Source organism: Telmatherina bonti (assembly GCF_933228915.1).
Source record: "Telmatherina bonti genome assembly, chromosome: 24".
Lineage (NCBI taxonomy): Eukaryota > Metazoa > Chordata > Actinopteri > Atheriniformes > Telmatherinidae > Telmatherina > Telmatherina bonti.
The window spans coordinates 9,073,542-9,145,630 of NC_136633.1; positions in this window are offsets into that span (position 1 = coordinate 9,073,542).

Sequence of the window (72,089 nt, forward strand, 5' to 3'; positions counted from 1 at the left end):
CCTGGGCATAGCAGGTGCTGTAAGCTTTTGCAATTCCTTTTCAGTGTGGGATATTTGGAGAATAATTCCATTATGATGTCATAGAACTCTTTGATATTTCACTGTTTGATCTTTGTATGTAATATTTGGAGCAAAATTCAAATTTCATTAAGGCGCGTGATGTCACTTCTTGTTATGGTTCATCCTGGTTCCATATTTATGCCTTTACAGTAGCAATAAAAGTAAGATTTTCCGTTCCAGTCTGACCCTTACGGCCACACCACCCTGTAAACGCCCAATCTCATCTGATCTCGGAAGCCACGCAGAGTTGGACCTGGTCAGTACTTGAATGGGGGATCGCCTGGGAATACCAGGTGCTGTAAGCTTTTGCAATTCCTTTTCAGTGTGGGATATTTGGAGAATAATTCCATTATGATGTCATAGAACTCTTTGATATTTCATCGTTTGATCTTTGTATGTAATATTTGGAGCAAAATTCAAATTTCATTAAGGCGTGTGATGTCACTTCTTGTTATGGTTCATCCTGGTTCAATATTTATGCCTTTACAGTGGCAATAAAAGTAAGATTTTCCGTTCCAATCTGACGCTTATGGCCACATGATGGCCATAATGATGTCATATTACTCTTTGATATGTCAGTGTTTGATCTTTTTGTGTGATATTTGGACACAGTTCCATTGTGTTTGACGTTTTTGTGTAATATGACACACTTCCATTCTGTTTAATATTGCTGTGGTTCAAATGACACAGTTCTATTATTTTTAATGTTACCATGTTTCAAACAACACAATTACATTCCTTTTTTATGTTTTTGTGTTTCAAACGACACAGTTCCATTCTGTTTGATGTTTTTATGTGTCTAATGACATAGTTCCATTCCGTTTGATGTTGCCGTGGTTAAAATGACACAGTTCCATTCTGTGTGATGTTCTTATGTGTAAAATGACACAGTTCCATTCTGTTTGATGTTGCCATGGTTCAAAAGACATAGTTCCATGCTGTTTGATGTTGCCGTGGTTCAAAAGACATAGTTCCATTCTGTTTGATGTTTTTATTCTTCAACGACACAATTCCATTGCATTAGATGTTGCCATGTTTCAAATGACACAGTTGCATTCCTTTCCGGTGTTTGCATGCTTCAAACAACACAGTTCCATTCTGTTTGATGTTTTTATGTGTCTAATGACACAGTTCCATTCTGTTTGATGTTCTTATGTGTAAAATGACACAGTTCCAATCTGTTTAATGTTGCCAAGGTTGAAACGACACAGTTCCATTCTGTTTATTGTTGCCATGGTTCAATCAACACAGATCCTTTTGTCTTTGCGGTTTTTGTGCTTCAAACGACACAGTTCCATTCCATTTAATGTTGCCAAGTTTCAAACGACACAGTTCCATTCTGTTTAATGTTGACATGGTTCAGTCAACACATTTCCATTCTGTTTGATGTTTTTATGTGTAAAATGACACAGTTCCATTCTGTTTAATGTTTTAATGCTTCAAACGACACACTTTCATTCTGTTTCATGTTGCCATGGTACAAACAACACAGTTCCATTCTGTTGGATGTTTTTATGCTTCAAACGACACAGTTTCTTTCTGTGCGATGTTTTTATGCGTCAAATGACATAGTTCCATTCCGAATAATGGCGCCGTGGGTCAAACAACACAATTCCATTCTGTTTAATGTCGACATGGTTCAGTCAACAAGGTTCCATTCTGTTTGATATTTTTGTGCTTGAAACGACACAGTTCCATTCCGTTTGATGTTGCCGTGGTTCAAAAGACATAGTTCCATTCTGTTTGATGTTTTTATTCTTCAAACTACACAATTCCATTCTGTTTGATGTTTTTATTCTTCAAACTACACAATTCCATTCTGTTTATTGTTGCCATTGTTCAATCGACACAATTCCCTTTCCATTTAATATTGCCATGGTTCAACAGACATGGTTCCATTCTGTTTGATGTTTTTTATTCTTCAAACGACACAATTCCATTCTGTTTGATGTTGTCGTGGTTTAAATGACACAGTTCCATTCTGTTTTTTTTTTATGCTTCAAACGACACAGTTCCATTCTGTTTGATGTTTTTATGCGTCAAATGACATAGTTCCATTCCGTTTAATGTTGCCATGGGTCAAACAACACAGTTCAATCGACCCAGTTCCATTCTGTTTGATATTTTTGTGACCCAGAAATAGCCACTGTCCACAAGGCATCCCCGGGGCCCCATTCATAGGGATTGGAACTGGACACCAATGGACAATTACGCATACCATTGTCCCATTTTGTCTCCCTTGGTCCAGGAAGACTGAATTTCACACAGGACATTCCATGTAGGATGCAGACAGTGTGGCCAAAGTTACAAGGAAATCAGAAAAACTTGAAAATTTGGCCAAAAGTTGACTAAGTGGTCCTCACAAACTCATACAGGAAGACAGAGACCCATAGCAGAGTCCAAGTGCCAAGTTTAGGGCCTGTAGAACAAACAGGAACCAGATTGGAGTGAGGTAAGAGAAAGGGTTGATTTCTGTCCACTTCTAATCCCGAGACACTGGGGGCCAAGGAAGCCTTGTGGACAGTGGTTATTTCTCAGTCATGGATTGTCCTAGGATGCTGAAACTCACAGGGCAGACTCAGTGGAGCGCTGTGGGGTTGCCCTGTGAATCCCAGCAACGTAGGACCTACCCTGACTGAGAAAAAGTCTCTGTCCACGAGGCATCTCCAGATTCCAGTGCTCAGGGGTTGGAAGTGGATGTCCCCCTTTGTTCTAGAAGGCTTAAACTTTCAATTTAAAACTATTTTAGAACCCAAGACACATTGGTAAAGTGTGGCAAAGTTTGGAGAAAATTTCATTTTTAGGGGACATCCTCCAAGTCGTATGCCCAGGAACGGTGCACGGAGCTGGCCCCGTGAATCCCAGCAACATATGACTAACTGTGACCCAGAAATAGCCACTGTCCACAAGGCATCCCCGGGGCCCCATTCATAGGGATTGGAGCTGGACACCAATGGACAATTACCCATACCATTGTCCCATTTTGTCTCCCTTGGTCCAGGAAGGCTGAAATTTACACAGGACACTCCATGTAGGATGCAGCTTAAATGAGCTTGTCCTGTGAGTTTCAGCATCCTAGCACCATGCATGACTGAGAAACAGCCACTGTCCACAAGGGCACCCTGGCCCCCAATGATAAGGGATTGGAAGTGGACGTTTTCCCTTACCACGCTCCCATCTGGTCCCTGATTGTCCAACCTGCCTCAAAACTGGCATACATGCCTTCCAACAGGTCCTCTTCCTCCTACCCAAGTGTGGTCGAGTTTGGACAACGTTGAAAATTTGGTCCCTTTCACCATGGTCCGAAATCGTCAACTTTTTCAATTTGGACGAGACTTGGCACACCAAGAGGGCATGCTACCAGGACCCCCGTGTCCAAATTTCAGCATCCTAGGCCCAAAGGTGAGCCCCTGGAGGCCGGGGGCCCGTGCCCGGTGAAAGGGATTGAAAGTGGACACTTTGGACATTTCCAATCCCTTTGACGGGACAGGGGGTGAAAATGTTACAAGTGTCGACTGAGAGTGTCCATTGGCAATCCCTTTGCACTGGTCGAGTGTGTTTTTCCCTCTCATTTCCCCCAGGAACGCGTCACGGTCACCGCTCCACCTCAGTAGCGATAAGCATCCTTTCAGCATGATGCGGAAGCATTTTGGGCCCTCTGGGGGCTTCCTCTGTCCCCCCTGTGTCCAAAAAGACACAGCAAAAACGGGACTGTCCACTGGCAATCCCCTTTGCATTGGTGGATTGTCTTTTTGGCCGGCATTTTGCCCAAAAAAGCCCCCAGAAATGACGCGTCACCTCGGCCTCGTAGGGCGTCTTCTCGGCACCAACTGGAAGCGTTTTGGGCGTTCTGGGACCTTCCTCTGCTCTGCCATGTCCAAAAAGACAGAGACAAAACAGGACAGTGTCCACTGGCAATCTCTTTGCATGGGGGGAGTGTCTTTTTGGCTGTGGATTTGCCTAAAAACAGTCTAAACGCATGGCGGAAAGACCGGCCCGTAGGGCCCCGCCAGCACGACTACGAGGCCGATCCTGGCCCTTCTGCCACGTTTTGCGACCCCGCGGCAGGACAAAGACCGGATAGATGGAAGTGAATGGGAACAATTGTCCGCTTCAAACCCTTTTCTATTAAAGGGGTGCAAACCCTCCCGCGCGCCCCAGAAGCGTCGCTGAGAGGGCAGACTTTTTGCGGGCGCGCCTTTTGGACAGAAGAACCCTCCTGGGCATGCCCTGGGGCCCAGAGGGCCCCGGAAAATTTTTGTCCCCAAACCCTAATCTAACGATCGGGAGGGGGTTCGGACGTACTCGCGAAAGAGCCTCGTGCAAAAGTTTCTCATTTTGGGGAGAATTTTTTTCTGAGCGGGGGCGATATGTCATTCTGGGGGCCGTGTGGCGACATGGGGCGTTTTGGTAAGGCAAAATCCCATGTTAAGGGATTGGAAGCCCGCGGTTTCCCCAAAAACCCCCGAAACCAGGCCAAAACCCGGTTCTTGCCGTTCCTGGGAAAGCTGGGAGCCCTCAAGGAGCTACTTCTGTTCAGGAGCCTCGCGGCTGAAATCAGGCGATGGGAGGTCGCTCCTCGGGTGCCCCCGACCGCCCGGTGCAATTTCGGGCCCATCCGGGAACTGTGGACAGGTGCCGCGGGGCCCGGTCGGCGGTCGGGGTCAAGAAGTTAACCCTAGTTAAAAGGGATTGGAAGTGGGACGAAGCGTCCGTTGGCAATCCCTTTACATGGGCCCGTGGTCCCGATTTGGACGGGCTGCGGCTCGGCACCCTGCCGCCGTCCTGAGTTTGGCCAGGATCGGACGACGTCGAATTTTTGGCGCCCTGCCAAACCTAAGACCTGACACAGCCTTTTCCCCCCACGGGGCCAAAAATCAAAGTTTGTCGAAACGGCTCAGCATCGGAGGGGATCATTCCCCGGGCCCCTCAGGCACCCTCCTCCGGATATCAGCACGCAGGGACCCTGCGGGAGGGAGGAAAGGGTTCCCATGCAAAGGGATTGCAAACGGACACTTGTCCGTTTCGGCTCACAATGGGGAGGGTGACTGACGGTGGACGATCGTCCGTCATCCCCCCAAATGGTACTTCCCTTACCGCTCTCCCGAGGGGGCCTGGCAGGGGCCGGAGGGTCCAAAAGCGAAGGGGCGCACCTCCGCGGAAGGGGCTGCGCGCCCGCGGGATCCCCGAGGCCCTCGGGGCACGTTTTGGCAAAAGTTCTTCCAATGGATCCGCCGGCGCCGTGGCGGGTGCATCCCAGGCAGGAGGTTCGTGGGTGGTGTCGGGGGCCCTTTTCGAGCACGCGGAGAATAAAGGGCCCCCGCTGGTGAGTTTGAAGCTCCGGGCGCGGTTGGGGGCATTTCCGGCGTCAGGCCTCCCCGTGGAGGAAAAGACCTCGAAGTGGATGGGGTAAGGAAACCGGGCCCCCGGAACCCATTGGAAGGACCTGTAGTGGACGGAAAGGTCTCTTCGTGTCCACTGTGGAGCGAGAGCAGCATTCGGAGGCGCAGTTCCGCCGGCACGACTCCGTCCACGGGGCGGCTTCGTGGACAGCCAAAAGGCTTGCCAACGGACGATTTTCTTCGCGACATTGACAGCGTCACGAGTTTTCATACAATGGCAAGACCTGCCCATTCAAAAAACGTCCAAAAGTAGGCCCATTCCCTATCCATTTCTCCCCAATCCTAAAAGCACACCCATGAGGCATTTAACTGTGCCCATTTGAAATCCAACCACGCCCATTTGACCTCCAAGTCTGCCCTTGCTAATTTGGCGGTGAAAGTGCCAATCCTTGCAACTAGACCATCAGCGATTAGAATCCAAAAGGCTCTTTCAGCAATCAACATTCAAAACCCTCACCCTTTCTCCCCAACCCGAAAAGCACACCCATCACCCATTTAACTGTGCCCATTTGACATGCTAGTCTGCCCTTGCTAATTTGGTGGTGAAAGTGCAAAATCCTAGAAACTAGACCATCAGGGAGTAGCATCCCAAAGGCTCTTGCAGCAATAAAATGTCGGTGGAGAATTTCGGCCAACAGATTATCGACAGACGCTCTGTGATGGACTGGCAGCCATCAACGTTTTAAAGCTTAACCCTTTCTCCCTAACCCTAAACCTATAACCACACCCATCAGCCATCTAACCATGCCCATTTGACAGCCAACCACGCCCATTTGACATCCAACCCCGCCCAATATCCAGCCCCGCCCCATTTTCCAGCCTGCAGCTGGGGGTAATTGGTCTTTCCAGGGTGTTCCCTGCATCTCGCTTGATGATCGCTGGGTCTGCTGTCACTGTTTCCTGTGGGCTTGGTCCTTAAGGGCTGGGTTGTGCAATTTCCATGTGAGTACACACTTTGCTGCACATAGTAAAAAGCACCATTGCAGCAATGTGGTTTTGGATTTTCATGACTCTGCACAAGACGACATTAAGTGCAGGCCTATGTCTCTCTCAGCAGCTTTCTTTGCAGGCATTGGTGGTATAGTGGCGAGCATAGCTGCTTCCCAAGCAGTTGACCCGGGTTCGATTCCCGGCCAATGCAGCGTATATTTAGAATCCTCCTAATGTGAAATGGGGCTAAAGCTGTCTTTGAGCTTAATGCTCGCAGTCAATTTGTGTACATTCTCTGACATCTTCAGGACATTGTTTGTCCCCGCTTCTCCTCGAAGGGAAAATGGAATGGCTAGTTTGAGTAACACTGTTTCTTTGGCATACGGCCAACACGTGTCAGCATTCAGGCACTTAAGAAGGAAAATCTGAGAATGAGGAGCGTGCGGCCGACCATTCGATACCCACTTTGATTCACTTGAAAGATGTTCCACGTTGGTGTCCCAGCCCGACCCTAAGTGATGCGTTCAGTAATGACAACAAGGTTTAACTTGTTGGCTGCAATGTAAATTTGCATTTGCAATTAGCCTTTGTCACAGCAAACTTGAAGTGTTTACATGATTCCATTTGTGATTCCCTGGAAGATCTTAAGAATTCCACATTTGTCATGGTGCTGGAAAGCAGCAAAAGGAAACCTGGTCATGTATGCTCAACAGTTGCTGCAGCCATCAGATTCCCAGACCAGGAATGGAACCCAGGCCACAGCGGTGAGAATGCCAAATCCTAACCACTAGACCATCAGGGAGTCGTTTTCAGCTCTTAGCAAGGGGGTTTTAGTCATGGGGTTAAAGCTCCAATTGGCCAGATGTTAATATACACAGTGACTGGCGAGCTGTACAGGGTGTACCCTGCCTGTCGCCCAAAGCCGGCTGGGATAGGCTCCAGCTTCCCCGCGACCCTGAATTGGAATAAGCGGTTCGGAAAATGAATGAATGAATGAATAATATACATAGTGCTTTGGATTGTGGATTGGCTATATGCCACAGATGCTAGCATGTGAATGATGTCAGGTTAATTGTCTCTGGAAGAAGAAAGGCCAAGCCAAACAAAGATGGCCCGAACATGGTGGATAAATGTGCTCTTTTCAGGGAATGCAGGAATAAAATTGCCCAAGTGTAAAAGGAAGACAAGACAAACTTCCCTGACTGGGAATTGAACCCGGGCCATGGCAGTGAAAACACCAAATCCTAGCCACTAGACCACCAGGGAGTAGCATCCCAAAGGCCCTTGCAGCAATCAACATTTTAAACCCGAACCCATCTCTCCCTAACCCTAAACCTAAAAGCACACCCATCACCTATTTAACTGTGCCCATTTGACATCCAACCATGCCCATATGACATCCAAGTCTGCCCTTGCTAATTTGGTGGTGAAAGTGCCAAATCCTAGCAACTAGACCATCAGGGAGTACCATCCCAAAGGCTCTTGCAGCACTCAACATTTTAAACCCTAACCCTTTCTCTCTAACTCTAAAAGCACACCCATCGCGCATTTATCTGTGCCCATTTGACATCCAAGCATGCCCATTTGACATGCTAGTCTGCCCTTGCTAATTTGGCAGTGAAAGTGCAAAATCCTAGAAACTAGACCATCAGGGAGTAGCATCCCAAAGGCTCTTTCTGCAATAAAATGTCGGTGGAGAATTTCGGCCAACAGATTATCGACAGACGCTCTGTGATGGACTGGCAGCCATCAACGTTTTAAACCTTAACCCTTTCTCCCTAACCCTAAACCTATAACCACACCCATCAGCCATCTAACCATGCCCATTTGACAGCCAACGACGCCCATTTGACATCCAACCCCACCCAGTATCCAGCCCCGCCCCATTTTCCAGCCTGCAGCTGGGGGTTATTGGTCTTTCCAGGGTGTTCCCTGCATCCCGCTTGATGATCGCTGGGTCTGCCGTCACTGTTTGCTGTGGGCTTGGTCCTTAAGGGCTGGGTTGTGCAATTTCCATGTGAGTACACATATTGCTGCACATAGTAAAAAGCACCATTGCAGCAATGTGGTTTTGGATTTTTCAGGACTCTTTACAAGACGACATTAAGTGCAGGCCTATGTCGCCCTCAGCAGCTTTCTTTGCAGGCATTGGTGGTATAGTAGATGTTCCACGTTGGTGTCCCAGCCGACCCTAAGAGAGAAGGCGCTAAGGTGAGAGAGAATGCGCTAACGCAAGACTCGGCGAGATTTGGCAGGATCAACATGGCACGCTACTGAAGTAAACAAAACCTTTATTACCAGGCTAACGGTAAGTAATTAAACAAATAATTTAAAACAGTTAAAAACTCCAATCACACCAACCCGGTCACTCTGGATAACAACGAAGAAGATCTCACCAGTCCGATAGAGGTAATCGAAGAAAGCTTCCAGCGGATTGTAATGGGGAAAACCAGCAACACCGCGGCGACGGCGTCCAAAACCGGTTCCACCTCCAAAAGAGTTCGCCCAGCGGATTCCCCCGAAGTAACCTTGCCAGGTTCTCCAACAGGTAGTGTTACAACGAATATCCTAATCTCCATCGACGGGAAGTTGTCCAGCCTAGACGCCAGGCTTTCCCTGCTGGAAGTTCTACACCGGGAGTTCCAGTCGTTAAAGCACAGTCTAGAATACAGCCAGCAGCAGGTAGAAGCTTTAGCTATGGAGAACAACGCGCTTAGAGACTCTGTTAAGACTCTCACGGATGGAGTATGCCGACTAACGGAGGAAAATAAAAAATAAAAGAATTAGTCTTAGATATCCAGGCCCGTAGCATGAGAGATAACTTAGTTATTTCAGGGCTCCCTGAGCAGCCAGAGGAAGATGCAGAGGTAAACATGAAAGAATTCATCCGATCCCACCTTAAGCTTCCAGAGGAAAAGGTAAAAGCCATCTCCTTTCCCTGTGTTCATTGCATGGGAAGAAAAGCATTGTAGGGCAGACCAGGACCAATAGTTGCTAAATTTGTGCTACACAAAGAAAAAGAAGAGGTGAAGCGCTGTGGGAGACAGCTCCGTGGGACTCATATCAGCATGAGCGATCAGTTCCCCAGAGAGATCCTGGAGCGTCGTAAGACCTTGTTCCCCATCAGGAGGAAATTCCTGGACGGAGGAGCCCGCGCGGTCATCTCGGTGGACAAGCTCTATGTCAATGGCCAGCTACATCGTGACCATAACACCACTCCCTGGCTCTACTAACCTCAGATATGTATCCACACTCTACACGCTTTGCACTGGTGATATTAAGGCTAATAAGTCTCACTGGGATTTAATCAGAGTTTAATGTTTGCTCACAATAGTTAACAACACTGCCAGTCTCTTTCACAAAACAAATCTCCTTATGGGTTTGTTTTTCCTTTTCACCCACTTTCCTCTTTTGGTCAACTTCTGGCTCATCTTTTTCTCTCTCTCCTTCCATACTCTTTTCCTTCTTTCTTTTCTAGCTGCCACCTCACAGAACGAAATAACACAGATGCAAAACTATACAGTTCATTTGATAACACTTACATACATAACCCAACACTCTCACTGTTATTATTTCAAACATATTTAGTAACATTCAATACAGTCACACAACACAAGGCATACATACTTACACCTGCGCACACACTTATTCACATCAAGTGGAAGCATCTAACACCTACCCTGTCACCACAAGCATGACAGTACTTAGGTTTATCACGTGGAATATTCACGGAGCTGGGACCAGAGAGAAGAGACTAAAAATCTTTAACAGGCTAAATGATCTACAGGAAGACATTGTGTTCTTACAGGAGAGTCATATGACAAATACTTCAGTGGACGCTCTCTCTACATCACAATTCCTCATGTTTACTCCGCCTGCTATAACTCCAGACCGAGACGGGTTGCCATTTTGATAAATAGAAAAGTGACATTCATAGAAACCAACAGAACCACAGATCCAGAGGGAAGATATATTATAGTGACATTAACTATTCAAAATATGAAGTTATGTTTAGCTAATATATATGGGCCAAATGTGGATGATTCCTCCTTCTTTCATTCCTTTTTTAAAACTGTCTCAGAACACTCAGACAGCACCCTTATCATAGGAGGAGATTTTAATGTGGTAATGGGTGCCGTAGACAGGATGAATAATTCAGAAAACAATAGAAACTGGCAGTCTACAAACACTGTTAAACAATATATGGAAGAACTCGGTCTTTGCGATATATGGCGGTCTTTTCATCCTAATATCAAGGAATACACTTTTTTTTTCCTCAGTTCACCACTCATATTCTAGGCTAGATTATTTCCTGGTTAGCAGCTCGTTGGTGTGTATGATTTCAGAAACCCAGATCCACCCCATTACAGTCAGCGATCATGCACCAGTTTCCTTCACTGTAAGAAATACGAGAATCACACCACCTGCTAAAAGCTGGAGATTCAATACAACACTGCTTAAAGACCCTGACTTTATCAGCTATTTCACAAAAGAATGGGCTGTTTACCTAGAAAATAATGATAAACCAGGAGTTTCAGCATGTGTTCTGTGGGAAGCAGGTAAGGCGGTAATGAGAGGAAAAATTATCTCTTTTGCATCATATAAAAAAAAGAAGGATAACTCAAAAATATCAGAACTAGAATTAAGAATTAAATCATTAGAGGATGCCTACAGTGCTTTACAAAATGAACAAACGTTGAATCAAATTAGGAAAGCGAAACTTGAATTAAACAAAATAATCAATGAAAGAACGGAGTTTCTGGTGCAAAGGTTAAGCTTGGAGAGGTTTGAACACAGCTACAAATCTGGAAAATTTTTAGCCAGTCAACTAAAAACAAACAAAGAAAGAGCAACTATTTCATCTGTTAAAGATCCAGCAGGTAATATCTTACATAACCCTGACACAATAAATAGCATTTTTAGAGACTTCTATAAAAATCTGTATACATCCCAATTAGATCCATCAGATAATGACATAAATCAGTTTCTTAATAATATAGACCTCCCAGGACTACAGCAGGAACACGTTGCAGCCTTAGATTCCCCCCTTACAGCAGTAGAGCTACATGAAGCCCTCAAACATATACCATGTAAAAAAGCCCCAGGACTGGATGGCTTCCCAGCAGAGTTCTATCAAGTACTATGGACAACACTGCCCCCTACGTTTTTCAAAATGGTGACACAAATAAAGGAAAATGGGTACTTACCCCAAAACATGAATTCTGCCAGCATAATTGTACTGTTAAAACCAGGCAAAGACTCCACACTTCCATCTCTATGCGGTCCGCGCTTTAGCACCCGGCGCCCGCCGGGCCAGCTTGCCATCACCCTGTGCTACCCGGTGCCCCTGCCTCGTCCTGCCGGGTGGCGCCTGCTTGGGGGCTTCCACTGCTCTGGGCTCGGGGGACGGAGGCTCTTTCTGCTTTGCCTGCCCGGGCTCTGTGCGCGGTGGGCTTGCCAGTCCCTGGGGGCCTTGGCTTCCTCCCCTACACCTCGGGTTGTGGTCGTGCTCCCCTACAAGCACTCATCTGATCTTTGATTGCATGATCACAGGTTGAACACTCACAAGTGCACACCCACAAAGCGCTTATCTCCCCATCTTCTTTCTGCCAAACGTTGCTGATGACTCTCTGTAGGTATGTTTAATAACGGTTGGTATTGTAATTGTTATTTTATTAATTTATTTACTTTTTTTACTTTTATTTTTCATTTTTTGTCTGTTTTTGAATATTGTCACTATCCTACTTATGTCTTGTTGTATTTTTTCAGTACTTTATATTGTTTTGCAAATACTGTAACTTTAGTAGCTTAGACACGCCTTTCTTTTCTGTGTCTCTTTTTCCTCCAGAATGGCTAGTTTGAGTAACACAAAGGTTTCTTCGGCATACGGCCAACAGTTGTCAGCATTCAGGCACTTAAGAAGGAAAATCTGAGAATGAGGAGCTTGCGGCCGACCATTCGATACCCACTTTGCTTCACTTGAAAGATGTTCCAGGTTGGTGTCCCAGCCCGACCCTAAGTGATGCGTTCAGTAATGACAACAAGGTTTAACTTGTTGGCTCCAATGTAAATTTGCAATTGCAATTAGCCTTTGTCACAGCAAACTTGAAGTATTTACATGATTCCATTTGTGATTCCCTGGAAGATCTTAAGAATTCCACATTTGGCCAAATTTTCAAGTTTGTCTGATTTCCTTGTAACTTTGGTCCACACTGTCTGCATCCGAAATTTGGTGTCCTGTGTGAATTTCAGCCTTCCTGGACCAAGGGAGAGCAAATGGGACAATGGTATGGGTAATTGTCCATTGGTGTCCAGTTCCAATCCCTATTAATGGGGACCCAGGGATGCCATGTGGACAGTGGCTATTTCTGGATCACAGTTAGTCATATGTTGCTGGGATTCACAGGGCCAGCTGCTATAGCTCCACTGAGTCTGCCCTGTGAGATTCAGCCTGCTTGGACAACGTATGACTGAGAAATGGCCACTGTCCACAAAGTGTCCCTGGACCATAATGGTAAGGGATTGCTAGTGGACGCTTTTAGACAAATACCCTTACTTTTGTCCCTGTTTGTCCCACAGGCCCTAAAATGGGACAGGGTGCTTCATTTGGGACAGGCATGGCATGGCTAAAGTTTGGGCAAAATCAGAAATAGTAAAAAAAAAAAAGGACCTCCAGGGCCATCTCTGGAAGTCCGAGACCACAATATAGTGCTCTCAGGCGGGCTAGCTACAGGTCTGAGACCCCCCTGGAGCTATGTATAACCCCCCATTGGAGGCCTGATTTATGGGAAAAAATGTTGTCAGACCCCCCCTGGAAGGCTCCAGGACCAACCCACACTTTCCCAGGAAAGGTGCACTGTTCCTGGGCATAGGACTTGGAGGATGTCCCCTAAAAATGAAATTTTCTCCAAACTTTGCCACACTTTACCAATGTGTCCTGGGTCCTTAAATAGTTTTAAATTGAAAGTTTAAGCCTTCTAGACCAAAGGGGGACATGGTGGGAGAAGGGGAAGGGTAATAGTCCATTTCCATCCACTTCCAATCCCTAAGCATTGGAGCCTGGGGATGCCTTGTGGACAGAGACTTTTTCTCAATCAGGCTAGGTCCTACGTTGCTGGGATCACAGGGCAACCCCACAGAGCTCCACTGAGTCTGCCCTGTGAGTTTCAGCATCCTAGGACAATCCATGACTGAGAAATAGCCACTGTCCACAAGGCTTCCCTGGCCCCCAGTGTATAGGGATTAGAAGTGGACAGAAATCAACCCTTTCTCTTACCTCACTCCCATCTGGTTCCTGTTTGTTCTACAGACCCTAAACTTGGCACTGGGACTCTGCTATGGGTCTCTGTCTTCCTGTATGAGTTTGGTCCATTTTGGTGAACTTTCCATTCATGATGTCACTCTTTGATATGTCACTCTTTGATCTTTCTGTGTAATATTTGGAGCCCATTTCTAATGTCATAAACATGTGTGGGATGTCACTGCTTGATCTGTGTCATCTTGGCGCCAGCTTCTTGCATTTGGAGCAACAACAAAGAGGCAATTTGCATTCATGTATGCTGCTTACGGCCATACCAACCTTAACACGCCCGATCTTTTCTGATCTTGCAATCTAAGCATGGTCCGGACCTTGGGTCTCATTTGCAAACTGTCGAATGCAAAAAACCAGCCTAAACCAATTATAGTCAACTTTTTGGATTTATAAAAACACAATCTGATGGTAAAAAGTTCCTACCTCCACAACAACTCTGACCCAGACGTACGCACAAAATCTGGAGTAACCACCTGGGAATACCAGGTGCTCTCAGCTTTTACACTTATATGTGAATGTAGGACATTTGGAGAACATTTCATTTATGATGTCACTCTTTGATCTTTCAGTGTAACATTAACCGCCAAATTAGCAAGGGCAGACTTGGATGTCAAATGGGCGTGGTTGGATGTCAAATGGGCACAGTTAAATGGGTGATCGGTGTGCTTTTAGGGTTAGGGAGAAAGGGTTAGGGTTTAAAATGTTGATTGCCGCAAGAGCCTTTGGGATGCTACTCCCTGATGGTTTAGTTGCTAGGATTTGGCACTTTCACCACCAAATTAGCAAGGGCAGACTTGGATGTCAACTTGGCGTGGTTGGATGTCAAATGGGCACAGTTGAATCGGTGATGGTTTGGTTTTAGGGCAAGGGAAGCCTTGTGGCATCCCCGGGGCCCCATTCATAGGGATTGGAACTGGACACCAATGGACAATTACCCATACCACTGTCCCATTTTGTCTCCCTTGGTCCCTGAAGGCTGAAATTCACACAGGACACTCCATGTAGGATGCAGACAGTGTGGCCAAAGTTACAAGGAAATCTGACAAACTTGAAAATTTGACCAGAAGTTGACTAAGTGGTCCTCAGAAGGGTCAAATTTCCAAAGTTCTCCAAAATGGACTGAACTCAAACAGGAATATAGAGACCCATAGCAGAGTCCAAGTGCCAAGTTTAGGGCCTGTAGAACAAACAGGAACCAGATGGGAGTTAGGTCAGAGAAAGGGTTGATTTCTGTCCACTTTTAATCCCTATACACTGGGGGCCAGGGAAGCCTTGTGGACAGTGGCTATTTCTCAGACATGGATTGTCCTAGGGTGCTGATACTCAGAGGACAGACTCAGTGGAGCTTTGTGGGGTTGCCCTGTGAATCCCAGCAACGTAGGACCTACCCTGACTGAGAAAAAGTCTCTGTCCACAAGTCATGCCCAGGCTCCAATGCACAGGGATTGGAAGTGGACGGAAATGGACTATTACACTTCCCCTTCTTCTGCGGTGTCCCCCTTTGTTCTAGAAGGCTTAAACTTTCAATTTAAAACTATTTTAGGACCCAGGACACATTGATAAAGTGTGGCAAAGTTTGGAGAAAATTTCAATTTTAGGGGACATCCTCCAAGTCCTATGCCCAGGAACAGTGCACCTTTCCTGGGAAAGTGTGAGGGGTTGGTCCTGGAGCCTTCCAGGGAGTTCTGACAACATTTTTACACAAAAATGAGGCCTGCAATGGGGGGTTCCAGGGGGTTCTCAGACCTGTAGCTAGCCCATCTGAGAGCACTTTTCTTGGGGCATCTAACTTCCAGAGATGGCCCTGGAGGTCCATATATTATTTTTTTTAAACTTTTTTTAATTTTCCCCAAACTTCAGCCATGTCATACCTGTCCCAAATGAAGCACCCTGTCCCATTTTAGGGCCTGTGGGACAAACAGGGACAAAAGTAAGGGTATGTGTCTAAAAGCGTCCACTGGCAATACAACAAAGGTCTGTATAAGTCTGGTTTTCTCTTCAGTCTTGGTCGAGGTCCAAATGAGTCTGGTTTGCTCTTTAGTCTTGGTCTAGATCTCTAGAAGTCTGGTTTCCCTTTTGTTTTGGTCCACCTCTATATAAGTCTGGTTTTGTAACAAAACACAACAAAATAACAAAATACAACAACAAAAAAAAACAAACAAAATACAACAAAATAACTAAATACAACAACAAAATACAACAACAAAAAAAAAAACCAAAATACAACAAAATAACTAAATACAACAACAAAATAACAAAACACAACAAAACACAAAAGATGACAAAACACAACAAAATACAACGAAATACAACAAAACACAACAAAATACAACAAAACACAAAAAAACAAAATAACAAAATACAAAAACACAAGATAAAACAAAATAACAAAATACAACAAATCAAAATAACCAAATACAATAACAAAATACAACAAAATAATAAAAATAACAAAATAATAAAAATAACAAAATACAAGAACAAAATAACAAAATACAACAACAAAATAAAAAAATACAACAAAAAACAACAGAACAAAAAAAATAACATAATAACAAAAAAAACAACAAAAAGTAACAAAATATTTAAATACATCAAAACACAATGAAACACAATAAAAATATCAAAATAACAAAATACAACAACAAAATAACAAAATACAACAAAACAACAAAATACAACAAAATAAGAAAATACGACAAAAAACAAAATACCATAAAACACAACAAAACAAGAACATACAACAACAAAATAACAAAATACGACAAGACACAACAAAATACAAAAACAAAATAACAAAACAACAAAATACAACAACAAAATAATAAAATACAACAATAAAAATAAAAAAATAACAAAACAGAACATCAAAATAACAAAATAACTAACAAAATACAACAAAACACAACAAAATACAACAAAACACAACAAAATAACAAAATAAATAATTACAACAAAATAACAAAATACAACAAAACACAACAAAACAAACAAAACAACAAAATAAAGCAACAAAATAACAAAACACAACAAAATAACAAAATACAACAAAATAACAAAATACAACACAACAAAATAACAAAATACAACAAAAAACAACAAAATCACAAAATAACAAAATACAACAACAAAATACAAAACACAACAAAATAACAAAATACAACAACAAAATAACAAAATTCAACAAAACACAACAAAATACAACAAAAAAACAAAATAACAAAATACAACAACAACATAACAAAATACCAAAATACAACAAAATATAAAAATAGTCTGGTTTTCCCTTTAGTCCTGGTCCAGGTCTGTATAAGTCTGGTTTTCTCTTGAGTCTTGGTCTAGGTCTATAGAAGTCTGGTTTTCTAACAAAACACAACAACAAAATAACAAAATAACAAAATCCAACATCAAAACAAAATCCAACAAAAAAACAAAATAACAAAATACAACAAAACACAACAAAATACAACAAAACACAATAAAAAAAACAAAACACAACAAAATACAAAAAAATAATAAAAATATCAAAATTGTCCTGGTCCAGGTCTTTATGTCTGGTTTTCTCTTCAGTCTTGGTGCAGGCCCATATTAGTCTGGTTTGCTCTTTAGTCTTGGTCTTGGTCTATAGAAGTCTGGTTTTCCCTTTTGTTTTGGTCCAGCTCTATATTAGTCTGGTGTTGTAACAAAACACAACAACAAAATAACAAAACACAACAAAACCCAAACAACAAAATACAACAAAACACAACAGAACACAACAAAATAACAAAATACAAGAACAAGTAACAAAATAACAAAATACAACAACAAAATAACAAAATACAACAAAACACAACAGAACACAAAAAATAACATAATAACAAAATACAAGAACAAGTAACAAAATAACAAAATACAACAACAAAATAACAAAATACAACAAAACAACAAAATAAACAAAATGAGAAAATACAAATAAATAACAAAATACAACAAAATACAATAAAACACAACAAAACAAGAAAATACAATAACAAAAAAACAATATAACTAGAAAACAACAAAATACAACAAACTAACAAAATACAACAAAAAACAAAATAACAAAATACAACAAAACATGAAATAACAAATTACAACAAAATAACAAAATAAAAAAATACAACAACAAAATGAAATAAAACAAAACACAACAAAATACAAAAACAAAATAAAACAAAAAATACAACAACAAAATAATAAAATACAATAAAAATAACAAAACAAAACAGAACAACAAAATAACAATAAGAAAATACAACAACAAAACACAACAAAATACAACAAAACACAACAAAATAAATAAATAAATAATTACGACAACATAACAAAATACAACAAAACAAAACAAAAGAAACAAAAGAACAAAATAACAAAATAACAAAATACAACAAAACACAACAAAACAAAAAAAACAAAGAAATACAACAACAAAATAAAACATCAAAATACAACAGCAAAATAACAAAATACAACAAAACACAACAAAATACAAAAACAAAATAACAAAACACAACAAAATAACAAAATACAACAAAATAAAAAAATAACAAAATACAACACAACAAAATACAACAAAAAACAAAATCACAAAATAACAAAAGAAAACAACAAAATAAAGAAACACAACTAAACAAAATAACAAAATACAACAACAAAATAACAAAATACAACAAAACACTACCAAATACAAAAAAAACAAACCAAAATAACAAAATACGACACAATATCAAATAATAAATTACAACAGTATAACAAAATACAACAACAACATAACAAAATACAACAAAATAAAAAAAAATGTCAAAATAGTCTGGTTTTCCCTTTAGTCCTGGTCCAGGTCTATAGAAGTCTGGTTTTCCCTTTTGTTTTGGTCCAGCTCTATATAAGTCTGGTTTTGTAACAAAACACAACAACAAAATAACAAAATAACAAAATTCAACAACAAAACAAAATCCAACAAAAAAAACACAAAATGACAAAATACAAAACATGAAATAACAAATTACAACAAAATAAAAAAATACAACAACAAAATAACAAAATACAACAAAACACAACAAAATACAACAGAACACAACAAAATACAACAAAACACAACAAAATACAACAAAACACAACAAAAAAAAAAAACAAAACACAACAAAATACAACAAAATAAAAAAAAATATCCAAATAGTCTGGTTTTCCCTTCAGTCCTGGTCCAGGTCTACACACAAACACAACAAAAAACACAACAAACTACAACAAAATAACTATAACAAAATAACAAAATTAAAAAAATACAACAGAACACAACAAAATACAACAAAATAACAAAATAACAAAATACAACAAAATAACAAAATACAACAAAATAACAAAACAACAAAATAACAAAACACAACAAAATAACAAAATAACAAAATAACAAAACACAACAAAATAAAATAACAAAATAACAAAATAACAAAATAACGTGTGTGATGTCGCTTCTTGTTGTGGTTCATCCTGGTACCATATTTATGCCTTTACAGTAGCAATAAAAATACAATTTCCGTTCCAGTCTGATGATTAGGGCCACACCACCCTGTAAACGCCCAATCTTGTCTGGTGTCAGAAGCTAAACAGAGTTGGGCCTGGTCAGTACTTGAATGAGAGACCACCTCAGAATGCCAGGTGCTGTAAGCTTTTGCACTTCCATTTCAGTGTGGGATATTTGGAGAATAATTCCATTATGATGTCATAGTACTCTTTGATATGTCACTGTTTGATCTCTGTTTGTGATACTTGGAGCCAAATAACATTTCATTAACGTTTGTGATGTCGTTTCTTGTTGTGGTTCTTCCTGGTGCCATATTTATGCCTTTACAGTAGCAATAAAAATACAATTTCCGTCCCAGTCTTACGCTTATGGCCACACCACCCTGAAAACGCCTGATTTCGTCTGATTTCAGAAGCTAAGCAGAGATTGGGCCTGGTTAGTATTTGAATGGGGGATCACCTGGGAATACCAGATGCTGTAAGCTTTTGCACTTCCATTTCAGTGTGGGATATTCGGAGAATAATTCCATTATAATGTCATAGTCCTCTTTGATATGTCACTGTTTGATCTTTGTATGTAATATTTGGAACACAATTCAAATTTCACAAACGTGTGTGATGTCACTTCTTGCTGTGGTTCTTCCAGGTGCCATATTTATGCCTTTACAGTAGCAATAAAAATACAATTTCCGTTCCAGTCTGGCGCTTACGGCCACACCACCCTGAAAATGCCCAGTGGGTGTGTCCTTTTGTTTCTTCTTTTATTTTGGTTTCCCCTTTTTGTTTTTGGTGTTTTTTTCCTCCTCCCAGCACTCCTGCTGTGGAGGAGTGATTTTGGTTTCTCCCTTTTTGAGCCTTGGCTCTTTGGGCGGAAATCATGGCTTCGAACCCTGCTCGCCCCCGGACTACTCCTTTGGTTGATGGACAAAACAAAAACACGGATGGTCTTAATGTGAGTGAGAGGAACCGGATATATGACAAGGAATTAACTGTTGTGCTGGACATTGAGGGTGTGGAGGAAATGGTGCCTATTGTGCTCATGAGAGCGGCTAAAGAAGTATGTGGACAAATCATTGCTTGCAGACAGATTAACAAGCTAAAGTATGAACTGACAGTCACCTGCACAAAAGCAAAGGAGCGGCTGATGGATGGTTTTCACGTCGGAGAGGCCAGGGTTCACGCCCGTGACGTCTCCATTGATGAGCTGGTCGTCTCCTTCATGGGATTGCCGGCTTACATGGAGGACGAGGAGATTCTTGAGAAGCTCCTCTCCTGGGGAGTCTCTGCAGTCTCTGAGGTGCGGCGGAGAATGTGGCCGGGGACAACTGTGGCGGACGGGACGTGGTACGTGAAGGTAAGATTCACTGACACTGTACAGTCTCTGCCATACTCTGTCCGCTTCAACACAGCTGCAGGCCCGGATTACTTTCGGGTTATACATGACTGACAGGTGCGAGTGTGCAGGGGGTGTTTGCAGCCTGACCATATTTTGCGCGATTGTCCAGACTTTCTGTGTAATAATTGTGGAAAACAGGGACACTATGCTCGTGAGTGTGTGGAGCCGAGGGCGCGAAAGTGCAGGGACTGCCGTGCATTCCTGCATCTGTGTGTGTGCAGTGAGTTGGATTCTGATGAGGACGGGGGTCACGGGGGGGAAAGTGGTGGGAGTGAAGCAGAGCAGGGTGGTGCATTTCAGGAGGAGGTTCAGGCGGCTGACGACTCCAGCCCTACTTCACAGCCTTTGATCGCTTTTGACTCCTTAGATGAAATTCCAAACTCCATCTTGTCTGGTACTGAGGCGCCTGGGAAGGGGGGGGGGGGGGGGGGGGCGCGTGCTGTGCTCCTGACCAGGGGGAGGAGGCCTGTGAAGACCTCACTCCTAAGGCCACAGTGGGGGCGGTCGAACTCGGGAGGAGGAGAGAGGTTGGTGCCAGCTGCGGCCCAATTCTCTAGACTGGGAGAGCGCAGAGAGAGCGCAGAGAGAGCACTGAGAGTGCGCAGCCAACTATTCAGGAGGAGACATTCAGCCTGAGCAGGACACTGGCTCAAAAAAAGGCAGTCAATGAGGCTGGGGAACGGAGCAGGTCTCGGGGGCGTGGTGCGCGCGGTGCGGGCGGCGCGACCCGGGATCAGTCCCGTATCCCTATGCCCAGTACACCGGCCTCTGGTGCATCCCCCACTGTTTCATCCAGCTCTGGGAAGTCTGGAGCTGCTGAGGAATTCCCGATGGTTCTGGAAGTGCAGTCTAATAAAAGGCTGAGTGATAGTGATGGGAAAGAGATTTCTAAAAAGTCTAAATGATGTTCGTTGTGTGCACCTCCTTCTCCCTCATGCTCATGGCTTTTTCCCTTGTGTCCCTTAACACAGGTGGGCTGCGGAGCCCCGTTCGCATGCACAGTGCGCTCCACTCATTGAGCTGGGGTGTGCTGTGTTTGCAGGAGACTCATTGGGAGCCATCTCGTGCGTGCAGTGCAGGCAATGGGCGTGGGAACTGTCTTTTGTGCTCTTGGCTCTGCACTTTGGCATGGTGTAGCTACTATTGTAAAAACTGACTTTTTTGGGATGCCCACACTGGTCCATGCGGATCCTGGAGGTGCTTTTGTTGTTGATTTTGTCCAGCCTTTTGCATTTAGGCTTATCAATATTTATGCTCCGAATGAGGAGCAGGAAAGGAAGATTATTTTTTCCTCTGTCTTTACTTATGTTAATTTAGAAACTATTGTTATTTGTGATTTCAATGTAGCCCTTACGAAAATAGACTTAAGTGTTAGTAATGTGTATAGAAATGACGTGTCTAGGACGCACTTGTTGGACCTTATGTCCCGATATGGTATGATTGAAGGCTGGAGAGCTCTGAATTTCAACAAGAGAGTTTTTTCCAGACGGCAAGTTATCTTAGGGGCATTGAAACAGTCCCATATTGATTTATGTTTGATGTCTGAGGGCTTCTTGAGGCGAACGGCCTCAGTTTTCTATGATGACACTTGGTTAAGCGACCATTCTCCACTGTGTGTAGATTTTAGCCCTTTTAAAGGGCAGCGCACGGGGGGGGGTTGTGGATTTTGAATAATTCTTTGCTTGAAGATGAGAATTATTGCAAAAAAATGAATAGGTTGTTTGATTCTTTTGATATGGAAATGGAATGTATTGAGTCAATTGTGGACTGGTGGGAAGAGGCAAAGGGAAGAATAAAGCGCCTTTCAATAAATTTTAGCAAACAGAAGAACTGGTTGTTAAAGGCAGAGGAGACTCAGTTAAAACATAGGCTGAGGGACATTGTGATTAGGTCAGCTTTTACTAGTGGTCCAGTAAATCCTGAATATTTAGAAGTTAAAGCTCAACTGGATAATATTGAGATCTCTAAATGTGGAGGTGCCATGCTGCGTGCAAGAGCGCAGTATACTGTGCAGGGTGAAAGGTCTACAGGTTTTTTCTTCGCAATGGAGAAGGTGAGGCAAAAAAAAAATGTATATTGAAAAACTGATAAATAGTGAGGGAGAGGAGGTGTCAGATATTGATGATGTGTTGGGTGTTGTGGGAAAGTTCTATGGTGCTTTGTTTAGTTCGGAGGGTGTCTTAGTGAATCGTTTAGATGAGGTGGTCAATTCTTTAAGTGGCAGGTTGTCAGATGCTGAGGCTGAGGCGTGTGATGTGCCTCTTGTGTTAGAGGAGGTCAGATCTGCAGTAAAGCTCCTCAGTACTGGCAAAGCCCCAGGTGAGGATGGGCTCACCAGTGAATTCTACAGGTGCTTTGCATCCAGGCTGGCACCTATTCTCCTTCGATTCTTTCTATGTTGCTGGGATTCACAGGGCCAGCTTAGAGAGCTCCAATGAGTCTACCCTGTGAGTTTCAGCACCCTAGGACATTTTATAGCTGAGAAATGGCCACTGTCCACAAGGCCACCCTGGCCCCCAATGATAAGGGATTGGAAGTGGACAGAAACAGACCTTTTCTCTTACCACGCTTCCATGTGGTCCCTGGTTGGTCTAGAGGCCCCAAATTTGGCACTGTGACTCTACTATGTACCTGTGTCCTCCCGTATGAGTTTCATTGAGTTTGGACAACTTGGACAACCATCAATGACTGACAAACAGCCAATGTCCACAAGGCTTCCCTGGCCCCCAGTGTATAGGGATTAGAAGTGGACAGAAATCAACCCTTTCTTTTACCTCTCTCCCATCTAGCTTCTGTTTGTTCTACAGACCCCTAAACTTGGCACTGGGACTCTGCTATTTATCTCTGTCTTCCTGTATGAGTTTGGTCCATTTGGGTGAATATTCCATTCATGATGTCACTCTTTGACATGTCACTCTTTGATCTTTCTATGTAAGATTTGGAGCACATTTCAAATGTCATAAACATGTGTGGGATGTCACTGCTTGATCTGTGTCATGTTGGAGCCAGCTTCTTGCATTTGGAGCAACAACAAAGGGGCAATGTGCGGTCATATACGCTGCTTACGGCCATACCAACCCTAACATGCCCGATCTCTTCTGATCTTGCAAACTAAGCAGGGTCCGGCCTTGGGTCTCATTTGCAAACTGTCGCATGCAAAAAAACTGACCTCCACTAACTATAGTCAACTTTTTGGATTAATAAAAACACAACCTGACGGTAAAAAGTTCCAACCTCCACAAAAAGTATGACCCTGCCGTACACACACAATCTGGAGTAACCGCCTGGGAATACCAGGTGCTCTAAGCTTTTCCAGTTATATTTGAATGTGTGACATTTGGTGAACATTCCATTGATTATGTCACGCTTTGATCTTTCTGTGTAAAATTTGGAGCACATTTCAAATGTCATAAAGGTGTGTGAGGTCACTGCTTGATCTGTGTCATGTTGGCGCCAGCTTCTTGCATTTGGAGCAACAACAAAGAGGCAATTTGCGGTCATATATGCTGCTCACGGCCATACCAACCTGAACACGTCCCATCTCTTCTGATCTTGCAAGCTAAGAAGTGTCTTGCCTTGGGTCTCATTTTCAAACAGTCCAATGCAAAAAAAAACCTGGCCTACACCAATTATAGTCAACTTTTTGGATTTAGAAAAACACAACTTGACGGTAAAAAGTTCCTGCCTCCACGCCAACTCTGACCCTGATGTACGCACAAAATCTCGAAAAACCGCCTGGTAATACTAGGTTCTGTAAGCTTTTCCACTTCCATATGCGTGTGGGATATTTGAACATTTCCTTTAAGATGTCACTCTCTGATCTTTGACATGTCACTCTTTCATCTTTCTGTGTAATATTTGGAGTCCATTTCAAATGTCATAAACATGTGTGTGATGTCACTGCTTGATCTGTCATGTTGGCGCCAGCTTCTTGCATTTGGAGCAACAACAAAGAGGCAATTTGTGTCATATACGCTGCTTACGGCCATACCAACCTGAACAAGTCCGATCTCTTCTGATCTTGCAAACTAAGCAGGGTCTGGCCTTGGGTCTCATTTGCAAACTGTTGCATGCAAGAAAACTGAACTACACCAATTATAGTCAACTTTTTGGATTTATAAAAATACAAGTTGACGGTAAAAAGTTCCGACCCCAAAACAACTCTGACCCTGGCGTACGCACAAAATCTGGAGTTACCACCTTGGAACACCAGGTCCTCTCAGCTTTTCCACTTATATTTGAATGTATGACATTTGGTGAACATTCCATTTATGATGCAACAATTAACAACCAAAATACATGTTTCCCTTTTGGTGTGTTCCTCTGAAGGGGCCGCCACAGCAAATCTTCCAGTCTGACACTTACAGCCACACCACCCTGAAAATGCCTGATCTCATCTGATCTCAGAAGTAAAGCAGAGTTGGGCCTGGTCAGTACTTGAATGGGAGACTGCCTGGGAATACCAGATGCTGTAAGCTTTTGCACTTCCATTTCAGTGTGGGTAATTGGAGAATAATTCCATTATGATGTCATAGTACTCTTTGATATGTCACTGACTGATCTTTGTATGTAATATTTGGAGCACAATTCATATGTCATAAACATGTCTGATGTCGCTTCTTGTTGTGGTTCATCCTCGTGCCATCTTTATGCCTTTACAGTAGCAATAAAACTACGATTTCCGTTCCAGTCTGCCGCTTACGGCCATACCACACTGAAAACGCCCGATCTCGTCTGATCTCGGAAGCAAAGCAGAGTTGGGCCTGGTCACACTGCGCGAAAACCCCCAGAATCCAGAGATATCTTTGCCTGGATACCCTCAGATATGGCTCAAGCATGGTGAAAACTGTCCTGGATACTCTCCGACCATGACAGTTTCAGATGTCATGTCAGGAGCATATCAACTCCCCGTATGGGACCACTTTGATACTAGCAGAATCTGTAGTCCAGATTTTCTCCGGATATGGGATATGGGTCAAGACCCATATTCGGAGAGTATCCCTACACTAGAGATATCCGGACAAGATATTTCAAGATTCTAAGAAAGTAAAATCTAGTGATTTCTGATGTTGATGTAGCCATCATATCTGGGCTCAGGATTCTGTATATGTAGCCTGTGGCCATATTTGCAGTCCGAACACAAGTGATATCTGTAGTCCGGATATCTCCAGATTCTACTCATGTCAAATCTGGTGATATCTGATGTGGATATATCCATCATATCTGGGGTCATGATTCTGTATAAGTGGCCTGTAGCCATATTTGCAGACAAAACACAAGTAATATCCGTAGTCCGGATATCTCAAGATTCTGCTCATGTCAAATCTGGTGATATCTGATGTTGATATATCCATCATATCTGAAGTCAGGATTCTGTATATGTAGCCTGTAGCCATATTTGCAGACCAAACACAAGTAATATCCGTATTCTGGATATCTCCAGGTTCTACTCAAGTCAATTCTGGTGATTTCTGATGCCAGGATACCCGTCACATCAGAGGTCAGAATTCTGACATATATTCCAAATCAACTATATTCAGGTAAAAATGACAGCAAACCATTTAACTCCAAACATTTTAATTAAAAAAAATGAATTCACAATAAATATTTCAAAATAAACACTATATTTCACCACCAAACAATATCAACAGAAGAATACAAAATACAGCAGAGAAAGGAAGTCTCCTAAGAGTCTTTATTACTTTCTTCCTCCACAGCATATCCATAGCAGCTTTTTGCAGGACATGGACTGCAGTTTGTGAAGCCAGCACAGTATCTTGCAAGTGTTGACCTCGGTGCGATTCCCTTCCTCTTCTCATACAAGGCCTTTAGGCATCTGCTGATGACCGCTAGATAGAGTCCCACTTTGGTGAGGGTTAATTATAACATGGTGTTTCCTCCTTGCTTTCCTGAAGTTTGCTTTTGCTCCTTTTAAATATGCGAGGTCATCTTCATCCGGATGTCCTTGTCAATTTTCACCCGCTTCTTGAATAACTGTGGAAAAACAAGCAAAACAATTAATTTCAGCTTTCTCCAAACTATATCTATTTAAAAAATAATCAAAAGACAAACGCTTTTAATTTTTTTTGTCAGTGGAAAAACTAAACTTGAAGGTGAAGCGTATAACTTTCAGTTATATTCATAGCCAATACATCAGTTTAGATATTACAGATGAGAGGTGAGTACTGGGCTTTGTCAGAAAGTCTGTAGACATCAGGTATCTTCAAAACATGGGACAGACAGATGGAAAACAAGAATAAAGCTCTTTAAAGCACGCAGACACAGGTGAATTTTTTTTTTTAGGTGCACCTACACACAAGCTACACAACTGTTTATCATTATATGGGTTCCTTGTTGACTGAGGATGAGGTATTCACACCCAGCTATGACAGACCGTATACTCAAAGTATTAAGTTAGGTTAACGAATTCATTAACCACAGGCCATGTCTGGATATATTGTACATATTAACAGACTCAGTATAATGCACCTCAACTTTCCTAAAACTTTTGTATAACTAAACCTTTATAGACATATATATATATTTTTACATACTTTATTTATATGCATGTATATATATATATATATATATATATATATATATATTTATATACATATGTGTGTGTGTGTGTGTGTGTGTGTGTGTGTGTGGGTGTGTGTGGGTGTATACATATATGTGTATGCATATCTACCGATATATATATTATCTATCTATCCATATTTATATTATCTATATATATATATAAATATACAGATAGATATCTAGATAGATAGATAGATATATCTATCTAGATATACATCTATATCTAGATATATATCTATATCTATATCTAGATGTAGATATATATACATCTACATCTAGATATATATCTATATCTATATCTAGATGTAGATATATATACATATACCAGACATTAACAATTCAGAGATGCATTTTCACCAAGGGTTTTTTTTTTATTATTATGTGTGTGCAGTGAAACATCATGTGCTGAATGCTATTTATAATATAGTATGTGATATGTACGATATATATATATATATATACACATATACAGACAGACGAGATATATATATATATATATATATATATATATATATATATATATATATATATATATATATATATATACACATATACAGACAGACGAGATATATATATATATATATATATATATATATATATATATATATATATACATATATATATATATATACATATATATATATATATATATATATACATATATATATATATATATATATATATATATATATATATATATATATATATATACACACACACACACACACACACACACACACACACACACACATTACTAACAGCATTCAGCACATGATGTTTCGCTGCACACACACACATAATATTAATAAATTTAAAAAAAAACCTTGGTGAAAATGCAACTCTGATTTGTTAATGTCTGGTTTATCAAAGTTCAGGTAAACAGACATTTGCAGATTTAATTTAAACAACTTACCTGTTCAGCATGTTTCTCCTCTTCCCTGCTTCCATCTCTCCTACATGTTAACTGTTCATTCTTCAGGCTCCTGCTGGTTTTAAATAACACAGAAACACATATGACGTTGGCAGGTTGGAAGAATTATTTCTATAGTAGAACATACCAACACTGCTGCATGATTGAAAGAGGTAGTTTTACCTGAAAATATCCGCACGTGCCCCCACCCCTCCCGGACCCGCTGTGGTCTTCTCTGCGATGCTGGCATGAGAAGAACGTCAGAGCTTCACGCAAACTCCTGCATTGTCGCGCCTTGTTGGAGAGTGTCCGCATGCTGGAGTCGTTCTTGTCTCCCATTCTTTGTTTTATTTGTTCAGTATTTACTTTAGTTTTTCTGAGCTGTTGTTTTCGACTTCTTCCTCAGGAGCGGCTCGTCAGCATCCCGCCATTAGTTTGCTAACACAAACTGCTTTGCATGAAGTTCTGATGTTAAAATCCTCTGAAGTGATGATAGAAATATGACAAAAACAATTAATAATCAAGTATGAGATTAAATGAAGAGAAACCTCACTGAATGAAATGTTCTGTATTTTTTAATTAAGCTCTTTATTTCAGATGTTTAACTCCTTGTGTCTTTTTTTAATTTTTACATTGATATAATTTACATTAGTCAGTGACCCAATCACACTTCCCCATTTAACATCCTATTTCCCAGGCCTTTAGATAATTCAGGAAATTCAGGATTTGTCCAACAGATTAGTTTGGAGTCATTTAATTTTTTTGCTTGCTGTTTTAAAAAAAAAAGCAGCATGTCTGTGGAAGGAAAGACAACTGAAGCTTTTGCCATCACTGTGGAAAAGATGTTTCAGTCAGCATTTTACCGCCATCAGAAATGTGAAAAGTGGTAAGATGACCCTTTGCTGTTACACCATAACACAACAATGATATTTAGTATTTATCAATTATTTGCCTCCCCTAAGTCTAGCCATCTTACACATTATTTCAGATTTACTTGCATTGTTTAGTTAATCTGCTTTCTTTCAATGTAATCTATTTGTTGGAGTTCAGCACCACACCAACCATTGCCACACACATGTAGATGTAGAACATCTGTGTAACAAATTAAACTGCAGAATTTTCAAGAACGGTTCTAATGGGTAAAAGGGGTTTAGAGCTGTAGCAAGCACTGCTCTTAAATGTCTGTAAAACCAAATTATACACAATGATAACAGCTGCTGATCCATCTCCTGTTGTCATTGTACTGCATGTTTTCAGTCAGATGGAGGAGAGAGGCAGCATGGATATTGGCAGAAAGTGTGTAGGTAAAAACTTTTTGTAGGTCAAAAATAACTTCCTGTTATAGCAGACAATGTGAAAACTTGGCCGATTATATTATGTTTTTTTTTCCCCACTCAGTTGATAAGACTGCCATACCACATTGTTGATTACACTGATGACTCTAGGAAGTCAACAGGTCATGTACTGAAAGTTGCATTTGATCTAAAACTATACATATGTGGACAGAATTGTTGGTTCCCTTCAGTCAATGAAAGAAAAACTTACAATGGTCACAGAAAAAACTTGAATCTGACTAAAATAATAAAAATTCTATGACATTTAACCAATGAAAGTAAAACATTGTTTTTCAGCCATGCTTTAACATAATTATATGAAAATAAACTCATGAAACAGGCCTGGACACAAATTATGGGACGCTTAATTTAATATTTGGTTGCACAACCTTTTGAGGCAATCACTGCCATCAAATGTTTCCTGTAACTGGCAATGAGAATTATGCACCTCTCCGCAGGTATTTTGGCCCACTCCTCAGCAAACTGCTCCAGTTTTCTCAGATTTGAAAGGTGCCTTTTTCAGGTGCCATGTCTCAACTCCTTCCAAAGATGCTCAATAGGATTTAGGTCAGGATTCATAGAAGGTGACTTTAATCCAATGTTTTCCTCTTAGACATTCTTGTGTTAGCTGAGTGTTTTGGCCCATTGTCTTGTTGCAAGACCCATGACCTGCAACTGATACCAAGCTTTGTGACACTGGCAAGCACATTTCTCCCTAGAATCCCTTGATACTTTTGAGATTTCGTTGTACCTGCACAAATTCAAGACACCCTGTGCCAGATGCAGCAAAGCAGCCCTCGAACATCACAGAACCTCCTCCATGTTTTCCGGTAGAGACAGTGTTCGTTTGGCCTACTTGGCAAACAGTTCCACTTCATATAGGCCCACTGACTCATTACAAGGTTGTAGACACTCGTAATGCTAATTAGTGGACACACTTTGGAGTAACATGTTCCTTTGGTAACATTGTTTTCAGTCTTCTCTTGGAGTACCATCATTTTTGTCCAGGCCTGTTTCATGAGTTTATTTTTTCATAGAATTCTGTTAAAGCACGATTGAAAAGCAATGTTTGACTTTCACTGGTTAAATTCATTAGAATTTTATTTATTATTACTTTTGTCAGATTCAAATTATTTTTGTGACGATTGTGAGTTTTTCTTTGATTGACCAAAAGGTACCAAAAATTTTATTCACATCTGTAGCTATCATTTTACTTGGTACATGCCTGGTTCTATCTAGTAATTTTATAGGTTTACATGGTGCACTGACATGGGAAACAAATGTCTCAACTGTAATTAATTGGTCATGAAATAGATTCTATCTGTTCAACCCTCCTTTCCATGACGTCTGAGCATCACATGTAATCACATGTTCCTAGAATGCAAGCAGATTCACCGCAGGCGAATCTGCTTGCACCAATTTTCAGTCTGAGTTATTTCCCTGCTTCACTGTAAAACTGTTTGCTTTTTGTATTTCAGACGGTGGTATTTACAGCAAAAACAGAGGAGACGAGAGTCTGTCCTTTTTCAAACAATGACTAATGAAACAAAATTAGGGCAAAAAGAGTTTTGCCTAAAAGATGGAAAGAAGAAAACTTATTTACTCCCATTTTGCATCCAAATTACTAGCAATAACTTCTTCAATACATACAACTAAAATTGTTTTACTGCAACTTTAGACTAAATTTATACGGATCAGATCTATATGGAGAACTGTTGTTTTGTTTTTTTCCCCCCATCTGATGAGACGACCACCAACTCGCTACATTGTGGAGTCATCAGAAGACGAACATGTAATTTAGCTACTTCTTTGTAAAAAAAAAAAAATACTCTAGAGGAAAACATAAATTCACTCTGTGGACTTCAGCAAAACATTTGCAATTCAGAGTTTCTGACTTGGAAGATTTACAGAGATTAATCTGCCCTGGAAGACACCCAAAATGACTGATTTGCATGTCATTGTCTAGCATTGTGGCCAAGCCCAGAGCAATTTGCCATTGAAGTGGTCGTTGTGAGGACAATCCCTGTTACAAAAGAGAGAGCAGAAGAAGGTGTAAACTAATCTACAATTTAACATGCCTCTTCTCATGGTTTCCCTTTGACTGCAGCCACAACACATTCACAATGTCTGATTTCCCCATGACGCATTTGCCATGTTCAAATGCATCTTTCATTCCACTGAAGACAGCTGCAAGACGTCTAAAGTAGTCTTTTCTACAAAAAGGCAAGAAACCATGTTATATGTTTGTGATTGAACTATTAGCAAAATGTATTGAGTCATGTGCTTCACCCAGCAATAAATTATCCATTGATATATAACATCATATTGGTCAAATTTGTATCGTAAGACTAATATTTAAGTATTTTTCTTTGCTGTCAAATGAACTTTTTTGCTCACTTGCATGTGTTTGTAAAAAGAATATACAATAAATAACACAAAAATGTGTTTTTAGTCATTATTGCTACACTGGCCTTCTGTCTGGTATCCTGACACAATATCTGCACAAGTATCCTGAGCCCGCATATCAAGAAAGAAAAATGTCAACATTTTGTGACTTTACTAGAAATGGCCCAGATTTTTATAAGGCACTGAGAAATATACCCTACAGATAAATCAGGATTCCGATTCTTTTTAGTATCTTGACCACAGATACTTCCGGACATGACTGCAGATCATATTCGGAGCTCATATATGACAAATGTCAGACACACCTTGTATCTAGACACAGTATATTACCTCATGCAGTATCTTATGTCCATATATCACCAGATATGGTACATGTTGGCCACGGAGGATATTTACCAGAAATGGTCAAGATTCTTCTGAGACTTAGTGAAAATATCCCTGACAGATATGTCAGGATTCTGGCCCTTTTCACCCAGTGGAATGGAACTGTGTCATTTGAACCTTGGCAACATGTAATGGAATGGAACTGTGTCCTTTAAAGCATAAAAACATCAAAGAGAATAGAACTGTGTTGATTGAACCATGGCAACATTAAACAGAATGGAACTGTGTCGTTTGAACCGCAACAACATCAAACGGAATGGAACTTTGTCATTTGAAACATGGTCACATCAAACAGAATGGAACAGTCATTTTAAACATAAAAACATCAAAGAGAATAGAACTGTGTCGTTTGAAGCATAAAAACATCAAACAGTATTGAATTGTGTCGTTTGAACCACAGCAACATCAAACGGGATGGAACTGTGTCATATGACACATAAAAAACATCAAACAGAATGGAACTGTGTCGTTTGAACAGTGGCAACATCAAACCAACTGGAACTGTATCGTTTGAAGCAAGAAAACATCATAAAAAGAAATGGAACTTTGTTGTGTGAAGCATGAAAACTTAAAAAAGGAGTGGAACTGTGTCGTTTGAAGCATAAAAACATCAAAGAAAATGGAACTGTGTTGATTGAACCATGGCAACATCGAACAGAAGGGAACTGTGTCATTTGAAACATGGCCACATCAAATAGAAAGGAACTCTGTCATTTTACACATAAAAACATTAAACAGAATGGAACTGTGTCATTTGAACCATGGCAACATCAAACCGAATGGAACTATGTCGTTTGAAGCATGAAAACATAAAAAAAAAGAAATGGAACTGTGTCGTTTGAAGCATAAAAACATCAAAGAGAATGGAACTGTGTTGAATAAACCATGGCAACATTAAACAGAATGGAAATGTGTCGTTTGAACCATGGCAACATTAAACAGAATGAAACTGTGTCGTTTGATCCATAGCAACATTAAACAATGGAACTATGTCATTTGACACATAACATCAAACAGAATGGAACTGTGTCGTTTGAAGCATAAAAACATCAAATAGATTGGAACTGTGTCGATTGAACCATGGCAACATTAAACAGAATGGAACTATGTCGTTTGAAGCATGAAAATACAAAAAAAAAAAGGAACTGTGTGGTTTGAAGCATGAAAAGTTAAAAAAATGAATGGAACTGTGTCGTTTGAACCATGGCAACATCTAATGGAATGGAACTGTGTCGTTTGAAGCATAAAAACATCAAAGAGAATGGAACTGTGTTGAATGAACCATGGTAACATTAAACAGAATGGAAATGTGTCGTTTGAACGATGGCAACATCCAATTGAATGGAACTGTTTCTTTTTAACCACGGCAACATCAAACCGACTGAAACTGTGTCATTTGAAGCATGAAAACATCAAAAAAAGAAATGGAAATGTGTCGTTTGAACCATGGCAACATTAAATGGAATGGAACTGTGTCGTTTGAAGCATAAAAACATCAAAGAGAAGGGAACTGTGTTGATTGAACCATGGCAACATTAAACAGAATGGAACTGTGTCATTTAAACCATGGCAACATTAAACAGAATGGAACTGTGTCATTTGAACAACGACAACATTAAACAGAATGAAACTGTGTCGTTTGAAACATGGCAACATCTAATGGAGTGGAACTGTGTCATTCGAAGCAGTCCAGTGTCCTATCACTGATCATATCTGTAGACTTCTCTCACCTGACAGAAAATGTTCCATCATGATGTCACATGATCACACATTTCCAGTGTAATGATGTCACCATGCAACACAGGTGAACTCAGATGAAACAAATAAAGGAGGAAACATGGCCGAGTGAAGAAGAGTTGATGTGGAATATACAGAATGTTGATTTTTGCTTCAAACAATCACAAAATTGGTGGTATGCAGAAATGATTCTTGTTAAATTATTCAAGTGTAAAACACACATGCGGTACGGTTACATGATGTTTTTTTAATTCAGAATGAATGATTCTGGATTATAACAACATGTATTGATGTTTCAAAAGACACTGGGGTCTCGTGTTTGTGGGGACCCACAATGATATTGGACATATAGCGATTAGTGGGCTAAGCAATGGCCGCTTCACATGGGACGGTTCATGCCTCATCGTCCATTAATTTCTGATAATGGACACCTTGTCGGGCATTGTCCCACTTATACCATGGTCACTCACAAAAGAAAAATAAAATAAGATCAACCGCTCATGTTTTTTTTTTTTTTTTACAGTTAAAATAATATTTTAAAGAAGAAGCAGTGGAGCGGACTATTTAATGTCTCTTGTTGTGGCGTTGCCAAGGTAACCACCATTGCAACCTGCAACTTGTTCGGTGATCAAGCCCGAAAGATAAAAGTGTTGAAAGGAAGCGCAGCCCCCCACTTTTTACAGATTCCAATGAAAATATGGTGATTTCTAGAAAATGCATATTTCTTTACAATATGAAGGAAATCGGGTTGGTTTGACGATGGTCAGTTTCTTTAACAGTGTATGAAAACCCTACAGGTCAAAGTCCAACAGAACCCTCTGCTGCAATAGAAAAAATTGGCTGTGGAAAAATCAAAATGCAAACAGCACGGACACTAGAACCGCCAAGCGGGTCATTTTTACCTCCTTGGCTCTTCAAACACTTGTTAAAATAAAATCCCTATCTCTCCAAATTCATCACTTTTCCTGAAATGGGCCCAGTGAACTTATAATGAGTTTTGGTGAGTGTGTGATCACAACAAAAAGAAATCTGAGCATAAATATCTAGAACAGCCGACGGGGTAATTTCTACGGCCTAAAGAAATGCATTCAGGTTGGCAGTGTCCTATCAATCTGTCAGATGTTTTTCACGCCACGCCCATTTACGCCACTCCCAGTTGCTTAGTAACGCACGTGAGTTTGACAGCTGTCAAAGATTGCGTAAGTGGGTTTTATGAACGCTGAATTTGAGAAATGGATAAATACAAGAGATATATGAGTGCCAAAGAAGCTTGGTTATTATTTCAAGAACTGAGTGACGGAGAACTAGCTCTGGATGACGGTGGAGGAATCAGTAGCTGGAGAAAGTGATGATCTGTCTCTTTTACCTGATAACGAGTCATCTAGTGAGTGAGAGGAGCTGATCGCACATCGCCACATCACACGTCGTGTTTGTACGCGAGTGAATGAAAAATAAGTTGAAGAGCAGGGTTTATTTATCTTACGGTAAAATTAATTAGAATATTGAAATATGTTATTTTGTTATTTAATATATGTTTTTTACTGTTTAGCTAGTTTTTTTTTAAAGTCCTAATTATAACTATTAACATAATAAATGAAATCAAACAACTTTAAAGCATCTTGGCGTTATTTGCGCTGTTGCAGCAGGGGGTGGTAAAAATGACCCTTCTCTGTGGTTCTAGGAGTGTTGGCATGTTGGCGGTTCTAGTGTTAATTCCTAAAGAATGCTGTGAAATTGGCATAACCGCTGGAGCATTAATGCAGAGAAACACACGCGTGGTCCGCTGCAGGGTGACGTCAGAGCTACTCTGTCCCTCTTTGAGGGATCTAGAGCGTCATTACCAACTAACTTATTAAACATTATTTAATATGGTTGAAACAGTATGATAGATATTTTATCTGCAGTGACTGATGTCAACTAACAATTTAGGTAGAACATTAACATAATACAGTAGTGAGATGAGGACGGAATGGGAAACTTTTCTTCCTTACTCCCTTTTCTACTCTGGTTATTGTTCAACCAATCGTCTAAATTAACCTGAAAATAAAATAACTTAAAAACTGGCATATCAGATGCAGTCATTAGTAACCATGGGCCGCTGTTTGACATCATCCTTCCAGATATTCTTTCTGCTTTCTGTTTGTCCGTTTGTCTCTAACATTTCTGTTGCCACGGTTACCAACTGGCGTTTGAGCCAGCGCAATGATTTAGAAGTATTCAACTGTTCGACAAAACTTTTTCTAATTGATGTCCTATATCACTTTTTAACGGACACCCTGCAACCAATCAGAATGGAGTATTCACCCAGACCATGGTATAAGTAAGGGATAATGCCCAACGAGGTGTCCATTATCAGAAATTAATGGACAACGTGGAGGCGTGAACCATCCGACACGAAGCGTCGAAGCATTAATTTCTTATAATGGACACCTCGTCGGGCATCATCCCGCTTACTTTTATCATATTTAGCACAATTTTAATCCATTTTCATACATGTATGTATATATATATATATATATATATATATATATATATATATATATATATATATATATATACATATATATATATACATATATATATATATATATATATATATATATATATATATATATATATATATATATGTATGTATATATAGCCTAGCTATAGGGAAACGTTTTTATATGCATGTCCTACATTAAAGTTTTTAGAGCTTTGTGTTTTCAAGCTAATTTTCAGCTGTAGTAAGTGATCATTGAATAAATGAGCCTTTTTTATTAGTGTTGTTAAACTGTTATGACTTGAGTTCCCTTCAAGTCATGAGACAGGCAGCAAACAGATATACAGTCCAATATGTAGGATTAACAAAGAAAAGACGACTCACTTGACGCGACATCTTCTGATGGGGATGAGACCTTGATTAAAATCTTACGTCTGGGCCTGCTAGAAGTTCTCCACCGGGAGTTTTGGTCGCTGTGGGAATAGATGGAATTCAGTCAACAGCAGGTTGAGTCTCTGGCTGCAAAGAATGCCAACCTCAGGGAGAAGTTGAAATCCCTCAAGAGGGGAATGACCCAACTCAGAAAATAAACTAACACAATGAAAGAATTCTTTTGATGGAGTCCTGTGATGGACTGGTATAGACTACAGGTTCATACAACCCTTCACCGCACTAAAGCGGTTTGGAAAATGAATTAATGAATATTTTTATGGAATGTTTTCTGATCTTTTTTTTTTTTTTAACAATTATTGCCATCTAGTGGTGGTTTTGTGTCATTTATTTTCCAAACCTGAGCAAAACAGGTAGTGAGGTAAATTTCCTTTAGGCCACTTCCTTCTGAGCACCATTTTACCTCGAGCTCCAGCCAGGTGCAACAACATGTGTTCATCTGTTGCCATCCTTGCCACAAGTTAGAAGGAGGTGTTCTCTGTAAGTAATACTGTTCATTTTCATTGAAGCAAAATGTTTGTTGGAATATTTTTTGGGAAGAGACGTATTTTGTAGCTTAAATCTAACTTGGAATAATGAGTAACAATTAAGTAGCATGGCATGTATTTTTGAATTATGTTTGATGATTGAGTCAACATGTTTTGATTGGATACTTTATTTGAACTAAAACAGGAGGTAGTAACCATAGTTGTGTAGTGATGCAACACTAGTTATTTACAACACTTGTTTCTGCTCTTGTCTATAGTTTCACACTTACCTTGATTAAACCATCCAACTTAACATATCAGATGGTTTCTTAGAGTTTGATTAGGAAAGTGTTTAGCTGTCTGTATAGCTGAGTCTACGTTTATGGGAACAACACTTAGTGGGGACAGAAGAGTGAACAATCTCCAGGCATGCAGTATAATGGACAACCTGGTTTTTGTAGGAATCCCAGAGAAACAAAAGGACGATCCAGAACGAACAAATAGTTCATCCAAACCAACATCCAAGGTCATGGTGAAGTACACCTTCATCTTTTACGTGGAAGAAGGCTGGACAGCCGCAGGCCAAGACTGATTTTAACCAAATTTATAAGCTAAAAGCAGGAGGAGCAGGTTAAGAACCAGGGCTGGGAACTAAGAGGGGCCGATTTTAGAGTAAATGATAAAGTTCCCAAAGAGATTCTGGAGAAACAGTAGGTCCTGTTTCCCATTTGGAAAAAGTTAAGATTGATAAATTATTCATTAATGGACAGCTTTACCATGACAAAAACACTACGCCCTGGCTCTACTAACTTCAGGTAATATCCACCAGTCATTCAGCTCACCGTAGTCTGTAGTCATCCAAAACACCTGCCAGTCTATGTATGTGTGTTATTGTGTTTTTTTTCTTTTAGGGCTTTGTTTTTATATCTGTTATAGTTTACTGTTCTTCTTTCTTCTGCCTCAGTTAGCTTCTATTTCTCTTTACTATGCCATATCAACAATAACATGTAAAGCACACAGACATCCACATTACACACACGCACACACACACACACACACACACACACACACACACACACACACACACACACAACATGCCTGCAACACAGAGAATGTTTACTCACTAAAACTCACACTCACTTAGAAGATACATTATGTAACTTTCTGACCTTAACTCTGCGTCATGGACTTGTTCTATGACATTGACATCTATCGTGTGCATTTCTAGAGCCGCTGCTGCCCATCAATGTTATGAGGCTAATAAATCCATCCATCTTCTGCCACTTATCCGGGGTTGGTCTAAGCAGGGAAGCCCAGACTTCCCTCTCCCCAGCCACATTTATCAACTCTGCTGGGGGAATCCCAAGGTGTTCCCAGGCCAGCAGAGATATATAATCCTTCCAGTGGCCAGGATGAGGTGTGCCAGCTACTTGGAGACCTGCTACCTGTTTGAGGTCTCCAGGAAGAGCAGGGACAGCCCATTGCCCCCGCCGCTGCAGATGCCGCCCGTTCCCAGCAGCAGCTGGCTTCTAGACACCTACGCCAGAGAGTCCTTCACCAGGATAGACTAGCTGAAGGCAAAGGTGACCTACACCTATGGGTCAATCCTGAAGATGGACTCCACTAAGAATGTGGGTCATTTATCTGCTCCCAGTCAGGAAGCTCCACCTGTACTGCAGGAGGACGCTCACCTGTCTGTCCTCTGCTGGTGACCAAGAAGCTGGCTGGCGCCGATGCTGGGACAGCCCATTCGATGACCAGCATCAGCAATGAGCTGGGCAGGTCCTCATCTGTGTCTTGACAACAGTGGAGGGCTACGGGCTGAGAGAGATGACCACAGGCCTGCAGGAGCGGTATTGGAAGGCGGGACAGGATCCCCCAGAAGTCCTGTACATGGACCAGGACTGCTCCAGGATGGGCGAAGGAACCCGGCGCGGCAGCCGCTCTCTTCTGAGTGGCTGTGGATTGTGGTCCAGCTGGACGTCTGGCACTTCCTGCACAGGCTTGCAGTGGGAGTCATCTCAAAGAGCTATCCAATGTACCCGGCCTTAATGCAGCGCCTCTCCACTTGTGTTTTTGAGTGGGACCTGGAGGATCTTTTCGGACTCAAGGCAGCCAAGCAGGCGGAGAATTCCAGTAGGGGGAGCACCATTAAACTCAGCGAGATGGCTTGGCACTGCTGTCGCCACAGGTGTGTGGGGTGCAGGAGACCGAACGTCTCTTTGAGTCTATCCAGGTGTTCATTGGAGTCACCAACACCATGGACATCCCCCTGCTGGACACAGCCCACATGGAGGACATCTGGGGGACGCAGAGGAGCCTCCTCAGCCTCCACCCCAACACACAGGAGGGGCAGCTACACCCCCAAAGAGGGCTCTGCAGTACCCGTCGTGTGGCGAATCCACCAAGGAGCCTGGTCACTTTGTCCACCAGCTCATGGTGTACTGCAGGTCCACGGCATTAGACCTCTGCCTGGAGGACTGGATGAAAGCCAAAGTGCCCAGGACAACCAGATGGAGGTTCTCGGTCCAGATGGAAATGGAGGTGGGCCTGGTTCTTCCCCAGAGGGTTGGGAGTTGCAAAAGGTGTGGCAAAGAAATGTCAAGACATTGGCCATCTTAAACATTCCCGAACCCAGCAGGCCTTCTGCCAGGCCACCGACCCCCCCAGGCAGGATGGTGGAGGAGTGGCTGGAGGAGGACAATTGGCCAGTAACAACAGCAGCAGCAACGGTTCAGAAGAAAGAAATTCACCTGCTTAGCATTTGCTAAAAGTGAAACAAAAACAGACGATCCCTCCCCATCTATAATGTTCCCAAATCAAGTTTTTAAACCTTTTATCTATAATGCACACAGCAGTTTCCGATCTCATATCACACGATCAAGTTTTTTGCAAGCTAATGTGGAAGGACAACAATGCCATAGCTAAAAATCCTGAAAATTTATATTTGAAAACGGCAACAAGAGGTTTGAATCTCTGAACATGTGAGGATGAAACTGCAATATGGATGGTGCACTTAAGAAAAACAATTCAAGTACACAATTATGTTGGCAGAGATTCAGATTTTTCTTTCAGACTTTCAAATACCTTTTAAGGTTTCAGATGTTATTTTCAGACTTGGGGGCGGGGGGGGGGGGGTTTATTTCAGGTTTTCACTTTTCAAACACTGGCTTTCAAGATTTCAAAATGTTTTTTTCTTTCAGATCAGGAAACAGAGGATGAGCCCTCCACAGCGACAACAGAACTGCAAGCAGCGCAGCCAGCTTACCGTTGCCAGCCAGCCCATCAGGAGCAGCGCCCATCACAAGACGCCCTCCCCCATTCACTGCACAAAATTACATGCAACCTGACTGAGATTGTAAAACTGGCTGCTCCAACCAGAAAAACTGAGAGCCCGATTAAAGACTATGCAAATCAATGGGCCTGGACCACCATCAAGATTCTTCTGGACAATATGCAAATAATATAACTGATGATGCTCAAAAGCTATTTGAGTTTCCTCCGCAAGACTGGGAAGGATCCTTTGACATAGCAACATCTTGGGCCAGAAGATATCTGGGCTGCCGCTTGGACCAGGCAAAGTCTATTATCACAACCAAATTAGCTGAACTGCCCCCCCCCCCCCACCCACCCTTACTAACTCCATGTTCAGCTGACTCACCACCTGTACAACACCTGCTCCCAATGAACAAGCCACCGGACTGAAGAAGCCTCCCTACCACAGCTCAACAGTCCACAGCAGCACCTCCATCTCCACCCACACTCACGTGGCCCCACCCCCAAGAGAATTCATCAGACCACTACCTCCACCATGACAAAACCGACTTGCAGAGACTGGTCTGTATATTCTTCCTCCTTTGTCATTCCACCTCCTCTCCAGCTAGCCACAAGAAAAACAGCCGAGCCCAATAACCGACCACTCCCCCCACTTCACCATCAGAAGAACCAGGCCCCTCCGAGCCTAAAGGACAGTGAGGGAACACCCACGACAATCTGCACCGACCCCCACAAAGGACATCATTCCTCCCTCCCATATCCAGCCGACCCCTGAAGGAGGTACAAAATCTCATTGACCACACAGATACAACATGCCATCCTCCATGACTGGACAATGCCACAAAACACCCATCTGACTCAGCAGACTTAAATCCAGAGTCCAGACCTGCCTCTTCATGGAGAAAACCGTTCCTCCGTCTCCTCCAGCACTTCATAGGCCTCCACCCAGATGCCCTCCTGCAAGACACCCCAACACACTGAGAAAACTCCAGGAGTGGAACCTAAACATCAGAGAGAGATGCCTCATCCTGGGGGCCTCCAACGTAGCCAGACTCCCCAACTTCTTTGGACCTGACATCCGAATGGATGATTCTAAATGGTGCTAGGATGGTGCTAAATGGTACCATGCTGAGCATCTTCGGAGGAATGCAGCATGTGACGTTGACGTGGAGTACATCATCCTCTCCTTCGGCATCAACAACAGGTCACAAAAGGACAAGAAGACAGCTGTTGCAGAACTGAGGAAGACCCTGAAGACAGCAGCTGAAGTCTTCCCCGGTGCTGCAGTTTTTGTGCCAGAAATAAATTTCTCACGCTTTCTCCCACATAGAGAACAGCTGATCCTCCAGCACCTGAACCACCACATCCGCAGCCTCGAGGACCACATCTCAGCCCTGTTGGAGAAATGTTCTCCGCTGAGGACAGCATACACTGAGGACAGCTGAAAGTTCAGCTCTCAGAAGCAGAACTTGCCTAGTTAAGTAGACATCTAAATTTGATCCCTACAGCAGGCTATAATAAGAATTTGTGGTTTCAATCTAAATTTGACATTTCACACTAACACAGGAGCATTAAATTAATTTATTGTAAAGATAGGAACAAAAACAATCGGACCCAATTCACGTCAAAATCAAACTGGTGGCCTCCTTTGAGCCAAGTTCCTGCAGCCGAGTGGAAGCTAGTTGAGGCAGATCAGAAATATCTTAAAGGAGTCATCACCTGGAAATTGCACTTTTTCGAGTTAAAACGTGCGTATTAGTGTTGGGCGGAAGTGGTAACATCCCCGGAAGCCTTTCTGTTGAAGACGGGCGGGTTTTTCCGTCTGGGCACTTTATTCGCAGCAAAACTGTTCGCAATGCTGAAGTCTCGCAAACGCAATTTTTTTCTTTTCTCCCCAGGATGTCAACAACCCGGGGAGCTATTTGCATTAACCAGCCCCTTTTCCAGCCTAAATACACCTGCTGGACCTGCCTCAGTTGCTATTAGCAACAAGCTGTGTAAAGATGTGCGAGCAGCGACCATGTCCACTGCTCGGTTGTCTGTTACCAAAACCAACATCAGAAGGTTTTTTTTCTCTCCCTTCATCAGCCGAAAAACTACCAGGGACAGATGGATTACATTATTTTTTGCTGATAATGCACCTACATCTCTGCCAGCTGTGGCCTGTTTGTGCTAAACATTTTGCTAACGTTTGGGAAAATACCAGGAGAAGACGGCATCAACCCGGTTGGAAAGAGGGACAATTGCAGCTTTAAGAGACTCACCATCAATGCAGTCGGTAAATGTCACTACTGCTGTAAAGTTCTGCTTTGTTGTGAATGAGACGTGACTTAATCTAACGCAGATAAGGCTAATGCTAACGGCTATGCTAACGGGACGAGCCGGAAGGTTTAACGTCCTGCGGCGTACAAATGAGCCCCAGGTTTTATTTTCTTATATCTATCCTATGCTCTGCCACGTAAATGTTTGTAAATGACTTCTCTATTTATCATTTTTCACGCCTGCTACCACACAGTAAGTACAGTATTCATGATGGATGTAGCTTTTCTCTCCATGACATGGCAGCTGTAATAATCAATGATCATTTAACCATCATGTAGTCTGATGTTGGCACCTATTGGATATCGGCAGGGAGGATATTTTATGTCCATCATCGTATTTATTCACCGAACCAGAATGCAGTTTTTATTTCTTACATCTTCAGTCATGTTTGTAGAAAGTTTAAAATCTGCAGCTGCAGCCTCTGTGGATGTGGAGGTCTGACTGCTGGTATGATGGATCTGAAAGATATGTTTTATTTTATCTACATGCAGTGAAGACACAGAAGTTAGGGAAAATTGTGTCTGTGTATAACTGTGAAATAAAATGAGTGTGTTTTTAATATTCTATCTTAATATTTCAGTGTGTGAAAACCTGATTTATTTAATCAACTTTTTAAAAATAAAAGTATGCAAAGCACTTTGTGTTGCCTTTGGCATGAAAATGCTTGAAAAAATTTTATTTGATCTATTTGCATTACAATATTTGATTACTCTTGAACTGCAGCTGTTTACACCTACAATCTATTTATGTGATGATATGATATTTTTATAACTTGTATTTGCAGATTTTTAGCACATCTCACGGCATGCGCGGCACTACTGATGTCTAAAAGTTGATGTTGGAGCAGACTGACCCGACAATGCAGGCACTGGAACACAGCTGTCAAGGACTTTCCACCCTCTCTTCAGAAATACAGGTTTGTCGTTTGATTAATTTTACATACAGAAAATGATGATAAATCAAACACATATACATTGTTAATGGAAGCTAAGAGGCACTTTTATTGCTTGTTCTGATGTCAGTATCTGGTTCTGTGCAGAAAAGGAACCCAGACGACAGCAGTGAAGGTGAGATCTCAGCTCAGTCCAGAGGAAGATGAGGATGAAGAGTGCTGTGGAGGCTTGCTCATCCGACTCCAGAACTACGAGAGCCCTGTACCGATCCACATCCACGTGACTCCAATTCATATCACCATGACAACAATATAACATCAACCATCCACCAGTGATAATTCCCAACATAAACTACATTTATGGCTCCTACAGCCTTTTTTCTTTATTTTTTTAAATCCAACTGGCCGATATGAAAAAATCAATTTAAAACTGGGTTTTTTCGGCTCACCTCTCTCTCCTGCCTGCTGTCTCCTGCACTATTCACCCCGTCCTCTGATTGGTTAGGCGGCAGAGGCAGAGCCTCCGAAGAAGAAGCTGTCCTCACACACTGGAGAGTGAGAGGAAAATTTTTCTAGTGTAAGAAGATCCAGACAGAAAACACGTGTCAAAGGTAAATGCAGAAAGGTCTTCCGAAACTGTAATAAACATCCCAGTACTCTGCGTCTCACAACTACAACTAACGTTACAGTGAGCAGCAGAATAACGTAAGAGCAGTAAACCTTAGCGGTAGCTCTGCTAGCTTACGTCCCAACATGTCTGAATTAAAAAAAACTGCTGATGATATCGAGATGGAAACAGTCCATGATAGAAAAGAATGTGTGTGTGATTAGGAGAGAGTGCATAAAAAACTTAGTTCACTTGTTTTAGGGAGCGCTAACAGTGTGTTCAGACCAAACATGTTTTGAGCGTCAAGAGTGGCAGGTTTCCATGTAAAGTCTATGTGGAGGCGCGGCAAGGGGGCGTCGATCTTTCTCGTGTTTTGAACGTTTCACGCCGAAAATGTAAAAAGTTTTGTAACGGTGTGTTCAGACCAAACGCTCCACGCTGGTCACTAAACTGCCACTTTTGTGTCCGACGCCCAAAACACTCCTGATGCTCCTGCCGCGTCTGTCGTTCAGCTTTTTAGCAAGGAATGGTTATCCTAAATATTGCACGGAGTAATGGCGTTTGAGCATATGTCAGCATGTGGCCCCACCTTTAACACTTCTCTCTCATTTTTTTCAACCCTTGTTACAGATGGATGCACCAAATTCTAAAAGTGCAGTCTGGTAGTATTTCATTTGGTCAACAATACAAGGGAAGGCTGTGTGCAAAACATGCAATAGGGAAATCAGCATGGCAGCAACAGTAGCAAAAAATAAAAACACCTCCAACCTGTTGTCCCATCTCAGGATTCATCACCGTGACTTATATAAAACTGCTCAGAAGAAACGTGAAGTTGAATCAGCAACTTATACAGATGTGGCAAGTTCATCGCAGCCAACAATACTGAGCATGTTTGATAAACAAAGGAAGTGGACAAATTCAGAAAACAGGTCTAGACTAATGGACAAACTAATCATAGAAATGATAGTTACTGATAACCAACGGTTCTCGATGGTGTCTGATGTTGGCTTTAAGTACCTTATGGCTGCAGCAGAGCCACGATATTCACTGAAAAGTGAGAAATATTATCCAACTGAAAAGCTTCAAGAAGTTTACCACAAGGTTGTGGACAACATCAAAGCCATAATCCAACCAGAAAATGCTGGCTACTCCCTCTCCTTCACCACGGACTGCTGGTCTGGTGCGACAGAGTCGCTCATGAGCCTGACATGCCATTTTATTGACAATGAATGGACAAGAAAGCAGGTTGTTTTAAATACAAGAGTGATGCAAGGGCCACACACTGGGGAATACCTCAGAGACACATTCCTCTGTATGCTTGAGGAATGGAAAATAAGGAAAGATCGTGTGGCACTAGTGCTTCGAGATAGTGGCGCAAACATTGTGAAGGGGATGAAGCTTGCTAAGCTCCCTGACCTCAGCTGCACAGCTCACGCATTGCAACTTGTTGTGCATGATGGTCTACTAAGTCAAAGAGCCATCAGAGATGTTATCGCAATGCTTAAGAACTGTGCTACACATTTCCACCACTCCATTTTGGCCAAACAGCGTTTGCTGAAGATTCAGAGGGAACTTGGCCTACCAGAACATAGCATAATCCAGGCTGTTCCAACGAGGTGGAACTCAACGCTGGATCAATGCTGGAGCAGAAACGTGCGCTTCACCTCTACTGTGGTGAACATGGAGGATTCTCAAGTCCCACCGCTCAACAGTGGGACCTTGTGTCCAGTTTAATTGAGACTCTTCTACCAGTAGAGGAAGTGACACTACAGGTGAGACACAGTAACTCATCAGTATCCTGCATTATTCCATGCGTGACTGTGCTGAAGATGCTTCTTCAAGATGAGGGGCCCTCCGCAAAAGGCATTGGAACACTCAGGCAAGTCATGAGGGAGAGCCTGGAGAAACAGTTCTCAAAATTAGAGGACACAAAGCCTGTGGTGCTGGCCTGTCTCTTAGATCCTTGACATAAGAGCCATGCATTCTCAGTTGCCACAATGAACAAGGCCAAAGAGTGGTTGAAAGAGGAAGTGGACGCTTCCACGCAACAGACTTCTCGAGAGGCGCATGCTGTAACAGATAGCATGGAGGAGCAGGAAACTACTGAGGAGGCTCGTGTGGAGGAGCAGGCTGCTGCATGTGGGACCCACTAGGATGATGGAAACCCCCACAAAAGGCAACGGAGGGAACAGACTTCTATTTGTAGCCGTGTCGTTGATGAGATGTTCACTTCTCTGCTGGCACCCCACACCGATGACCAGCTGGCCAATGGCAGCATTGAGGATGAGCTCTACCTGTACCTGAAGCAGCCAGTGATTGACAGGCGGTGAGGGGATCCACTTCAGTGGTGGAAACAGAACGAATGGCGCTTTGAGCAACTTGCCAAACAAGCAAGAAAATTGTGCACCACCCTGATCAGTACCAAGCCGGCCTCTTATAACCGCTAATAATCGGTATCGGTCCTGAAAAACCCATATCGGTCGACCTCTACACCAAGTGATTGAGACTTTCAGGAGAAACCTTAATTTGAAGGCTCATTTAGTCTGAAGTGAAACCTCTATGTGAACCAGAGATTTGGGTCAATTTTTTTCAGCACCGGGCACAAAAAACAGGCAATTACTGATAATCAAAGTTTTATTGGGATTATTGCTCCCTTTTCCACCACATTTTTGCCTCACAGATGAGGGTATTATTTACATTTTTAAATGTATCCTGCTTTTGTTCTGCTGTTCTAATATTTACGTGGTTCAAGTTTTACATGGAGCTTGTTAGCTTTGCGGCTTTTGTTGGGACGTTCGTAGCTATTTTGGGTCTTCTACTGTCGATAAAACTGTTTTTTGGGGGGGGGCTGGTAGAAAAGATAGATACTGTTTTTACCCTTTGAGTTTCTAATTGCCATATCTTTTCACATGTAGTACTTCTATCTTAGACTGGGAGAAGATGTCAAATAGATCAAACTATAACAAAGAGAGGGTTTGGGGTTCCTCGGGTTCGTTTAAGAAAAGCTTATTTGAAAATGAATTTTACCTTTACAACTTTCAATATGGTCTTACAATTTGTTAAACATCATAGGAATGTTTCTCTACATGCTAAAAATGTCCATATAATACTTGTGATGGAATGTTTTTTAGTCTATTGAAGACATTTGTTTGGCTTACTGATAAAGACATCATTAGTTTTTTGGTCTGTTGTCTTACGGGTGGGTGGGCTGTAATCACTTGTCCGTTTGGAGTTGTGTACTGTGTGAAACCTTAGAGCGGAGAGTCCACGTAACTTTGTCGATATGTTGTCATGGAAGCACTTCCTCAATGTAATAGTGTATGACTGGGGAATGGGATTGCATGCTAACCACAGGCAGACAGGAAACTTTGGAACATTTCATGGAAGGTTTTATTTGCTTGCTTTGCTGAAGACTTTATTCTTCTGTTTTGACTCTTTTTTTTTTTTTTGGACAATTTTTTTTTTTTCATCAAATTCCGGTAAAAGTTTATTTACAGTATTTTCTCAAATGTTAAGAGTTGTTGGTAGTTTTGTTGCAAAGTAATTCACCCCCTCAAATTACCAGGAAAAGTTACCTTAACCCTGGTAACTAGGCTGGGACATCATATGTTGTTTTTTTCTTATGCTAGGCAGTTGCTTTATGTTTGAACTTTGACCAGGCGTTTTCTTGAACCAGGTGTATTTTACAACCAGGTTCCTAAGCAGGTAGACTTGGTACAGACCTGACTGGACTTGTCAGATGATATGATGTTAAAAGCAAAACAATGAAAAGTTACACGTTTAGAAATGTTATGGAACAATAGAAGTATTAATGGACGTCTCTGACAGTTGCTGCTTGGGCATCTTTTAGGGACAGTGTGGTTCTGCGATTGGAACTTGCAAACTCAGTCAGCTCATTTATTGTTTTGGACACGTCTTTCAATTCGTGCGCTGCCAAGACCACCTCTTCAATTGTGTTAAAAGTGTCATCAAGGCCACTATCCTCTCACCGGCTACATAAAAAAAATGAGAGAAATAATTACAGAAATTTAGTGTGTTTTCAGAAAAAAATGACTTTCAAACAATTTCCAAGTCTTAAAACCACATTTTCTACACTCAAAAAGTTAAACATGTATTTGACGAGCATCAGAACCTTGCTCCTTGTCAGTATAGAGGAACATGAATACAAATGCTGTACAACCACATATTCCAATCTGCTGTAAATATTACCTCAGTTTCCTCTTTATACTAGTGGACGGAACTCTTCTTTCCTTACCGCAAACACTTTTCTTGCACTTTGTTTCCAAAAGGCTGATCCTGTACAAAAAATGTGTAAATAGCTTGCTGCATTTGGGAATTATAGGGTAATGTTGGTCTAAAATCAGGTGTTGGAGTTGAACAGTATGGAAAGTTGAAGGCTTGAAGGAAGAGGGAAATGACCCCTAATACAAATTTAAAAGTAAATTTGAAGCTGTGATAAAAGTATGCAGGATCAGTACTATTCATATTAATTCTACATCTGAGGGCATCATTACAAATCCTTTTATAATACCTCTTGTTCCTTCAGAATCTAGGATTCTTTTCCCTTGGCTGTCAGTCAGGATCAGTGGGTCTGTCACAGGATGAAGAACAATGTTCTTAGTTTTTATATGATCAGTAGTTCTACACTTGTGTGCTGTGTTGGGATTTTAAATTTTATTTAGTGTTTGATGGTGGACTGAGTTACCAGGATCAAATTGAGAACAGACATCTGACTGCAAATGGACACATCTGGACCTCATTGCATTGATCCTCCCACTCATTATAAATGGGCTGCTTGACACCTGCTGCGGCAGGCTGCATTTAGGTGAAGGCTGTTCGCCTTGTGGACGTTGCTGCTATCCTGGGAGGAGCGGCTGGACACCCGCTTGCATCTCAGGTGGATGTTCCTGACCCGGTGGTGGCGGGTTTCCCTGGTCGGATCACGGCAGACCTCCGGCGCATTGTATCAACGCTCGCTATCCTTTGTTGAAAGGAAAGTAATCATTTCCCCCTGTTGGGGTTGCGTGTGACGAACTTTCCATGTATGGAATGTACGTTGAGTCCATTTCTCCCTTGTGAGGTCATCAGGCCTGGATGGTGAGGCGGAGACAGCAGTGGGCAGTGGAGCAGAGATCCTGGTACTGGCTTTCAGGATTGGACTGTGGAGTACACTGGGCCCTTTGTGACTGGCAAGACGCCGAGGAAGACGCGGTGTGGACACTGGATTGGACTGATAGCCGGGAAAAACTGCGTATTGGAGGTGGTCGCCTCACATAAGGCTGGCCCCTGCATTTTTACAGTTGGTCTTATATCTTTTTAAACAAGTATAATTTTAAGTGTATAAAAAAAAGACTTAGTTTTAAATTCCATCTGTCCTTCTCATTGTGTTGGTGCAGCTGGGAATCTGAAGACCTTGTAACTCATCCGTTACAGGTCCTCCTGATCAAGGGCCTCATTAACTTTACTGGTGATGCCCACAACAGAAGCCTCAAATTCAGAGAAGCGCACAGAGAGTGTTTGGCTCGTCTCTAGCTTGCCACCCTCAAGGTTAGCAATCAAGATGTTCCTGTTTAGATGAGAAATTGGTGTGTTATTAATACAAGGCAGTTAATATGGATAGACTACACTGTGGTTGGGATGAAATGAAGTCCAACTTTTATTTTTTATATGATAAAAATAAACCCTGTAGAATACAAATACTATCAAACTGTCGTGATGTCCTTTGGTAAGTTTTTGTAAAGGTGGCTCTTGGCACTGCCGACCCCCTTGCAGTTGATGCTGCAGGTAAACCTGCGGTCAGTGCAGCAGGTGAACCTGCGGCGGCGCTGGGGAAGCGGCGGAAGGCAAAACGGGTTGCAGAATGTGTGGCTGGTATAGGTCCAGGCTCCTCCAAGTTTTCCCCGTGCACCTCATCGTGCCTCCGCGCTGTAAGCTCGAAAGCGCTAAACTGGCCATCAGATGAGGAAATATGGCAACATTGTTGTCATCCGTAATGTACAGACTGGGACCGTGCACCTTTGCGAACGAGCAGCAGGTTAAGAGTCATCATTGAGGACAATTCTTTAACATGTGACGTTTTTTTTTAAAAAAAACAAAAGTACAATATCTGGAAAATCCGGCTGATTTTATCAGTTGTCAAATCCTCTTCCTTGACTGCCACGCGTTTATTTCCCCTAAATAAAATGTAACTCTCCATTGTAATCGCCGTTGTCTAGCCCATATGGTCTGGTCTACTTTCTTACGTTAAAGTGATCAGTTAACCTTCCGGGTCAGGAAAATCCAACAAAGTAAATATTAATACAGATTTTGTCATTTTTGTAATTTAATTTATTCTGATTTTAACTTGGGTTCAAAAATTCAAAATTTGCCTGATTTTTGTTTTTTGGATCAAGTTTTTAAAAAGGAATGATAAACAAGCTAATTTTTCATTTTTTGTTTTACTATTTGAAATTGAATATTAAGTGAACAAATGATACGCGGACCATTCTGCCTATGAACAGAATAAGAGGTTTAGAGTGAATCATTTTGAATAAACTTTAAAAGAAATTACTCGAATCCAATTTTTGGTTTTAGATTATTTTGTTTTAATGTTTTATGGGGTAATTTTTAATTTACTGTTTTAAAGCCATTTTGTGATGAATGTGAATAATGTCCTGAAGCTTTTTCTGCTGATGGTGCAGCAGCGCTCTCTGCTGTTTGTAAAGAGAAGACCTCACATTGGAGCCGTCATTTTAAAGGCTCATTAGAAGAACCATGATGCCATGAGGCCTTCTTCTCTTTATGCTCATGCAACAGCACATATGTCGCACAACCATCTTTGTCTTCTACAGAGTGTATGAAAGGTCTGATTGGAAGCTGATCGTCAGACAAGTCCAGAGAATGTCACCTATTGAGACAAAGTCAAGTTTTCTGGGATTTGTTTTATGACCCTCAGCTGCAAAATAACAAAATGGACTGTTGTTGTTGAAACACTAAAAATAGGTTAAAGTAAGATTACAGCTGGTGTGAATTTAGATGGACTTGTGAAGAATTGTTTAAGTTTTGGATGTACGGTGCATATGGTTGCACTGCAGCATTTACAGCTTACATACTGCAAAAATCTCTTCTCAGCTGGTTGTTCAGGTGCACTGTGTCCTGCAATAGCTTCAGGTTTCAATGGGTATCACTGTTGACAAGGTCTGTAATAAGAGTTTGGAGTAACAATATGAAAACATTCAATTGGGTCAACATCATGTTTGCAGGACATCCACAAGCAGTGTGACAAGTCGTTTGGAGGCAGAGGTTAGTTCAGCGCTTCATGTGAAATAAGCAGTGGTCACATGTAAAAGTCATCTGGGAGAATCGTCCAGCCTTTTTCTACGGGAATCCAGTCATACATACATCTTCCCAGTGGCTGTTTGCTCCCAGACAAATGACATGCAGATAAAACCACATAGAACACTTGTGTTGGTGTGAGGCAGAGAGGAAATGGGCGTTAAGTGGCGAGGACATCCGTCAGCCTTTTCTACCACTGCGTGTGAAAAACTGGTCTTAAGAGGCCTTCAGAGACATATTTACAATGCAGATTACCTGCCAACATAAAACATCCTCTCATTAATCTCTTTTCATCATTTTCCCATGAGGTTTTATGGAAAGTGTCCAAACTTTTGACTGGTACTGTACATTGTTTCTGCATATAAACTGAATAAACAGCCGATTTGTGGTTGCTGATCCTCACTTCAGAAAACTAGTTGTCCGACAAAGCAGCACCTTTTATTTTTAGCTTCTATCATTCTCACAATGCAGCATACAAACTCTACTCCATGTTTTCTGTGGCTTTATTATGCATGATGCCTAACAGGCAACACGCTTGTTTCCTAACTTGGTGTTCTGAGCAGGTTGCAGATAGGTTAGTTAGAAAACTCCTCCCTCAGTTCACCAGCCAGGCATGCACACAAACTGAGACGACGCTAATGTTGGAAGACTTTTGCTCATATTAACCTTTCATTCTGAAAAGGTGGGGGGTTCCTATTCATCTTAAAAGACTTGTCACTAATCTGATTCAGGTAAAAAAAAAAATCTTTTTTTAAATAGATACTTTTTTTGCTTCTCAGTTTGGAGATATATTAGAAATTAGCCCCAGACATTGTAGTACAAGTTATGAATGAACAACTGGATGCCATTTATCATTCTTCTGATCTAAGGAGCGTCATATTAAACATGGAAATGGATTAAGTTGATTGGTACGGCTGTTCTAGTAAAATAACATTTTTTTCATCATAAAAATGGTAAAGTACTTTATGTAAAAACACAAAACAGCAGGAGAGAAAAACAAATCAAACTAAGCAAAGGCATGTTTAAAAGATGTCTTTTAGCTGCTTTTTCAAAGGGATCGCTTCGTCAGCAGATCTCTGAAAACAGGCTCTGCCCATCCACCTTCATCATCCTCAGATCATCCTCAGATCATTACCAGACAGCCGACCGCTGCAGAGACACAATCCCTTCCTGAAGAAACTAAATGTATGCCGTTTGTTTTTATTCCACATCAGTTATCTTGTTCTGATTTCTCTTCAGAGAAACATGATGATGAAGTCTCGTTTACTCCTCCTGGTCCTGCTGTCCGTCACTGAACTCTGCCGGCCTGTGAAGAGCGATTTCCAGAAGTTTGTCAACCAGCACATCATCGGGAACATGGATCAAAATGGATGTGATCGTGTTGTAGGAGAGAGAAATATTCTGGACAACAACTCCAGGTGCAAGCATATAAATACTTTCATCATTGCTACTAATGAGAACATCATCTCTGTTTGCACACATGGCATAAATGACCAAACTAATCTGTATGAAAGCAGAAATGAGTTTAACACTGTGGTCTGTAGACTGACTGGCCCACCAGACAGAATACCTTGTAGATACGAAGGGACCTTCATTAGACAAAATATTACAGTTGCATGTGTGCATGGGAGACCTGTACACTTTGAGGGGTAAAAACATCCATATAAATAAATGACAACTGTTCACTTCAGATGCTTTCTAATGAAATGTGACACGTCTTTAAAATTGTTGGGTTTTTTTTTTTTTTGGTTTATCAGTAAATCTAAAGTTATTTCTAGGGGCTTTTGAGACCCCAAACAAAACATCATGAGCCTTTTAATAATCTTTTTATTATGATCATGTATATGTTGTAGTGGACTCTTACATATACTCTAGACATAGTTCATACCTATTTAAAGTATGTTTGCAGTAAGTCGGTCTTTGGCCTATGAAGGACATTGTCTCTTTAAACACACTGTTTCTGGGGTTTTGTTTATAAAAAAGAACTGCGCCATTTTGACTGAGTGTGTGTGTTAAGAACTAATAAACAACACGCGGTTTCATTGTCAACGTCTATTTCAATTTCCATAATGTATACATTTGAAATTAATATCTGGAAAGTCATTTTTGCTTCAACATTAAATTTCTCAAATGAGACTTTTGTATTTTTTTTGTCAATTTTCACTGTTTTTCAACTTTCTTCTACTAAATGATTTACTATTTTTTCTTTAAATTACACATGGATGATATGATTTAACATAGTTCCAGCACAGACAATTAAACTATGTGCTAAAACTTACTTTAAGACTCTTAAAGAATATATTTTTTGGCTGATATAGAACATAAATAAATCAATACAGCTCAAATCCTACAGGACACACATGGAAAATATTACATAAAAACCACTTTCACACAACAAGCAACCTTAGTTGTACATAATCAGATTTCTTATGAATTCTATAACCTAACATTATTAGTTGGCGTTTTAGCTTTAGCAAAGATGTTTAATCGACATCGACTATTCTATTCTATTCTATTCTATTCTATAGTCATTGAGCAGACGCTTTTATCCAACACAACTTACAAATGAGAGTGAGAACAACACAAGCACAAAATCAAACAGTAGAGGACATCATAGAAAGGTGCTGGTGGATTGTTGGACTCCAGTTGGACGCCAGTCTTGACATGTAGTGCTACAGGTCCCACACACACACACACACACACACTTTTACATATGTTAAAATACAAAGAATGCTAAATGACAATGACTCTGATATGTCCCTCCCAGTCTCCAAAAGCCATCCTGATGCAACACACACATACCAGACCACCATCCTCAACAAAACAATAGTACGGCTTGAGAGTAGGAACCATAACATCTGAGAGGAACCACTGCCAACAATCAACATGTAAACAAAGTTTATTAAAGAAACCGACAACAACCGAAAGAGGAGGGAGCCCCGGCCAAAATAAACAAAAAGGGAGCCGCCACAAACCAGCCACGCAATGGGCCGTAGGATCTGGGCCGCTCCCCAAACAAAAGAGGATCAAACCAAAGAACCAAAACCGAAAACTGAACTACCGGAGACTCCCAACTCAAAAACAACCCAAACAGAATGATGGAGAGGTTGGCAGTGACCTCCCCCCGAGCACTGCGCACCGCCCGCCTTATGTTCACTCCAGCAGGCCACTCCAGCCAATCACTGCAGAGGAAACAGAGATAATGACACACAGCTGGACACGCAAATTAAAACAGCTGACCATGGCACGCACAACAAATACCATACCATAGACTGTATATAAAGATGGGCGGAGCCTCCGTGACGTCACCCGTAGGTTTCTGAAGAGCTGAATTGAAGCTCGGTGGGCGGTTCCTACCATCGCCATCTTGGCAGGGGCATGCGTGTCGTCTCACCCGGAAAATACAAACATGGGCAAAGAGGTGGAGCTGAGAGGGGGGCTGTGAGCGTCATGGTGGATGATTGACATTTAGCGAACTCCAAGCTTTCTGTAGCTAAAAGCTAACCAAGCTAACCCGGAGATAACAGGAGCTAACCAGCTAACGGAGGTAAACGGGCTAAAGCTAAGTCACATTGTTAACCGGCTAAAAACCGCGGTTGTTCTATGTTCTTCTGACTTAAAGCGGGAAATCGGGTACCTGTCAATCAAAAGGTCACGCCCCTAAATATGCCGAACTTCGAGATTAAATTACTTTTAAACGGGCGAGTTAGAAAAAAATTCACTCCCCCCCCGCAGTTGTCATGAAGGTAAACCTGACCTATTAGACCTAAAATGAATTTATTTACCAGGCTGTAAACATGTTTATTTCTGCTGTGAAGTTGGTCTTTTTAACATAGGAGTCAATGGGGATTTGCTCTGTTTTGCAGCCCCTAGTGGATGAAGGGGGAACTGCAGTTTTATTCACTTCTGCATCGGCTTAATTTTTAACCACCGAATGATCTGTCCATCTTTCATCAATGGTCTATGGTACATACACACCCGACAGCTGAGATCCTGATAAGACTGCTTTTCGATTCCAAATATACTGTAAAGCAACATAAGATGTAAAACCATCTTTAACAGCGGGACTTTAACTGCAGAAAAGCCAGAGACCTGCAGCTAAACAAATGATTAAATATTAAAATAGAGCTGTTACTTTTCTATCCACATTTGAACTGAAGTTGCATCCTGCCCAGACCTCACATTTGTTCAGTTCTGCAGAAACTCATGATGAAATGGTCAGGCCTAAGAACTGATGCAACACCTGCAACACATTCTGCAGCACACATGTTAAAAACGTCGGTGTCCTGCAAAACAACCTGATTAGTGACTAATAAGAGAGAAGAAACACGTCAGTGTCGACATGTTAGTCATGTTTTATGTTGTTCACTTCATTAGAATACAGTAAATAATTTACATTTACATTAGCCCCATCTTTGTCAGAATACTCTATAAGATGAACAGCCACTGGCCCTGCCTAAAGAAGGAGATGGAGGAGGGGGTTATATTATTATTCTATCCAGATATAAACTAGTACAGATAAACCATCTCAGCAGCGAAACCCTTTTAGTTCCCCTTCATGCTGCTACACTGAGTTGACACCTCATGTTTGCGGGTGTTTCGTTCTACACCTCTCAGAAATCTGTGTGTAGAATTGTTGAGAACAACAAAACACATTTTATCTTTAGCTTAAATAAATCCCACAATTTAACTGGATGTGTTGTTTTCTGTCTTACAGACACTGTCAGAGCTGATGATTTGGACCTATTTCTGTGTGTGTGTGTGTGTTTATTGGTTTTATACATGTATTATTTTACAGACTTAAACCAAATGACAGAAAAATGCATATCCCTTCTATTTACTCAGTACACACTTGTTCAGCAGATATATTCATATATCACCTCACACCCACCACGGTTTGTGTGTTATAAGACACACTTCACAATCAGACACCAGAAATAAATAAATAAGACTAGAGAAACAACTAATCTGAACTGGATCAAGATCCTTTTAAGAAAAGGGGGAAAAGGACGTAACTAAATAGGCATGGCAGGTAAAAATGCTCGGTGTTCCTTGAAGAAGTGATTTCTTCATTTGGTTTTGTGTACAAAGTCCAGCTGTGGATCGGCCTGTTAGAAAACTCCTCCCTCATTTCATAGGATATAAAGTACACAGAAGATAAGAAGAAGTACCTTTTAGCAGAAGTTATCTGATCTTCTGAAAAGGCAGAAAGTTTTCCTTTTGGCTCCTGATCTTCATCAGATAAAGATCTGATTCAGGTAAAAGACCCTTTTGTTTCTGATCATCTTTCTTCCATGTAAAACTAAACTTTAATCATCAGTTTGGAGGAATAACTTTAGGAATTAGTGCCAGTCATCCCTCTGAACATAAAGGCTTATTTTAATCATTTGTCTTGGTGGAATTATTTCCTATAAATCTTTATGCAAACTTTTAAACAAACAAAAAAACATCTTTATGTTTCAGGCTTCACTGATCTCATTAATTATTTCAATCTGCTCAACAGGAATTTTGAATAATTGATCATCATATCTCATATCATCTTTTTCTTCTCTTATTTCTGTTCTGCTAAAATGTCGCAGTCACTCTGCTTTCTTAAACAGGTGATCTCCATCCAGCTTCATCCGTCCTCGCTGAACATCGTTGCTACGTGCAGACACACCAACACGTACTCAGCAAGCAAGGTTCGCACACTCCTTTCACACCGTTTTTGTTCACGTTATTTGTTCTTATTTGCTGTAAATCAGTGATGAATAAACAGGAAACAGCTGATTAAGAAGTGGAGTTTATCTCTGGAAACACAAAATACATCAAAAGAAGAAAACTGAATCTTGGTGGAAGTCTGAACTTTATGTGGCAAAACTCTGCCCCTCTGTGGTGATCCTCTTTAGTAGCATTCTCCTTCCAGTGCCTTTGTATTACTGTTTCCACTGTCTGTCTTTGCCTTTCATAAACTGACCTTTGTGTTATTGATGTAAACATGGTTTTTGCAAGAAGCCTAAATATGCGATGACTTTAGTAAAATGAAGAAAAAATGCTCCTGAAACAAAGTATGATCTCTTATCATAAGAATTAGCAGCTCTACTTCAGGTCACAGGCCATTGAAGATATTTTCATAGTGTGTATGCTTACAGAGGGATGTGAACACTGCAGCTGAACCAAACGAGTCCTCAGTCAACCAGAAAAACCATCAGGTAAGTCACTTGACTTGGAAATGTTTCCATTCCACATGTTTGATAAAAACCATAAAACAAAGAGAGACTTTTTCTGTTTTTCTTCACCAGGAAATCATGAAGATGCAGTTTGCTTGTTTTATGCTGGTGCTGTTCTTCCCAGCTGTTCTTTCATCCCAGTATGACACATTCATCAGACAACACATCCATGACAAGATGGAACCTAAACAGTGCACCTATGTGATGAATAAGACAGTCAATGGACCAGACCAATGCAAGGAAATAAACACTTTCATCCTTACAAGCATTGACAACATTCTTAATTTGTGCAAAGGTAAAACAAACACTTTTATCACACCCACTGGACTTAATGCTGTTGTGTGTACAAGGAAGTCTTCTAAACCTTGTACATACAAAGGTACGAAAACTTCTGGAAACTTCTGGATCAAATGTGAACATGGCCTTCCTGTTCACCTTGAGGGTGCATAAAACTCACGTGTGTAATTTATTTCACCACCCAAAGTGACCAGAAATGTAGAAATAATTTGTCTATCTGTCAATAAACTAAGTTTAATCTTGAATTAATAAGAACAGAATCAATAAAGGGGTTGAATGAATAAAAATTAATAAAAATAAAATGACTTCAGATAAACTTTCTGTTGTTGTTCATTTTGTTTACTGGTTTACATGTGAATGGATGACTAAATAAATAATTTTCCCTTTAAAAAACAAAACAAAAGCAGCTTGTTGAGACTTTTAAAATAACTTTTCTGGATGTTTGTTCAGTGGAACAATATCAGGTATCAGTGTGGAGTAAATGATGTTTGGTATGTCTGCTGTGGAGTTTCCTGATCAGGACTGTGGTCGTCTCCCATGACTTGGAAAACCAGAGAAACATGTGGTCTGTTTGTGAGGTAGTCATAGATCCAGGTGGTTGTGGAGGTATCCACCTGGAATTTATGGAGCTTCTCACCGCCTGGGAATACCAGGTGCTGTAAGCTTTTGCACTTTTATCTGTAAACACAAGAGGGCGCTGTTGCATCATCAGCGCTTCATGCTTTATCCTCACAGTTTGAGCAAATTGCTTTTATGGCAAATTCATGATCACACATCTACAGTGTTGCTTCCACCCCCCCTCTTTAAATTTAATCTAAAATGTGATAAAATTATTCAATTAAAATCTTCACATTGCTTTTCAACTGGGATTCAACAGGAATAAAAATAAAAAACATTCCTGATTGGAAACCAAAACTAGTCATTTGTTGAAGAAACCTTTGAGGAAAGCACTGCAATCAGGTGTTTTATCTGCATGTGGGATATCTGGAGAACATTTCCTTTATGATGTCATCTTTGATATGTCACTGTTTGATCTTTCTGTGTAATATTTGGAGCACATTTTAAATGCCATAAACATGTGTGTGACGTCACTGCTTGTTCTGTGTCATGTTGGCGCCAGCTGTATGCCTTTTCCCGAGATCGGGCGTGTTCAGGGTGTTATGGCCGTAAGCGACATACCAAAAAAAGAAAAAGCCACTCAGTCAGGATTACAGATACACCACACATCCACTAGATCGTGACTCCCCATGATGTCCAACAGTGTTGTCCTACTGATGTCGTCCTTGAAGTCATTAACGGTGGAAACATCCAATCTACTCAACACAACCTTAAAGTCTCCCAGGACTACAGAGTCTGGAATCAACGACCGTCGCAGGGACAGAAAGAAATCTCTCCATCCTTTGTGCAAGCCCCCTGGACCACCGAAGCTGGACCGCTCACTAGAGCCCCTTGTGCGTTCAGAGTAGAGCCAACTCTGTGAGCTCCCTCTGCCAGTACGGCCCATTTTTTGAGCCGCCTGGTCCTCAAGGCCAAGGCCCCCCCTTTCCAACCACCAGTCCATCAGAGGTGGAACTCCGCTCGCTGACCCACCAGTCAATGCTTCAGCGACAGCTCCTGGGCTTCCCCAGCCTGTGCCACGGTCGATGAGTCCAACACTGGACTCGTCCGACCGGGCCCCTGATCCAGGAGAAGCCCACTCGCCTGCCACAACAATTGAGGTCATGTCCACATCCCCTTGACCATCAGGGTCGATCACATCATCTAAGCCAAGCTGGGCGTCAAAGGCAGCCCACTGGAGACTAACCTCCGGCCGATCATTATCCCTGTGCTCTGCACATTGAGCATTGTGACCTTTCCACTTACACCAAAAACACGTAAAATCCAGGAAAACATGTACGATGTGCCCAAGGTGGAGACAAAGACGGCACATGCGCGACTGGCTGTCGTGTATGACACAAAAGAACTGCGCCCTGTTCGCTGTCATAAACCCAGCCGAATACAGCAAAGACTGCTCTGTATCCGTAAAGCGCACTTTCAGGAACCGGGTGCACCAGCGATGGTGGTCCCTGTCCACATCCTCCTCCTGATGGACGAGATCGGCTCCACACCCCATGCCTGCAGTCGCTCCACAATTTCATCATCTGTAATGTAAACGGATAAGTTAAGAAAGGACACCATTCACTCATTGTGAACCAGATCCTTGCCCATAACTCTGTCACCAATCTTGAATCCATCCAACAATCTCAGTTTAGCCGCATCATTGCTAACAGTGACCTCAAAAGTGTTTCTACATAGCAACCAACATCACATCACTCCTCCACACACCAATTTCATGGAATGCAGCAATTTCTGCACCATGACATTTTCCTCCCCATCCACTGTTACTTCTACCATCAGATTTTCAGATACCGCACTGTCACAATCGTATCTCTCAGCAGCAGCCATGCTCCCTGGGACATCAGAAAAGACGCCACCACCACCTAACCTGTCGTTTACACACTCAGAACAAACACGCAAACAATTTGGAAACAAAACGAAAGAGCCTGCAGGGAGAGAAAAAAGAAAAGGAAAAGGGGAACGAAACACCACTTCCTCCCCAGGGCAGAGTCACAGTGGAGAGGGAATATCACTCTGGAACAGCAACAAGCACCCAGGGAAGAGGAAATGCAACCCCCCCCATCCATCCATCCATCCATCCATCCATCCATTTTCTGCCGCATATCCGGGGTCGGGTCGCGGGGGCAGCAGCCTAAGCAGGGAAGCCCAGACTTCCCTCTCCCCAGCCACATTTGCCAACTCTGCGGGGGGGATCCCGAGGCGTTCCCAGGCCAGCCGAGAGATGTAATCCCTCCAGCGTTTCCTGGGTCTTCCCCGGGGTCTCCTCCCCGAGGGACGTGCCTGGAACACCTCACCAGGGAGGCGTCCAGGAGGCATCCTGACCAGATGCCCGAGCCACCTCAACTGGTTCCTCTCGATGCGAAGGAGCAGCGGCTCTACTCTGAGCCCCTCCCGGATGACTGAGCTCCTCACCCTATCTCTAAGGGAGAGCCCGGCCACCCAGCGGAGGAAACTCATTTCAGCCGCCTGTATACGAGATCTCGTTCTTTCGGTCACGACCCACAGCTCATGACCATAGGTGAAGGTAGGAACGTAGATCGACTGGTAAATCGAGAGCTTTGCCTTCTGGCTCAGCTCCTTCTTCACCACGACAGACCGGCGCAGAGCCCGCATTACTGCAGACGCCGCACCGATCCGTCTGTCGATCTCACGCTCCATCCTTCCCTCACTCGTGAACAAGACCCCGAGATATTTAAACTCCTCCACTTGAGGCAGGACCTGACTCCCGACCCGGAGAGGGCAATCCACCCTATTTCGGCTGAGGACCATGGTCTCAGATTTTGAGGTGCTGATTCTCATCCCAGCCGCTTCACACTCGGCCGCGAATCGCTCTGGAGATCACGACCAGACGAAGCCAACAGGACCACGTCATCCGCAAAAAGCAGGGACCCAATCCTGAGGCCACGAAGTTGGATCCCCTCAACCCCTCGGCTGCGCCTAGAAATTCTGTCCATATAAGTTATGAACAGAATCGGTGATAAAGGGCAGCCTTGGCGGAGTCCAACCCTCACCGGAAACGAATCCGACTTACTACCGGCAATGCGGACCAAGCTCTGACACCTGTCGTACAGGGACCGGACAGCTCGTACAAGGGGGTCCGGTACCCCATACTCCCGGAGTACCCCCCACAGGAGCCCCCGGGGGACACGGTCGAATGCCTTCTCCAGGTCCACAAAGCACATGTAGACTGGTTGGGCAAACTCCCATGCCCCCTCCAGGACCCCAGAGAGGGTATAGAGCTGGTCCACTGTTCCGCGACCAGGACGAAAACCACACTGCTCCTCCTCAATCCGGGATTCGACTATCCGGCGGACCCTCCTCTCCAGGACCCCTGAATAGACCTTACCAGGGAGGCTGAGGAGTGTGATTCCCCTGTAATTGGAACACACCCTCCGGTCCCCCTTCTTAAAAAGGGGGACCACCACCCCAGTCTGCCAATCCAGCGGTACTGTCCCCAATGTCCACGCGATGCTGCAGAGGCGTGTCAGCCAGGACAGCCCCACAGCATCCAGAGCCTTAAGGAACTCCGGGCGGATCTCATCCACCCCCGGGGCCTTGCCGCCAAGGAGCTTTTTGACCACCTCAGCGACTTCAGCCCCAGAGATAGGAGAGTCCACCCCTGAGTCCACCAGCTCTGCTCCCTCATGGGAAGCCGTGTTGGTAGGATTGAGGAGGTCTTCGAAGTATTCCCTCCACCGACCCACAACGTCCCGAGTTGAGGTCAGCAGCTCCCCATCTCCACTGTACACAGTATTGATGGAGCACTGCTTCCCCCCCCTGAGCCGCCGGATGGTGGACCAGAATCTCCTCGAAGCCGTCCGGAAGTCTTTCTCCCCCCCCACCCAAAAAAAAAAAAAAAAACCTCAACTCACCAAACAACAACCAAGTCACAGATGATGCCAAAAAGCCGATGTAAATCTCAGTTAGTAAAAAGAGGAGAGTGAAAGGAAAAGGCCGAAGAAGAAGAAAAGACCAGAAACATCAAGCTAGACCAAAGAAAGTAAAGAAAAGAAACACTCTCAAACAAACCTCGCTTCTCCTCACAGACATCTGCTTCCAACCTCACTCAGCAATGCATCGTCTGATTGCAGCAGGTGCACACAGTCAGCCAAGGGCATGTTCAGGTTGGTATGGCCGTAAGCAGCAGATATGGATGAAAAATGCCTTTTGGAAGTTGTTCCAAATACATAAAGCTGGCGCCAACATGACACAGATAAAGCAGCGGTATCACACACATGTTTATGACATTTGAAATGTGCTTCTAATATACACAGAAAGATCAAAGAGTGACATGTCAAAGATCAAAGAGTGACATGTCAAAGATCAAAGAGTGACATGTCAAAGATCAGAGTGACATGTCAAAGATCAAAGAGTGACATGTCAAAGATCAAAGAGTGACATCATTCAGGAAATCATCTCCAAATATCCCACACGCAGATGGAAGTGGAAAAGCTTAGAGCATCTGTTATTCCCAGGCGGTTTCTCCAGAACTTGTTTGTGCACCAGGGTCAGAGTTGGCGCAGAGGTAGGAACTTTTTACTGTTTTCTTAAATCTAGAACCTGTAGAACCTGAGTAAATGTTGTGAGAACAAGACTAAATGATTCATAGCTTCTGTGAAGAGACGTCAGCTGTCAACAGCTTTTACACTTTCTGCATGCATCCTCTGCTGTGATGTTTCATGAGTCCATTATCCTGGATTAAATATTTGGTTTTAAAGTCAGGAGAGCTGTAACTGGATGATGTTGGAGATAAACTGCGTCCAATCTGGACTTTAAGGTGACTGTGGTTTTTAGGACTATGAGATGTCAAGTGTAAAACTTCAGCATTAAGGTTGACAGGTTTTTATTATTTATCTCACCGTTCTCAAATTTAGCCCATTTTTCAGACATTTTCATGTATATACACACTTTCACATACACATATATCGATGTTAAATATAACATTCAATTTAAATATTAAATCTAAAGATTAAATTCCAAAAAGCTGGTCAAATTGTAAATAAAAACAACAACCAGAATCTGCCAATCTGATAAAGTTGCATTTTATTCACAGCAGAATACAGAAAAGCAGATCATGTTAACATTGTTCCAAATCTCCATTGTAAATGTGTTTTGGTCCAGAAAAGCAGAGTCACCGTGACGACCACAGGTCCTACATGAACACAGAAATCTGAACACATCAGAAATGAAGTCTCTTCAATGGTTTATTTAAAGAAATGTTTTTAAAATCATATCAATAGTCTATAAATCCCAGTACTAAACGTTCCCTATACATGCTTGTTCTAGAATAAGTTTTTTGGAGTTGTATGTTGTTGTTGACGGTGGCTGAATACTTAATGGATTTAGATTGTTTATTTTTTTTTATCTGTAGTGATATTCTCTGTTCTCTTCATGTTCATGAACTTTGTATTTTAATGTAAGATGATTTTACATGTGATGAAATGTACTTTATATTTTTAGTTTCTTTGCCAACTGTGAGCAGGTAAACAGAACTGTTTGTGGTCATGTTAGCTTCACAGTTTCCCTCCCCCTGCACTGTCACAGTGTTTTGTGGGTTTTGTAAGAGGAAAGCTCAGTGGATTAAAATAAACTTCTTTATGGTTCAAACATGTCGATAAAGCTGCTCAGCTTCTGTGCAGCTGAAATGAGAGCAGAGCTTCTTTTTATTTAAGTTGCAATTAATGTTTTACCATCATGTAACTGTTTATAATTTGGTCCAGATATATGTTGCTTTTAATCTGTAAAATTGTTAAAATATTTTTCCATCTGTAATACTATGAGTAGTCCCGCACACTATATACTATTGTGCTAGAAGTAAATACTGTTCAGAAAATCTAACAAAATAAACAAAAAATACAAGAAAAATAGTTTTAAACAAACTACTCATGTTCAGCCACACAAAATGCCTTAAAGCACCGCCTCCTTGTTGTTTTACTATTCCATCAAATAAGAAAAGCAGAAGTAGACCTTTTCTGTTATATTTATACATTGATCACATCCACCGGCAAGATCAACTATCATGAAGTGTCTAAAGAGCAGTGTCATCTGCATATAAAGTGATCATGTTCCACATTATATGATGAGGAAAGTTGCAGAAATCAAAAGGATTTCATGTGACATCAAATTGTTACACCCGCACTGGGCTCTACCACGAACACGCCCACTCCAGCCAGTTTCTGGATTACTTACCATTCACACCAGTTACCAATTCACCCTCCAGCTTTACATATAGCAGCTCTCCACTAACTCCTTGTCCGACCTTGTAACTGCTTGCAGCATATTTCCTTCTGTCCCTTCCCAGGCCTCGACTCACTCACCAGCACTGAAGAGTATTCTTGCCTGTCTCCTGGATAACCCCTTTAGCTTCATCACCATCCGTTTGGTGAAATCCTCATCTCCCTGTTTGTGAATAAACTTGTTCTAAATCTGATCAATCTTGAGGAGTCCTTCTTTACACAAATCTACTTCACCAGGAATCTGTGAAAGTTTATTCATCCTGACCTTTCTGATGACTCATGACTGACAAGGTACGGAGTGAACTGTAATTCTTTTTTTTTCCTAAAATGATCTCTGGCAGACCTGACAACAAAGACACAACCACATAGATATAAAAAGAACAGAAAAGATACAACATAATATAAAAAAGCAAAAGATATTAAATTAATACAAAATGTCTGCATTACCTGATGTAATGCAATGTTGAATTCATGTAGTCAGTTTATACGCTGATGATACTGCTCTTTATCTGTATGTTTACATTTATTCTGATCTGTCTAAATTACTCCAACTATGTTTTAATAACTTTATAAGCTGTGAAACAACAAAGTGGCACTTCTTCATGGGTTTCATCCACCATGATATTCAGCATGTTATTTAACACTGAATGTGCATGTGGTCCAGAAAAAATAACCAATAATGTTTCTGAGTCTAAACCAAGAAAGCAAACCAACCAAGAAATGAGTCTAAAACCATGAAAACAGATTAAAAAAAAAACAAAACAAAAAACAAAATCCTCTGGCAGATGGTGGAGCAGAAATCTTCATGATCCATCTTCTTTCCAGAACATCCATATTCTTCCAGCACCGTCCAGCTGTCCAGGTGTGTCCGTCTGCATCAAGGTAAAAGATGCTGAGCTTTGTAGTAAACATGTGTGAAGAGAGATGGAGATGAAACCAGGTGGATCTCCTTCTGAAACACAGCAGGAATACTTAGTTCAGGTGTAGTACTACTGATAGTACTGTAAGCAGTACCGCAGTGAAGAGCAGTAAACAGTAGAAGTACTTCCTGCTGAGCTTCAGCAGTCATCAGGACTGAGTCAGAAGTCTGACCAGAAGTCTCTGAACGATGAGGATGGGTTATTGATGAACAGCTGAATGAAAGTCAACATGGACTCTTTGGTGCAGAGAAACTGGTTTTACTTCCAACATGATGCAGCTTCCAGTCTTGATAAATACGGTGCAGTAAAAGGGACAAAATCAGACTGAGAAACTCCGGTCCTCTGTTTGGCCTCAACTGGACCCCCTTCAGTTCCGGAACCATCCCCTCAGTTCACCAAATAAACTATTTTCACATTCTCCAGATTGCTTGATCGTGCATGCGGGGCCAACATCTTCACACCATGACAAATGAGGGAGAAAAAGCTTCAAAAAGCTGTTGCAAATTCTCCACAGCAAGTAGAAAACCCCAAAATAACGCAACGTGTGCTGAACACTGTTCAATGGAAACACCCACAAATCGCAATTGTTTGTCAAAACTGAGAAATATTGCTTTTAGTTTGTGAAAAAATGTGTTGGACATGCAGCTACTGTAGAGGATTACACATATCTGGGAGTATTTCTTGGCAATAAACTTAACTGGGGTCAGAACATTGAATCCCTCTACAAGAAGCGCTATAGTCGCCTCTGCTTTCTGAGTCCTTCAACATCTGTAGGACCATGCTGAGGATGTTTTATGGCTGCTAGAGCCATTTTGTTTGCTGTTGTGTGCTGGGGCAGCAGACTGAGAGCAGCTGACACAAACAGACAACAAACTCCTCAGAAGGACCAGTGATGTGCTGGGAATGGAAGTGGACTCCTTGACGGATGTGTTGCACAGAAAGATGCCGTCTAAGCTGTGGAATCCTGGAGAACAGCTTCCATCCTCTCCACAGCGAGCTGCTAAAGTGCAGGAGAACTTTCAGTCCAAGACTGATTCCACCAAAATGCACTGCTGAGCGCTACAGAAGGTCGTTCCTTCCTGTTGCCATCAAAATGTACAAAACTGGGATCATACAATAATCCCAGTATTATTAATAATGTACCCATCATCCAGTACTATATGCATTATCAATACTGAATGTAATTGTAAAACATACATAACTCTTAAGATGTAGCTTCAGTTCTTGCTAACTTCTATTCCTGCTTTTGAAACTTTTTTTTTATTATTCATGGAGCATCTGGAACACAAACAATTGTTCTCCTGGATAAATAAACTATTTCTGATTCTGTTTTTGTTGCTGAAACTATCAGCTGATCTGTGTTTTAAATAGCAGGACTGAAACCAACAAGCCACTTCATCAGCTGCTGGTTTAACTGGTCTTTAACCCACTGAGACTGGAACCCAGCAGGATGGACTGACCAGAGAGTTCTGGTCCGCTAGTCGCTAACATGGCAGGATGAAGATGTGTTAGTTTTACCTGCTGGTTCTCCAGCATCTCTGGGCTGACATCTGGAAGGTTCTTCATCCTGCAGCTGCAGCTCTTCATCCTCAACAACACACAAATAAAACCTGCCGACAGACCATCAGGTGAGTCTCGGTACTGAAAACTAACACAACTGGACATGAAGCTTCTAACAATCAGAGTTATGTTTCCATGTTTGATGGTTCCAGTAAAAATTACTGTTAATACAAAATGTGACTCATTTCTGATGTTGGGGAAATCTGTACTCTGATCCTTTTCATTTACATCTATATTCATATTAATACAGTGATTTATTACTAAGGTTAAACTTTATCTTAAAGCAGTGTAAGATGCTTATGTGCCAAATAGACAGCAGCTCATAACATGCTTTGTTTGGACTCTGCAGACCCCAGCCTGACTATACACCAGGGGTGTCAAACTCCAGGCCTCGAGGGCCGGTATCCGGCAGGTTTTGGTTGTTTCCCTCTACCAACACAGCTGATTCAAATCATATGCATCCAGCAGCTTCTTGTCAACCTGTTTTTAAGTTTTGGTTAGATGTGTTGGAGCATGGAGACAACAAAAACCTTCAGGATACCGGCCCTCGAGGACTGGAGTTCGACACCTGTGCTATAGACCATTCTCAGCTGTTGTCACAGATCACATAACTTGCACATCTGCAACAAAGATTAAAAAAAAGCAGGCGTGCTGCTACCAGCTACGCTGCTGCAGCTAGGTTGCATTGGTGCTGTGCTTATAGATGTTCCAATCATTTCCCAAAGATGGGATTTACATCTCCAGACTGCCTGCTGATCCTGAACAACAGGCTTAATATGTTTCTACCATCAAACCAGGTAACTGGAAGCCACTGGGCTGAGTAACAAGAACTTTGTTGGTGTTAAGCAGCAAATAAACAAAACAATCTGAAGTTTCTCTCATTGTACATGTGGTGAAGTGGTTGGATATTTGACTTCACTTTGGTGTAAATGTCTGATATGGTGAAGACAGTTTCAGTTTTCATGGAAGGTGACAGACTTTTATTTTCCTTCATTGCTGGTTCAAGCATCAGCTGGGGGGAGATTCTGGCCTTTCTGTGTGGAGTCTGCATGTTCTCCCCATGTTTGCATGGGTTCTCTACCAGTAACCGGATTTCTCCCACTGTCCAAAGACATGCATGTTAGGTTATTTGCTTACTCTAGGAGTGTGAATGGTTGTTTGTCTCTCTGTGTTGCTCCTGTGATGTACTGGTGACCTGACCAAGTGTATCTGCCTCTCAACCAATAATAGCTGGGATCGACTCCAGCTTCCTGCAACCCTTAATTGGACTAAGCAGTTATAATAACTGTTTGGGGCTGCACGGTGGCACAGTGGTTAGCACTGTGGCCTCACAGTGCTAACCACTGGTCACTGGTTCAATCCTTGGCTGGGGAGGGGTTTGGTCAGTGGCCTTTCTGTGTGGAGTTTACATGTTCTCCCCGTGTATGCGTGGGTTCTCTCCGGGTACTCCAGCTTCCTCCCACCATCCAAAAGACATGCATGATAGGTTAATTGGTCACTCTAAATTGCCCCTAGGAATGTGTGAGCGTGAGTGGTTGTTCGTCTCTCTGTGTGGTCCTGCGATGGACTGGCAAGCTGTCCAGGGTGTACCCTGCCTGATGCCCAAAGCCAGCTGGGATAGGCTCCAGCTTCCCTGTGACCCTGAATTGGAATAAGCAGTTCAGAAAATGAATGAATGAATAACTGTCTGCTGGTTTTTACCCACTTTTGACATGAAGAGGAATACTTTCCACAGCTGGAGGTCTGATATCCAGCCTGCCACAAAAAGTTATTAAACCTCTAACATCTTGTAAGCTTTTAACTTTGTACCTGTTATGTGTGACTTGATCAACTAATTCCTTGTAAATGGTGGGAAGCTAACTTGGGTAACAATATCATGGCAGAATTTGACGGAACTCTAGATGTCTTTGATATTCCAAAATCCTGGTTAACAAATCTCAAACACACTTAAAAGACAAGTCTATCTGACCTGAACAAACTGGTTTGGAAAGTGTGAAGTCTGCTAGCGCAGTCACTAGATAATGGCAACCAGCTTTTTGCCACCCAACATGGCGGCGTAACCGAAAACGTGATGTCACCAAGAATGGTTTATAGCTGAAGGTTAGTTTAGGCTGTAGTCACGTTTTCATGCACTGTCCATGTGTCTGATGCCTACAGGGATTGGCTAACAGGGTGGGCCTGGGAGGGTTTTGACAAATTGAGGACGAAGAATAAACTGTAGACTCTTGGATTCTGTTCAACCTGTTTTCCTGATGGCAGCATCATAAACAAAGCTAAAGACAACTGGAGCTTAATGGATTCATTTCTCAACAATGGTTTTATGAACCATTTCTCAACACTGATCTTTTACATAAAACTCTGAACACGACGACTGCAGAACTGAAAATGAGCTAAAAACTCACCGGTGACGATAAAAACCAGGACGGTGTTCAGACTGAAGGAGGTCAACACAACATGTTCAGACCAACATGTTTGTGTTTGGTTGGACGGGCTGTGATGGTTGGGTTCTGTGGTCGGAGTAAGAGGAACATCTGGAGACAGAAAAGTGATGAAGATGAAAGAAAAGACTGAGGAGAAGGAAGCATGACTCAGCATCTTTACAGGCACTTAGTTAAATATTTTCCAATCCGTAACTATGTTGCTGATACTCCTTTTATTTGTAAAACTACCTGAAAACCTTTTCTTTGAAGCTTCATAAAGCATTAGTGGAAAAGATGGTTGTTTCTGCTGCAGACAGAAAGTCTAGATTTAAAACTTTTAAGACGTTAGCATGGTTTCCACCAACTCGTGTGGCTTGGAGCGGTTAACTTAAACGTTGTTGTGGGTTAGGGTTAGGGGATAACCCTCCCACAGCAGCCTGAGAGGTGCAGTACCAGCCAGATAGCAACAGATCCATCAGTTGTGTAAAAGCATGAAGCAATGGCAGCACGATGCCTTCCTTACAGTACAACCACAACATGACTTGGAAACAACGGAGGAGAAAGGTGGTCATCCAGCAGTTTGTGGAACGGTGCTTCATGACGCCATTTCAAACAGATTTAATAAACAAAAAGAAAATCTGTTGCTCTAAATAAAAAGCAATTTCTGCTTTGTTTTTACACAGAGTCACATGTGATAGATTATCTTTTCCAACCCATCAAAGGATTGCAGTGTGTCAAGCTCTACCCCTTTGGGTCGGGTCAGTTAGACTGATACCCCAGTTGAAGGACACAAAATAAGAAAGACGGGTCAGATATTTGGGAACCTGCCCAGCTTTGCGTGTAGAAATGTATGTTAAATCTGTTTTATCTTGACTGTCCTCTTATGTCTTGTTCTCTATCTAACCTCTCTTTGTTTTTATCTCTTCCTCTGATAAGGTCTTCATGGGTTTCTTTGCAGAATGAGCTCCGGCTGCGTTCAGAACCCCCGTTGTGTTGACATCTGTATGTTCTCATGCATAAAGCAAAAATCATGGAGGAAAAAGTTGGTTGACTTTGTGAACTAAACACCCATCGTTCCTTTTCCAGCCAGGATTAAAATAATCTTTAAAATGTAGAAATGATGAAAATGTCTTCAACAGGATCTTGTTGACATTTGTTTATCCTGAACTCCGTCAGGACGTCAGACTGAGCTGAAGTTCCTTCAGCGGCAACAGTTAATGTGTGTCGGCACACAGACGGTTTAAAAACATAAAACTGTATTTTATGACAAATTGTGTCACATTTAGACTTTGACCCGTTTTGCTCCTCAGAGCAGAGAAAAGGATTTCAGATCCATCCTGCATCATGTCTGGATCAGGACCCTGACTCCTTCATGTTGCTCCGTCAGACCTTTAAAGAGTCTGATCGTCACAAACTACATGTAGAACCGGAGTAAATGTTGTGAGAACAAGACTAAATGATTCAGAGCTTCTGTGAAGAGACGTCAGCTGTCAACAGCTTTTACACTTTCTGCATGTTGTGCTTCTTACCTGAGACGAGACGGAAAGTGTCCACAGAGACAATAATGTCTTTTATCCTCCTGCTGCAGAAGTAAAGCCTGCAGTCCTCTGCTGTGATGGTTCTAATCATGAGTCCATTATCCTGGATTAAATATTTGGTTATAAAGTCAGGAGAGCTGTAACTGGATGATGTTGGAGATAAACTCTCTCCGATCTGGACTTTAAGCTGACTGTGGATCAACATGAACCAGAAGACGTCTGACTCTCTGATGTTGCAGGTTAAAGTCACATCTGTTCCCAGCTCTCCTCTGACCTCCGTCACGTCTTCAGTCTCTGCACAGACCAGAACCACCATCATCATCATCATCATCATCATGAGATCCATGATCAGGTTCAGCATGAAAGACTGAAGGAGTCGTCTGGAAGCAGTTCAGCTCTGCTGAGAGACCATGGAGGAAGTGTCTTCACTTCCTGGTTGACAGGATGATGATGCTGAGTGGTGACATCTGATAACAAACCACAAACG